A 66,515-nucleotide genomic window follows, 5' to 3' on the forward strand; every position below is an offset into this window, starting at 1 on the left:
CTAGATTCCTCTTATCAGTAATGGAAAAACACCCCACTAGATTCCTCTTATCAGTAATGGAAAAACACCCCACTAGATTCCTCTTATCAGTAATGGTAAAACACCCCACTAGATTCCTCTTACCAGTAATGGTAAAACACCCCACTAGATTCCTCTAATCAGTAATAGAAAAACACCCCACTAGATTACTCTTATCAGTAATGGTAAAACACCCCACTAGATTCCTCTTACCAGTAATGGAAAAAACATCGTACTAGATTCCAGATACCACTAATGGAAAAAAACACCATACTAGATTCCTCTTACCAGTAATGGAAAACACCCCACTAGATTCCTCTTACCAGTAATGGAAAAAACATCGCACTAGATTCCAGATACCAGTAATGGAAAAAAAACATCACACTAGATTCCTCTTATCAGTAATGGAAAAACACCACACTAGATTCCTGATACCAGTAATGGAAAAAACACCCCACTAGATTCCTCTTATCGGTAATGGAAAAACACCCCACTAGATCCCTCTTATCAGTAATGGTAAAACACCCCACTAGATTCCTCTTACCAGTAATGGAAAAACATCGCACTAGATTCCAGATACCAGTAACGGGAAAAAAACGCCATACTAGATTCCTCTTACCAGTAATGGAAAACACCCCACTAGATTCCTCTCATCAGTAATGGTAAAACACCACGAGATTCCTCTTATCAGTAATGGTAAAACAGCACACTAGATTCCTCTTACCAGTAATGGATAAACATCGCACTAGATTCCTGATACCAGTAATGTAAAAAACACCCCACTAGATTCCTCTTACCAGTAATGGTAAAACACCCCGCTAGATTCCTCTTATCAGTAATGGTAAAACACCACGAGATTCCTCTTATCAGTAATGGTAAAACATCACACTAGATTCCTCCTACCAGTAATGGAAAAACATCGCACTAGATTCCTGATACCAGTAATGGAAAAAACACCACACTAGATTTTTCTTACCAGTAATGGTAAAACACCACGAGATTCCTCTTATCAGTAATGGTAAAACACCCCACTAGATTCTTCTTATCAGTAATGGTAAAGCACCACGAGATTTCTCTTATCAGTTATGGTAAAACACCCCACTAGATTCCTCTTATCAGTAATGGTAAAACACCCCACTAGATTCTTATTATCAGTAATGGTAAAACACCCCACTAGATTCCTCTTATCAGTAATGGTAAAATACCCCACTAGATTCCTCTTATCAGTAATGAGAAAACACCCCACTAGATTCCTCTTATCAGTAATGGTAAAACACCCCACTAGATTCTTCTTATCAGTAATGGTAAAACACCACACTAGATTCCTCTTACCAGTAATAGAAAAACACCCCACTAGATTCTTCTTGCCAGTAATAGGAAAACATCTCACTAGATTCATCTTACCAGTAATATGAAAACATCGCACTAGATTCCTCTTACCAGTAATAAGAAAACATCTCACTAGATTCCTTTTACCAGTAATGGAAAAACACCCCACTAGATTCCTCTTACCAGTAATGGAAAAACACCCCACTAGATTCCTCTTACCAGTAATGGAAAAACACCACACTAGATTCCTCTAACCAGTAATAGGAAAACATCTCACTAAATTCCTCTTACCAGTAATTGAAAAACACCCTACTAGATTCCTGTTATCAGTAATGGAAAACATCCCACTAGATTCCTCTTATCAGTAATGGAAAAACACCACACTAGATTCCTCTTATCAGTAATAGAAAAACACCCCACTAGATTCCTCTTATCAGTAATGGTAAAACACCACACTAGATTCCTGATACCAGCAATGGAAAAAACACCCCACTAGATTCCTCTTATCAGTAATGGAAAACACCCCACTAGATTCTTCTTATCAGTAATGGTAAAACACCACACTAGATTCCTCTTATCAGTAATGGAAAAACACCCTACTAGATTCCTCTTATCAGTAATGGGAAAAACACCCCACTAGATTCCTCTTATCAGTAATAGGAAAACACCACACTAGCTTCCTCTTATCAGTAATGGTAAAACACCACACTAGATTCCTCTTACCAGTAATGGAAAAACATCACACTAGATTCCTGATACAAGTAATGGAAAAACACCCCACTAGATTCCTCTTATCAGTAATGGTAAAACACCACCTTAGATTCTTCTTACCAGTAATAGAAAAACACCCTACTAGATTCCTCTTATCAGTAATGGTAAAACACCACACTAGATTCCTCTTACCAGTAATGGAAAAACACCACACTAGATTCCTCTTACCAGTAATGGTAAAACACCACACTAGATTCCTCTTACCAGTAATTGGAAAACACCACACTAGATTTCTCTTACCAGTAATAGAAAAATACCCCACTAGATTCGTTTTACCAGTAATGGTAAAACACCACGAGATTCCTCTTATCAGTAATGGTAAAACACCCTACTAGATTCCTCATACTAGTAATGGAAAAAACCCCACTAGATTCCTCTTATCAGTAATGGTAAAACACCACCTTAGATTCTTCTTACCAGTAATAGAAAAACATCTCACTAAATTCCTCTTACCAGTAATTGAAAAACACCCTACTAGATTCCTCTTACCAGTAATGGAAAACACCACACTAGATTCCTCTTATCAGTAATGGTAAAACACCACACTAGATTCCTCTTACCAGTAATGGAAAAACATCGCACTAGATTCCTGATACCAGCAATGGAAAAAAACACCCCACTAGATTCCTGTTATCAGTAATGGAAAACATCCCACTAGATTCCTCTTATCAGTAATGGAAAAACACCACACTAGATTCCTCTTATCAGTAATAGAAAAACACCCCACTAGATTCCTCTTATCAGTAATGGTAAAACACCACACTAGATTCCTGATACCAGCAATGGAAAAAACACCCCACTAGATTCCTCTTATCAGTAATGGAAAACACCCCACTAGATTCTTCTTATCAGTAATGGTAAAACACCACACTAGATTCCTCTTATCAGTAATGGAAAAACACCCTACTAGATTCCTCTTATCAGTAATGGGAAAAACACCCCACTAGATTCCTCTTATCAGTAATAGGAAAACACCACACTAGCTTCCTCTTATCAGTAATGGTAAAACACCACACTAGATTCCTCTTACCAGTAATGGAAAAACATCACACTAGATTCCTGATACAAGTAATGGAAAAACACCCCACTAGATTCCTCTTATCAGTAATGGTAAAACACCACCTTAGATTCTTCTTACCAGTAATAGAAAAACACCCTACTAGATTCCTCTTATCAGTAATGGTAAAACACCACACTAGATTCCTCTTACCAGTAATGGAAAAACACCACACTAGATTCCTCTTACCAGTAATGGTAAAACACCACACTAGATTCCTCTTACCAGTAATTGGAAAACACCACACTAGATTTCTCTTACCAGTAATAGAAAAATACCCCACTAGATTCGTTTTACCAGTAATGGTAAAACACCACGAGATTCCTCTTATCAGTAATGGTAAAACACCCTACTAGATTCCTCATACTAGTAATGGAAAAAACCCCACTAGATTCCTCTTATCAGTAATGGTAAAACACCACCTTAGATTCTTCTTACCAGTAATAGAAAAACATCTCACTAAATTCCTCTTACCAGTAATTGAAAAACACCCTACTAGATTCCTCTTACCAGTAATGGAAAACACCACACTAGATTCCTCTTATCAGTAATGGTAAAACACCACACTAGATTCCTCTTACCAGTAATGGAAAAACATCGCACTAGATTCCTGATACCAGCAATGGAAAAAAACACCCCACTAGATTCCTGTTATCAGTAATGGAAAACATCCCACTAGATTCCTCTTATCAGTAATGGAAAAACACCACACTAGATTCCTCTTATCAGTAATAGAAAAACACCCCACTAGATTCCTCTTATCAGTAATGGTAAAACACCACACTAGATTCCTGATACCAGCAATGGAAAAAACACCCCACTAGATTCCTCTTATCAGTAATGGAAAACACCCCACTAGATTCTTCTTATCAGTAATGGTAAAACACCACACTAGATTCCTCTTATCAGTAATGGAAAAACACCCTACTAGATTCCTCTTATCAGTAATGGGAAAAACACCCCACTAGATTCCTCTTATCAGTAATAGGAAAACACCACACTAGATTCCTCTTATCAGTAATGGTAAAACACCACACTAGATTCCTCTTACCAGTAATGGAAAAACATCACACTAGATTCCTGATACAAGTAATGGAAAAACACCCCACTAGATTCCTCTTATCAGTAATGGTAAAACACCACCTTAGATTCTTCTTACCAGTAATAGAAAAACACCCTACTAGATTCCTCTTATCAGTAATGGTAAAACACCACACTAGATTCCTCTTACCAGTAATGGAAAAACACCACACTAGATTCCTCTTACCAGTAATGGTAAAACACCACACTAGATTCCTCTTACCAGTAATTGGAAAACACCACACTAGATTTCTCTTACCAGTAATAGAAAAATACCCCACTAGATTCGTTTTACCAGTAATGGTAAAACACCACGAGATTCCTCTTATCAGTAATGGTAAAACACCCTACTAGATTCCTCATACTAGTAATGGAAAAAACCCCACTAGATTCCTCTTATCAGTAATGGTAAAACACCACCTTAGATTCTTCTTACCAGTAATAGAAAAACACCCCACTAGATTCCTCTTATCAGTAATGGAAAAACACCCCACTAGATTCCTCTTATCAGTAATGCTAAAACACCCCACTAGATTCCTCTTATCAGTAATGGAAAAACACCACACTAGATTCCTCTTATCAGTAATGGTAAAACACCACACTAGATTCCTCTTATCAGTAATGGTAAAACACCCCACTAGATTCCTCTTATCAGTAATGGAAAAACACCACACTAGATTCCTCTTATCAGTAATGGTAAAACACCACCTTAGATTCTTCTTACCAGTAATGGTAAAACACCACCTTAGATTCTTCTTACCAGTAATGGAAAAACACCCCACTAGATTCCTCTTACCAGTAATGGAAAAACACCCCACTAGATTCCTATAACCAGTAATGGTAAAACACCCTACTAGATTCCTCTTATCAGTAATAGAAAAACACCACACTAGATTCCTTTTACCAGTAATAGGAAAACACCACACTAGATTCCTCTTACCAGTAATAGAAAAACACCCCCACAAAATTCCTCTTACCATTAATTGAAAATCACCACACTAGATTCCTCTTACCAGTAATAGGAAAACATGGCACTAGATTCCTCTTACAAGAAATGAAAAACATCTCACTAGATTCTTCTTCTAATGGGTACCCCTTACCAATATTTGGAGAACGCCACACTGGGTGTCTTTTACCTGTATTGGGAACATTACACTAGGTACATCTTACCAGCATTGGGAACAGAACACTTGATGCCTCTTACGAGGCGCGGAATGTAAATTTATTATTTTTTGTATACTAGAAGAAAACGTACTAATAATTCAAAATTACGTACGTATTGGAGGCCGTGGCGTGTGTGTTTTAAAATGATGTGTGCATTTAAAAAAAAACGGCGTGACTGTGCGTTTTAATGGTATGTGCTTTAAAAAAAATCATGTGTGTATATTAAATGGCGTGGATGTTTTAAAAAACGTGTTTTAAAAATGACGTGTGTGTTTTTAAAAATGGTGTGTGTTTAAAAATGACGTGTGTGTTTAAAAACATAACGTGTGTGTAAAAACGATGCGTGTGTTTAAAAACGATGTGTGTGTTTTTAAAAATGGCGTGTGTTTAAAAACGACGTGCGTGTTAAAAAAATGACGTGTGTGTTTTTAAAAAAATGGCGTGTGTTTAAAAATGACGTGTGTGTTTAAAAATGACGTGTGTGTTTTTAAAAATGACGTGTGTGTTAAAAACGACGTGTGTGTTTTTAAAAATGGCGTGTGTTTAAAAACGACGTGCGTGTTAAAAAAATGACGTGTGTGTTTTTAAAAATGACGTGTGTTTAAAAATGACGTGTGTGTTTAAAAATGACGTGTGTGTTTTTAAAAATGACGTGTGTGTTAAAAACGACGTGTGTGTTAAAAAATGACGTGTGTGTTTTTAAAAATGGCGTGTGTGAGGTCGAATGAAAATTTCGTGTGTGTAAAAAGAAAAAAACGCGTGCATTAACTTATTTACGCCTGTGGGGGCGCTGTTTTGAATAGATTTTTTATTCGTGTGTGTGTGCAAAAAAACGCGTGCGTTAACCTTTTTACGCCTGTGGGGGCGCTATTTGAGAGATTTTTTTTCGTGTGTGTGTTAAAAAAATCGAGAAGGGTTATGCGCACGCCACATTGGGTCGTATCTGGGAGCTCTCAAATAGGACCTCACGAATACGACCTACTTTACATATTACCCATATTGCATTATACAAAATGGCTGGTAGGTTAGTTGTTAGTTTTTTTCGGTTTCTTCGCAGTGTGTACTCGATGTTTTGCGTTTACCAGTAATCGTACGTTTTCCTGACGCAGTATTTGAACCAATATCGCCTCGCGAGATAGCGATTCAGTTTGCATGTTTATTCATGTTTATGAACGTAGGATTTATTGGAATATTTATTGGCATCGGACTCGTTGCGTTGACCCGAATCTTCGACAGCTTGTTAAACGGAAGAATAACAAATAGATTTCCATACTCTTCAGGAGTAAAACAGAGCTGTAACTTAAGCCCAACATTATTTAATCGTTTTTATTTTATAAATGCTCTCCAGACATTTTTGCTATGAACACTTGTGACCCTCCAACCAGTCGGAGCCCAGGAACTTTGATCAACTGTACGCAATCCCTATGAGCGGGGGGGGGGGGGGTTATCGGCTGGTATCTAGTTTAAGAAATAAGGGATGAAGGCTCCAGCCAGCTCATATTTTTTAAACTCGAAAAAACAGTCAAACGGAATGAAAAAATAAAATCTAAAAAAAAAATACCAGCTTGAAGAATATTGGTTGCTGTTTAAAATTTCAAATTTGATCATAGTTCCTGTGCTCCAACACGGGGGGGGGGGGGCTCCTTTTACCAAAACCACCACCCCATACCACTCCTAGCCCAATTTAATTGCGTATGTCCCTTCTAAGGACGCCTATAGTTATCTAGAGGGGGTATAGGGAAGAAGGCTTATTACTGAAACAAACGTACACTAGTACAAGTTCGTACTAAAACAAACACTCAATTCTGTCTCAAACCTCAAAATAAGCATAGCTCTAAACCTATTTGATAAATTGATAGCACCCATCATTAGCTATGGGTGTGAAGTATGGGGAGAGGAAGTCACTAAAAATAGCGATATTATTGAAACTGTTAACTATTCTTTCTTCTGATTACTCCTGAGGGTTAAAAAGAATGCTACTAAGCTTGCAATCTTAGGGGAATTGGGAAGATACCCTCTTGCCATAAAAATTATCACACAAATAATTAAATTCTGGCTCAGATCAAAACTTCCATAGACGCCCAAGTTAATAAAAAGCACCTTTGATGAGGTCAATACAGTAAAAACTAGGTGGACAAGAAATGTCGACAAAATAATCAGTGACAACAATCTTGATAAGGCAATAAAACAACAAATAAAAAAAAAGAAACCACACCAAACCAAGACTATCTCTGCTTTACTGAAAGAAAATTATAAAATAAAATGGAAAGAAGCTCTATTTGATGACAACAGAGCAAATGGTGGAACAAACAAATTGGAAAATTATAGAACATTCAAAACACAGTTTAAAATGGAAAAATGTTTAATAACAATGAGTAATATTAAACTGAGACACTCCCTATGCCAGTTCAGAATCTCTGATCACAAACTTCATATTGAAACTGGCAGGCATTGCAGAACTCCAAGGAATGAAAGGGTCTGTAAACACTGTGCTAAAAAGCAGATTGAAGATGAGATACATTTCCTTATGGACTGCAGTCTGTACAATACACACAGAATTGAATTATTCAAGTACTGTAAGGAAATTATACAAAATTTTAGGAAGTTAAATGAACTAGAAAAATTCAATGCAATCATGAAATATTGTTCAGGAATAAGAACTGCACAATACATACAAAAATGTATGCAAATGAGATGTGAGCAGCTCCACCAAAATTAAAAATATTCTTTCCACCATAATTATGACTAATGTGATTTTAATGTGATTTTGTTACCTCTTAATAATATTAGCTAGTGTATTGTATTGTACCGTATAAGTTTATTATGATCTTTTGCGTGTTTGTAATATTATTTAGCTTTATTTAGCATTCTGTGTAGTTGATTAACATTACTGTATCTTAGTGTAGTTTATTTTATTTTATCTTATCTATTTTTATTGTTATATGACCATAGAACAACTCACTGTAGTTCGTTTTAGTGTTGAATAAATAAATTATTTGACAAATTAATTTATTTTTTAATTCAGCTAATCCTTGTTTGAGGTAGTGATGTCTGGGGGCATTGAAGCATGTACTGTTCCAATGTACTATTTAACATCTAGTATGTTAGCTTGTAGCATTTAACTGGTACAATTGTATAAAACCAGTTTAATTCCTCTCCAGGAATTTGACATGTTTCAATAAATGTAAGGTTATCCTGATATTACTTGTTCTAGACCTGAGTGTTTTTGGGTAAATTTTTTTTCTAAGATTGGGGAACACAGCATTAAAGAACTGGGTAATATTCTTTCCACATTAGACGTAAACAAATTTCACTGGCTAACTCAGGTGACTGTGTATTATTGTTGTCGTTAAAACAATACTTCATACCTTTGTAATTTTTAAACATTATTATCTTGGTATAGTAGTGGTTTATACCCCGGTATAAGGAGCAGTATAAATTTGATATCTTAGAACATAACATGTTTCTGTTTTAGCATGTTTGGTCTTATATTGCTTCAGTGATCAAAACATTCAATCCCATTCCTATACACAAGACAGAACCTATATTTCAAAACTGTGATTGGAATAAACATCTTTCATGATGTTGAATAGTTCCTTAAAATAAAAGGAAGACAGTGATTGGTGTGCTTACTACAGGCTAATTACTGCAATGTATTTTACAACAACTTTCTTTTGGTAACCATCAGGTGCTACAATTTTTTTCTCAATAATGATCAATGTATGTTTCTAATTTGTGTTTATTGAAAATCAAATTATTTTACTAATAGATGTCATCTCTATTACTTATAATAAATAAAATGTGGCTAATGATTTTTATCAAATTTACCGCTGCATGTACATAAATCAGATTAAATTATTACCAGTAGCTGATTTGGATGGCTGATAGACAGTATGAACCTAATAAAATGGTCCATGATTTAACAGTAGAATGTATAGTTACCTTTCTCAAACAAGTGAATTTTTAATCTAATGAATATTTCTATTTAGTATCCGCTGGAATTCAAACCAGTGAATGTTTTTTAAATACACAGTGCCCTCTATGGGTTGCTTGGAGAAAGATACAAAATAATGTGAACTACCCCCAGTAATTGAAATTGAAGATTACATAGCAATTGTTAGTTTTTTAGAAGTTCAAGAAAGATTAATGTCTGATAATTTTAAATGTAGTTCCACCTTGTTCAAATTCTACCATTTAAAATCATGAAGTGAAGAATATCATTTTTCAGGCATGCCTTAATATATTGTGTGCACCATAGTTTTGGAATCAGCTGTCCTGAAAATTCATTTATTTAATATTTTAATCATTCATATTGTGAAAGGTGCAGCATTTGAATATTGCATAATATTGCATATATAAATACAATACTGTATCTTATTGTTCACATTTGTCCAGCCATCCCTTTGTGCTAGGCAGCATTATTCAATTTTTGAGACTAATTGAATCCCACATCCCAAATGCCTGGGTTGAGATTTCTCATGGAAGGAATATTGTTTTGAAATAGAAAAGTGATTGTGTTTACAAATCATTAACATACCATTGTAGCTATATAAGGGGATTATTAGGTTTGGGCCAATTGATATTTAAGGTAGAGATGCAGTTTACCAGACAGGTATTTTAATTAGTTAATTAGGCAACCAAGATGACCTCCCTTGTCCACATAACTATATATTTTTAGAAAGCTTATTGTATGAATTTTAAAATTTTGTAAGTATTTTTTTTATGGACATTGTAGTTTGAAATATGCACAAAAATGTTTTTTTTTTGGTCAAAAGTGATTTAAAACAAATTCGCCTTTAAACCATGTCTCTGTTTCCTGTCAAAATTGGTTTACGGGTACATCTGTTTACTATGAAGAAAGTTTCGTCTTGAAAACTGTCTACCTGGGCAGCAGCTCAAATTTCACTAATTCAAGTTTATGCATAAATTAACACCCAGGCTAGTTGTCTGTACGATTGTTGTAACACTGTTCAACCAAAAACAATGCCCCTACGGCGTTTTGAAGATAAACACATTGTCAATCATTTGTGAAAATTTCAAAACAAAAGGTCAAAGCGTAAAGTTTATAAGAGACAATTGCTAATTTGTATATTTTATAGTTAAGTAAAAATATATGCTGATTTACATTGCTATTGGATTTAACAGAGTTCCACTAAAAAATGCTCGGCACCATCTAAAAAAAAATTGTTATATATATATATCTGTCAGATTTGTTAAATTCGTGTAAAAATATGGAAATTTAGATTTTAAGTGAATATTTTTGTCATTTTTGGTAAAAAATGTTATTTTCGACAACTAGTTCGAAACCATAAGTCCAAATGCTTTCATATTTCCAGCAATGATACGTTGGATGGTCAAATTTGTTAAACTGGTGTCAAAATAAGCAAATTTGGATTTTTAGTGCACATTTTTCTCATTTTTGATAAAAAATGTTATTTTTGACAACTGGTTCAAAACCGTAAGCCCTATTTACAGAGAGCTTTCAACTAAATATAAAACATAATACAGCTTTAAAGTATACTTTGAATATGTAATAGCACAAGTGAGTTAAGTAACTGGTATTTTTGATGAAAAATGCGATGATTATTCTGCTTATATCAGGTCCCTTAAATTGCACACATAATAATTTGGACGGTCATTATAAATAGAACATTGATACAGTCATTAGAAACAACTTTTAGATCTTCTCAGCTTATTTCAGAAGCCACCACATATATGGCACAACAATTGATCTTGCATTCAGCAATGTCTTATGTAAAACTGGAGTACATTTGTAATTGACTCTTTTATACCTGATCATAAGATTATTACTGCACAGATTTATTGAACATTTGTTCTTGGGTGTAACAAAACAATTACATATATGTACAACGTATCAGGAAAGATAACATTTCAAAAACATGACCACAATTTTCAAACAAAAACATATTTTTTTTTTCTCGACCATTTCTCAGGTTTTTGCACATCCATGATTTCTTAAGTTTAGCCTCAATGATGTTTGTCCAATGAAATGCACTATCCTTATGAACACTATAAAAGTTCATAATTGCAACTGCAAGAAACTGTAACTGCAATGTTTTCTAAATGACTGACTATGAATATTACAACCACAACGCCACTTCACTGATTCTTGTTCCATGATAATGAAGACAGCGGACCTATTTCGACCGTCAGGTCGCTTGGTTTTCAGTAGATTAATGATTTATTTCACAGCACAAATCATCACTGTGTACATGGTATGCTATCAAATCACATATGCAATCTATAAACGACAACCATTACAAGTTCTGAGTATTAGGGTAACATCCATGTGAAATATAGGAATCTGAGTCTTTGATTTGCACAGAAGATCTGAAGTTTGTGGACTCCTAGTGATACGTCACTCAAAATAGGGAATACTATATAATAGCTTGTGTTGCATGCTCGTTGAATTATGTTTCTTTATTATTTTACCTTTTGATCTTAAAAATTATATTATGTTGTTCCTGATAATAAAATCAACGAAGATCCCATAAATTTGCATGCACAAAGTTTCTTAAAAGTGGGAATAAATATAACCACAGTTTGGCAGTGCCATATTTACAATTAAATAATTGTATTTAATGTATTCATGGTCATTAAAGCATTGCTGCGCATTCCCTGTAAACAAATGTGTATTTTACACGTATTGTGTATGTCATGAGTTCCATATTGATTAGGACAAGTAGTAGTTTGACCAATCATTTTCATAAACAGATTAAACAGCAAATACAGTGTTTATGTTAGCAACATATTTCTTAAGAACATTTCCCATCATTTCCAATGCTACTACCAGTACTGCAGAATTTACAGTTGATGGAAAATGTTACTGATATTAAAATATACAATCAATAGAGTTTTTCTCTATTGGTGCATTAAAATTGTTGTTCTCTATTTCTTTTCTCTAATTTTTTTGGAGTATAAAGAAAACTGGTAATTTTTTTTTTACAAAATTGACCATCACATTAAATGTTTGCAGTTTTCCCCATAGACCACCATGTAAACTGAAAAAGGGTGTATAGTAATGAAACATTTTATTTAGCCATTTCTGAATACAGTCTTGAAAATGTATTGGTCACCCTTAATTTCTGTGCAAATGAATTTATTCACTGATTTTACCTCAAATTTGGTTGTTTTCCAGACTTTTACAAAATTGTTATATAGGCTTGTACATATGACTTACATATGAACATCCATTTGTGATACAGACTTATTTAACATGGACAAACAGTGGCAATTTTAGTGCTAAAAATACATCAAAATTCCCTGTTTTGGCCATTTCAGAAACAGATCTTGGTAATGCATAGACTGATTACATTCAAACTTGGTACAATGAAAACGAATAGGACCTTGATGCACAAGACATGCAGATATAATTAAAAATGGCTTACTGGTGGCCATTTTGTTTTACCAAATACAGTTCCAGGTCTCTATATTGGAAACACTGGAATGGTCAAGTTCAAACTTTATACAAACACCATACAACATGTGCTACTACTTGATTCAAGATTTAGTACTAAAAATGCATTAAACTTATTTAAATTGGCCTTTCTGAACTAATATTGAACCTTGATGCGCGTCCTTTCCTTTTGATTTAACAAATATAATTCTGGTTCCATATCTTGAAAGTAATTGGATAGTTAACCTGAAACTTTAAACATGCACACAACTCGGGATGCATATTTTTTATTCATATTTGTTTTTGATTTGTTTTTTATTTTTAGAATAGTGTGTTTTCTTTTTTGTTTTTTTTTAAATTCTAGTTTTTAAATTTCTTTTTGTAAGACCCTTTTTATTCTTCCCTGAGGATTTTATGCATCTAATAAATATTATTAAGATGACTGCAGAAGGCCCCATCTTGGATGGATTTTGTTTTTTATGCAATGACTTAAACTTCATAACCAATGAGGACTGTATAACTTGTTAATAGTATTTTTGGGCAGGCAATACAGTAAAACTTGGGTTTTATCTATTTATAGCAGTTTAATTGTACCACAATAAGTCAAAGGTGACATTGTACACTCTTTGCCCAAAAACAATGTTTCTGGCCAAATTATTTTTTCAAAATTGATGCATTTCTTTACTACCATGGCCAACTACAAAAAAAAACATTTGACATGTAATCTTTGAGTGATGTGAAGGTGATCTGAAACATTATTTTGTTTTGTTGAGCTTTAACTATATATAAATCTTAAAAAACATGGCTAAGAAAACAGAAATTCTGTGGAACCACAGATAAATCATCCTTGTATATATCATGTGTGTTTGACATTCTGAGTGCATGCTTTTCTAGTTTGTATGTTACATTAGTATAGGAAAATGCAGAAAGTATTTGGTGTCCCTTGATGCCCTATTTTCACAGGTTCGTACAGAGTCCTGTCAAGAGCATTAGTGCATATAGAGATAGTCACACAGTGTTATAATGAAGACATTGCACACTAGACCTGATTAACCTATTTAACAAGTTTATAATTCCATAGTTTGTAATAAAATGTTGAGATGACGATGACATAAGTATCCACCACATTCCAGTATATTACTTACATGCACTGTAGGCAACTTTAATACAATTATGAGGATATTAGTGACAACTGATTTTCATTGATGTCAGTTCAAATTTAAATAGCTAATTATTGCTACTGCAGAACTGACACTTGCCATATTAGTCATCTAGAAGGCAGCACATTTACAGTTTTCAATTTTTTTGGAAAATTATCTTTACCTACTTAAGATACTTGATGAAATTTGTGGTGCAAATTTTCACTGGCCCTTTAAATTAGTTGCTCATAATTGTGGATGTACAGTTATTTATATTTTGTGGACACAAATCTCAATTGTCAGTTTTGCGCCTAAAATGTCACACAAATCATATGGACATTCAGAACCAAGTTTATTTAGTATGGAATAACACTGCAACCATTTACAATTATTATAAAACAAATTGTGTTTTATTAGAGAACCTATATAATATAACTGAGGATGCTGATAAAGAATGCCATATTTTTTCCTTTATATTCTTTAGAACAAGCTGTATGGAAACCAACATTACTGCACTGTATACTGGATATAATATAAATTAATGCTGGCTAACCTGGAATTATCAACATTGTTTAGATGTGGGTGCAACGTCAGGACAGACATTTTGCCAGATTATTTCAGTTTATAATGAAAATATTTTTTTGATAATCATCTTATAAGCTATTTTCATTTGTTAACTTGAGTCTCGAGTCCAGGAAATAATTCCCTTTCCTCGATGGGTTAAATAAAGTGACACTGAAACATTACAATGAAAAGAAATTGTTTCAGATGATATTTAAATGTTTTTCATATTAAAAGTGCTGATAATACCATGAACTAACAAACATTCATTGTCAGCTGGCTACACATGAAGCTCCATGCAATACATAACCCCCAAAATAGCTTACTGCGGAAGCACCCAACACTGTTCTGTACACTGTTCTAATACATTTGGAGTTATTGCTATATACCGGTACTGATAGAAAATTGCGTATTTCTAAAGATGCAATACAGTACAATTTATTAACTCGTAACAACCTACTGAAGGAGGTTAAAGGTTACAACAACAACAAAAATTACAGAAAAAAAATTAATCAAATTACAATGGCTAATAGTTTAAAGACAACCAAAAACAGACTAAAAACAGAATAAAAGTTAGTAACGGAAATATATAATAAAGTAAAATAAAACACAAAAAAAAACTATAAACTGAATATAAAAACAAAAACCCAATGAATAGGTGTAAAAAAAAATAAAAGAAAAAGTCAATGACTAAGTACCAGGGGTAGGTGCTGCTGTCTAATAGCAAAGCTGTATTTCAGATATTGTGCCAGAGGAATTGCTAAGTTATTATTTGACATTATTTTTATGAATTTATTTTCAGGTGTGAGATTAGTAAAGTCAGGAATAATCTTTTCAGCTTCATTGTATAAAACGACCCTCTCTTTACTATATACTGGGCATATTATGAGGAAGTGATGTTCATCTTCAATATCATTTTTATTACACAATTTGCAGATTCTGTCGCTACTTTTGATTCTGTTGTGTCTTTCTTTTTCAATTTCTAAACTGATTGCTCAGTCTGAATTTAGTTAGGGTACTTTTCAGTTCTTTATTTTTTAGCTTAATTAAGTAGTTTTCCAAAATGAAGTTTGTTTTAAATTTTTTGTAAGTCCTCAGTTTGTTTTTTGTATTAGTGTTTTGTCTGTTATCATCATTAATTGAGTTAATCCAATACTTTATAAATACATTTTTTATTTTATCGTATATCCGTGACATTTGTGACGATTTTAGCTCATTATTGTCAATATCTGATAGTGTTGTATTTGTAGATTTAAATACAGTTATTATTATTATGCGTCTTATATCTACTTCAAACAAAAGTAGCTGCTATTCATGATGAGAACTGGAAAACCAACTGTAACTTGGGTAGCTGGTAAACTGACCTAGCTGATGACAAACCACTATCAAAAAAACTTTCGACCCCATGTAGCCACGTACGGCCGTCAGCTATATGAACTGTACTCCGTCTACAAATGTTCATCTGCCGACACGTTATTGGACTTTCCCACCCACGATGACAACCAATAAATCATGTTTGTGACGTCTGGTCTGATTACACCCAGCAGCACAAGCTCTAAATCAGGGTCATATATTGCAGATTTGTATTTGAACAAATAATCGTGCATGGGCATCCTGTCTTCTAAGCTTTGTGAAAGCATAAGGTTTTGAAAGCATTGTGCATATTTACAACTTTCTAGCATTTCACACGTAATGCGCCATATACTGTAAAAGGATCAATTGTTCACCGGGTTTTAATTTGGCTTATTTCGCTGAATGAAAAATGCGCTAAATTAAAACCCAGTGAATATGTACAATTTAGCATAGAATACATTATCTAAATGACAAAACCGTGAATTTAAAACCCACTTAATATACCTGAAATGGTAAATCAGCGAAATTTAAACCAAGTGAAAATTAGTCATTTTACAGTATGCGTATCGATGTCGCCATGCCAACGTTTCGTTTCGTCCTAGTTGTGATATTTATCTGTAAATGTCAGACCATTGGTCTGAGGTTCATTGCAGACTCTATTTGAAAGGCTGCGGTTGAGGTTTCATGTTGATCCGTCGAAAATGGCAGTTACTTATCACACAACAAAAACTTATTAGTTACGACAATATTTTCTTAACATTTTATGGAAACAATTTGTAGTGTGCATAAACCTTAAAGAAACATAATAGACAAAACAGTAAATTTTAATATTACTTGTTCGTGCTGTTTTGCAGCACTGCGAAGGAAAATGAAAGATTACAACAATTAGCACATATGGCTGGAAGTTACATTTGCTCCGTTGTGTAGACAGGTTTCAACATTTCATCAGATAATACAATTTATATCCAATCATCTAGAACAAACTTTTCTAGAGAACACACGCGCACAAAGATTTTGTGTTCTCGTATTTGGGGGGGGGGGGTCACAGTAATATAAACAAGGATACATTTTGCCGAGATTTTCAAATCAGTCGCTATTATGATTTACAGAGGCGGCGGCACGAAATATCCCATGGAGGGGCGAGATCTGCTCATCACCCCTCGCTTACTAGGAGGACCCAGGGGCATACACTTCCTTGAATTTTGAAATCTAGACCCTCTACAACCTAAGCTATTTCCTTCATTTTGAGGGGCAAATTGTGCTGACACAAAAGGTTTCAGCTTGATTTTCGAGTGGCGGCATATTTTACGTGCCCCTGAAGTGGTTCTCGTTTTTAGAATATTAGAAATAAGTATCGGTCTTATTTCTGATCAAGATAGGTATGAATATCGGTAGTATTTTCCCAATTTGGTGTATTTATGGTTCCGTATATGAGCGAATATCTCCACCTCAGATTCCGGCCTCATATCCCTAGGTAACTGTTTTATTCGAAATAAACAGTGAGGACAGAAATGGTACTTTGGTATAAATATGGGTATAGATTTTGCCACTATCCAGTTATAAAATTGGCCACACTTTTGAGCACTCAGGGGCACTTCCCTACCCAGCTATGTATCAACTGCCCCCCCCCCCCCGCGTGCATGCCCGTGAATGTGGTTATGCAATAGAAAGTAATGTCTACACGTAGGTAGGGTTATTAAAATCGAGAAAACAAAATACGGGTATATTTTTTCCGACATATAAGATAAACGGAAAAGAGGTTACTAATCAATCTTCAAGTTTTACATTTTTGTAATTTCTTCTGTGAATCTCTCCGGCGAACCTACCAGCGAATCTCCGGTAAGGTATACTTAGTAGTACGTGACGTTCAGAATTCCCCCGCCCCTGAATAATCGCGAAGAACAGACTGGCGTGTTAACTGCATAAATATGTATAATTTCCTTCCTGAATACAGAACTTAGTTGATCTAATCGTTAAGGCGTATGATACATTTTGATGTGAGTTAATTTGTAATGAATAGTTCAGCCAAACACTGAATTATATCATGATGGTGGTATGATGAATTATATTTTTTTCAAAATGATATTTCTGGATTTCATAGAAGTATATTTTCATTTTTTGGCCGGCTAATGTTGGATGTGCAAACCTCATTCGGGAACATGTATATTCGGTGTTTAGAATAAAGATGGGCAAAATGCTAACAGGGCAATCGTTTTTATTGATGTGTTGAAATTACGCCAATAGGGTATGCTTTTGATGTTTTTGTTAATTGAATGTTTTTGTTGTTGTTGTTGTTTTTAAAAAAATTGTGTACGTATTTGAAATTTATTTAAAAAGCTGAAGAACCCTTGTATCATCAGAGGGACTGTGCATCATCATAAGAATAGCGGATTTTGCAAGGAATAATGTTTACTTGCTCTCTTGACTGAACACTTAAAACCCAGAGTAAAGAATAAACTTTATAAAATAGTCGGATGGTTGAGGTGATCTACTAGTATCACATGGATATGTGTAGTATAGTCAGATGGTTGAGGTGATCTACTAGTATCACATGGATATGTGTAGTTGTAGTCGGATGGTTGAGGTGATCTACTAGTATCACATGGATATGTGTAGTATAGTCAGATGGTTGAGGTGATCTACTAGTATCACATGGATATGTGTAGTTGTAGTCGGATGGTTGAGGTGATCTACTAGTATCACATGGATATGTGTAGTTGTAGTCAGATGGTTGAGATCATATACTAGTATCACATGGATATGTGTAGTTGTAGTTGGATGGTTGAGGTGATATACTAGTATCACATGTATATGTGTAGTATAGTCAGATGGTTGAGGTGATCTACTAGTATCACATGGATATGCGTAGTTGTAGTTGGATGGTTGAGGTGATATACTAGTATCACATGGATATGTGTAGTATAGTCAGGTTATATACTAGTATCACATGGATATGTGTAGTTGTAGTCGGATGGTTGAGATCATATACTAGTATCACATGTATATGTGTAGTTGTAGTTGGGTGGTTGAGGTGATCTACTAGTATCACATGGATATGTGTAGTATAGTCAGATGGTTGAGGTGATATACTAGTATCACATGGATATGTGTAGTTGTAGTCAGATGGTTGAGGTTATATACTAGTATCACATGGATATGTGTAGTTGTAGTTGGGTGGTTGAGGTGATCTACTAGTATCACATGGATATGTGTAATTGTAGTTGGATGGTTGGGTGATATACTAGTATCACATGGATATGTGTAGTATAGTCAGATGGTTGAGGTTATATACTAGTATCACATGGATATGTGTAGTTGTAGTTGGGTGGTTGAGGTGATCTACTAGTATCACATGGATATGTGTAGTTGTAGTTGGATGGTTGGGTGATATACTAGTATCACATGGATATGTGTAGTTGTAGTTGGATGATTGAGATCATATACTAGTATCACATGGATATGTGTAGTTGTAGTTGGATGATTGAGATCATATACTAGTATCACATGGATATGTGTAGTATAGTCAGATGGTTGAGGTTATATACTAGTATCACATGGATATGTGTAGTTGTAGTCAGATGGTTGAGGTGATATACTAGTATCACATGGATATGTGTAGTTGTAGTCAGATGGTTGAGATCATATACTAGTATCACATGGATATATGTAGTTGTAGTCGGAAGGTTGACACGATATACTAGTATCACATGGATATGTGTAGTCGTAGTCAGATGGTTGAGGTGATATACTAGTATCACATTGATATGTGTAGTTGTAGTCGAATGGTTAAGGTGATATACTGGTATCACATGGATATGTATAGTGTAGTCGGATGGTTGGGTCATATACTAGTATCACGTGGATATGTGTAGTTGTAGTCGGATGGTTGAGTGATATACTGGTATCACATGAATATGTGTAGTTGTAGTCGGATGGTTGAGGTGAAATACTAGTATCACGTGGATATGTGTAGTTGTAGTCGGATGGTTGAGTGATATACTGGTATCACATGAATATGTGTAGTTGTAGTCGGATGGTTGAGGTGAAATACTAGTATCACGTGGATATGTGTAGTTGTAGTCGGATGGTTGAGGTGATATACTAGTATCACATGGATATGTGTAGTTGTAGTCGGATGGTTGGGTCATATACTAGTATCACATGGATATGTATAGTGTAGTCGGATGGTTGGGTCATATACTAGTATCACATGGATATGTGTATTATATGTACATGTCGGATATTTTGTCTTTTACGCCTTGATGAGTCTGTCACAGGGTTCACAAAGAATCACGTGTAACTGCCCCTTAAAAGAAAAATAACATTGCATACTCCGAGGTTAGTATTAAAGCCAATCGGCGATTTTGCAGGGGCTTATTGCCAGTAGCCCATATTCTCGAAACCGTGGTGAAATGAAACATTAAGCTCAGTGGTTAGTTTACGCATCTTTTAAATGTGTTTTGATTCACAGTGCATTCGGCAATCAACTGCAAGTCAGTTATGTGAATATGAATTGCATTCACTGGCAGCCGTACTAATGAACATGTTGAAATCGCATTTAACGGTAGAAATATGATAATTCTTAAAACATCTACATTTCTATGAAAGGCCTCAGTACTCTATATTGTTTTAATTTGTATGTAGCTGTTGTTGTATTTTCTGATTTAGTAGTAAGTGCAATGTATATTTCATTAAATGAGTGAAACAAAGACGTGGAATTCATCACCTAAACTGAGTATAATAATTTGTCAAAATAGCAATAGAAAATAATATTTCTTTGGCATTACCCAATCTCATTTAATATACTTATTAGACAACAGAAAGACAGACAATATGCAGGGTTACATCCTTAAATGACGATTCACCGTGAATGGAAGGGGTTCACTGCCAAGTTGAAGCTCCTTGTGTTGGAGAGGTATAGGTACATTCTGCGCTACGGAGTTCTCATTTCAAACTGTTTAAGCCCTCTTTTCAGTGTAATGTAGAACTATGTCTTATTATGACAACACATCTTCATCAAAATGTCGAAATTTGAATATCCATTTTAGTACAATTTACCCAAAATGGAGCCTGAGTTTTAAGACCTTTTCTAATATAAATAAGAAGTGGAGTTTAGAACACCTATTAAAACATACCATCTTACATATTTCGACATTGATTTTGCAAATAAAACATTCGCTTGAATGGTATCATCACACTGCTGTCATTTGAAATAAAATTTGCACTCTGAGAGAATTTATAAAGCGTTATTAGTGTACTGGAAAATGCCATTCTCTGTAATAGCACGGACTGTGACAAAACCTGAAACCGTGAGTTCTATATAAGTTTGTTGAACGTAAATAATTCCATTACAGCATAAAAACATGAAACTTAGTGCTGATGGTCAATTCAAATAATGGGTCAAATATTTTTTTAGTCTATGAAGACGAATCATGTATATTTTATGTAATAGATTGAGAGTTTCCTGTCACCCAGATTATTTGGAAATCTGTTTTTCAAAGCTAAATTTAGATAGCACCGCAGTTCTATTCAACCCACACATTTATAATTATAAGCAAACGCTGTTTTATTTTAGAATTATCTTGCGAGCATCATTGTTTGTTGTCATCAGAGTACTTCGCTAGGACCTACAGGACTCTATAGTAAACGTGTCGCTCTCCATGACCAACTTCTACAAAGTACCGAAAAATCTAATTGTTGAAAACATCACTACCGGTAAGTTGAAGATTATGAACTGGAACTCGAAGGCCTCAAAACACATTCTGTGCCCAGGAATATAACGGCACACGGCGTTTGAATCAGTCACAGTACCGACCGTTACATCGCGAGTCATCGAATAGTAGCACCGCAAACCAAGGGTCATTCAATAACCAAACACTCCCTTGCTCCCTTGCTCTGTCCGACTGTGTGCGACCCGAGTCCACGTCGCGAGCTCAGTTTCTATTTACGAAATACCAAATATATTGATACTAATGGGCCCGGCAACGTTAAATTATAATGTGCCACAACGCCATTGAACAATCAATACGTCACTTCCTGAGTCCTATTCGTGAGGTCGTATCTGTGAGGTTCTATTCGTGAGGTATATAGCGTGCGCATACATCAATTGGAGAAATCGCGTGCATTAACCTATTCACGCCTGTGGAGGCGTCGTCTCAAGTGGTAGCCATTTTCGTTTGTGGATTTCTATAACGACAATAAGGTACACGTAAAAAGGAACTTGTCCAGCACGAACGTTTTATTCATTCTGCTCTATAAATTTACCGACACTGTGTATACCTCAGAGACCTGGTGATTTATTCGTGTGGATGGTTGCTGAGGACGTCTAGTACAATGGGGCAGAACAAAGTACTCGTACTGGTCTCACAGGCGCTCGGAACGTTTCTTGGATAATAAAAAATTACCAAAAGTAGGGTCGGCATAGTTAATCAGTCGCCGGTACATTCCCCTACCACTCATATGATAACACAAGGTAGGAAAGCGTTCACACCATGACACCGAAATGGTCCGAAAATAACACGATTTTCAAAATTGGATTTCTATCCGCTTCACACAACTCAAGCATGATATCGGTAGAAACAATCGATCGACTGTTACTAGTATTATATGAGTGGTAGGTGAATGTACCGGCGACTGATTAACTATGCCAACCCTACTTTAAGTCATTTCTTATTATCCAAGAAACGTTCCGAGCACCTGTGACTGGTCTATCGGTATGTGCATATCCATACCGGTATATCAAATGTTTTTTCATTATTTTTTGAGTGAAATGTATTATTTATTTAGTGCAGCTTCTAATTTACATAGTGAGCCCCTGTTACCCTATAGCTGGGTGGGGAGGTGCCCCTGAGTGCTCAAAAGTGTGAACACATTTTTATACCTGGATAGTAGCAAAATCAAAATACATAAAATCCCAAAAACAAGACCCATTTCAGGGGCACAAACCCATTAGGCAAGTTCTATGTATATCAAATTGCAATCATTACTCGTATAATGTGTATTCAGTCATGATAACGCTATGATTGGTGTATTTGTTACCCTTTTAGTTGTTTATCCTCTGGTTGGTATTTTCATGGTATAATGTCCACCGGCCTGGTTGAATTTTTTATTTCATTACAAGCACTTTCCTTATACATGTACAAATAACCATTAGAGTGTTTGATGTGGATTACATGTAGCTGTGATATTGATATAACACATTTATCAGTTATGTTGTCAATTACACTGCAACTTCTGATAGAGGGCGAGGGTAAAATCTTGAATTTGACAAGACATACAGGGTACATAGATGTTTTCCCATAGTTGTATATCATGGTATGGTGAAGCAGTGTAACAGTTGTTGATAAAATAAAAACCAAGTCATCTGAATGCTGGTTAAGCTTAAGGCAAACATAAATTGAAAAATAACAGTATTCCATTGTACATGATTACAAAACTACAGTGATAGGCAGTACGCCATGTATTTTATAAATATTTAAAATACTTAAACAGCAAATATGTAGGCACTTTGTGTAGTCCTCTTTCAGATATTTTGTGCATTGAAAATCTTTTCATTAAATTACAGTACAAGTGCACCAAGTTGCTCTCACTTTCATGTTCAATGTGTAAAGAAAATAATGTGTCTTTTTTTGTTTTAAGTAATGGTATGGTTGCAGCAGCTTAATTGAGGCATTGCAGTAGAGGAAAAGATATCTTGAGACCTAAAAAGAACGATGAATGCTGAAGATAGTTCAGATTAATGGAATTACACTATAAATAAAAGTCAGACTACTTTGGGTTGAATGATTGAGAAATCTTAATATTTGTTACTTCAGATTTGTTACTGATGATTATTTTTGAACATAAACTGGGTGAAAATGTGGCTTACTTTATGGCCATTATTGGCTTTAGGTATATAATAAGCACATGTGTCAAAATGTATGAACTGCATGTGTATATGTGCATGATAATTAGCTGATTTTTAGCTGTTCAATGATTTTTCCACTGATATCTAAAGATCCACTCTTTGGATTTCGATGAAACTTGGCACATAGATGTTCTAAACTAATGCCCAGATTTTATTAGTTTTGGGTAAAAATCCCATGTATATTAATTACCTAATTTGCATAATGATTAATCATTTTTTGGCTTTTCCACTGATATCACAAGTTTTTATCATCACATTTCATCAAAACTTGGTACATAGAATGTCATAGGACACTGATCATCTTAGGGTAATATCAGTTCATATTAATTACCTAATTTGAATAATTGATTAATTTTTAGCTTTTGATATTTCAAGTAGTAAGCATCACATTTCAATGAACCTTCAATAAAACTTGGTACATAGATATTACATTACACAGACCTTATTTAGTTTTACACTCAAATCTGTTCATAATAGTTAACTGATTTGCATAATTAGTTTTCAGCTTTTCCAACAATATCTCAAGTACAAGTAATTTTGAATTAATTTTTAATGTGTCTCCAATACTCTCAGCACACAGGAGTTCTTTCTAAGCTTTCTTTGATTGTTTTATTGCTTCATAAAATGTGACATTGAAGTATTGTTTTAAATACAATAATGATATTCTGTATGAGTTTTTTTCAATAAATGGCTTTTTATCTTTTTCATTTAATATTTGTTCTTGTCATCTATATTGAAATCCTATTCTAACATTGATATATACCCACAACAGTAAGGTTTTAATAATTGTGAACACAAGGCAAACAATGAAAAACTTGTGTCACAAGAAACAGGATAAGGTTTTTGGTAGCACAGATGGATTCTCCTGTATGACACCTAATGGCCAAACTTAATTTACATGATTGCAAAAGAGACTATTGAAGATTTTACAATTTGCTTATACGGATGAAGTAATCACTTAATTTGTGTATTTTCTATCAAAGTCCAAACAGCTTATGTAAGAGGTTTTACGATTTTGACTGTTGCTATAGGTTTAAACCCCACCCTTGGCCATTTGACTCTGTTAAGCAAAGCACACAAAAGAAGTCTTTGTCGTTACCCTGTATGTATTTATGCATGAATATTTCAAGAACAGCTTCAATGACGTGGTACGTATCTGTGATAATCTTATAAGTAGGGAATTTAAATTACCTAATTTCTATAGCAATTATTCAATTGATTAATTAAAGTCCATAGGTTGTCTTTGATGTCATAGTTGAAGACTTGTCAATTCTCGACATTGCAATTTTTTTTTATTTTTCTTATTTCCGCCACAGGCGAATTTGAATACTCAAATAGTATTTATTTTATTTTATTTTATTTTATTTTATTTTATTTTATTTTATTTTATTTTATTTTATTTTATTTTATTTTTTAATTTAATTATTTTGTTTGTTATTGTATTGTAAGATACACACCGTACAATACATCAGATTTTACCAGATTGTATTAGTGCACACTCTTTTTAGTTTTCCATGATTGCGTAATCAATAAAAGTGAAAAGTTTACTGAAATGTGGGACAAGTAAAATATACCATGGACAAGTCACGGTATACAGACATGTAAACATATACCTATAATGTCACCATAACAAGTTTTATTGATATTGACCCAATCATTTCGAAGAACCGGTTGTGAACACATTTAAGTGATATGATTCAACGATTTATTACTAAAAAACAATAACGTGTCATAGTAACCATTTTTAATGAAATTGTTCCAGTCGTTTCAGAGAACTAGTTGCAATCAATTATAGTAACACATTTTTGTGTCCAAAATAACCGGCCAAAATTGTCGGACTTGTGACTTTTTACTAAGTTCGGAATAAATCGGTCACTGCATGTCCGAGAAATAGCTACAGACAGTCAGCAGAAGGTAGAAAAGTGCTCAAAACAATTTTTTCCGGCATTTTTTGTTACAAGCAGGCATCTATGCTAAATCACGTCTTTATATAGTTTCACGTCAGGGGCGATGCCAAAATTAAAAACCATTTTTTGCCAAAAAAAAACATTTTTGCTCATCGAGAAGAGATCAAAAATATATAGTTTGACCTATTTTTGACCTTGCGTTACGTCGCAATAACCAAAAATGTGATAGACCATTATGCCAGTCTTAGCTATGAGATGGGTTCTGAAATGAGTATGTCATCATAATTATTCATACATATTAACTGGCCTAGTTTACATCGATGACCTTTAATATGCAAAAATATTACATACTATTGAAGTACATTTTGGTGAATATGAAGGAAACAAAATAATAATAATAATAAAATTATCTATGGCAATGGGACTGTAGCAGTTGAGTCCTCTCTGCTATTTACTTTTGGAACATTGGAACACACTTTCAGAACACACTGGTAAACAACGAAGAACTCGCATACAAACTTTGCATCTCACAGCGATGAAATCTACCAATGAACAGCTAGACAAGAACATAACATCTTACTGGGATTTGGAAAATATCGGGATACACAAAACGACTTCAGCTCACGAAGCTAACCCACCCACGATGAACCGTATCAACATTATACAAATCATAATTTAACCCGGAAAGACGGTCGATTTGTAGCTAAACTACAATGGAAAGACAACCCCCGGGGAGAAAACCATGAAACACTATCCACTAACTTCGCGTCTGCAAATGCACGCACCCGCAACATATTTGCAGAAATTACCCGCTGAACTTATTGTCACACGCAACGTAATATTACCGTAATTGGTATAGTACAGGTGTGATGGTTCAAATACCAAAATGGCAACAGTAACACAAAGACTTCCCTGACGGCGATGATAAAATACGAACACGGAGCCAACAGATGAGGTTTCAACTGGTACTGGTATTATTATACTCTGCAAACATCAAGTACAATAACGCGGTAAAACTCCACTACTCCAATGACTAGATACTTAAACTCCAATACAATTCAACGAGATCTCCGATCTGAACTCAGTGCTGAACAACTCCCCTATATATACCCCACTGTCTATAAATAGACCATTACATCAGCATACATAATGAGTCTGGAACTTACTACAAATTTCTAGAATGTTCCATTACCTTATATTGCCTCCTACAGTGTTCTATTACCTATTCAACCAGTTTCTAAAAAAAAAATCTAGAATATTCCACCCAGACACAGTACGGTTCTAGAACATTCTCAGTGACACGGAAGTAGTAAATAAGTCGTATGCGACACTTATCATCGTCTACTTTTTGTTGGTTGTCTGCTATGGGCGGAACAACATTCAGAAGAACGGAAACTGAAACAAAAATGCCCAGTAAGTTTTGTGGGATAAGTAAAAACATTTGTTTGTGTAGTCAGTAAGCAAAATGATTAAGGGTTAATTCTGGATTATATATAGGCCACTAGCCGTTTGTATGACTATTGTGTGAGAAAGGTATAACATCTATGCGTCTCGAAAAGCCCCAACGGTTAGCTTGATGAAAATAGGAGAGTTTAATTTATCATATAATGGGAACGTTATTTTTGCAGAACATATTTTTGGATGAAAAGTTAGTTTACTGTTACACTAATTCAAACAACCCACGTATATGCGTAATAGGTTGTAAACATAACTCGACATGTACAGTGGGCATTTGAGATGTCGAAAGAATTTAAAAAAAAAATAAAAAAGGAAATTGCTGCATCATGCAAATACGCGTAAGTACACCGTTTAGACTAAACTTGACAGAAGGGTGTCAGCCGGGAACTTAAAAGTGCCTGTCAAAAATATGCTAAAGGAATAATTTTAGATATTATATTAGATAAAATTTCCAAAAAACTAAAGGTTTTCTGTTTGTGTTACATCAGTAATATGCAAATATAGATGCAGTGGATAATGTAGTACTATTGTTTCTTTGTTTTTATAGATTATTGAAATGTTCAAAACAAGACACAACCGAGGTCACAAATGCTTACAATACGTGCTACACTTCCGTTAATGTAATCCGGTTAGGTTGTTCTAAACAAATTATTATTTCACGAATTTGAATGTATTACTCATTCAACAATTCAATAAAACGTTCGAATCAACAGTAATAGTAGTTTATAAATAAATAAACGCTGCTCGGACTGATAAGTATGATATATTGAAGATAATATTTGGTAATCGTAGTCCTAAATAACTATTAAAAATAGCTAGACGTTTCGGTAGTTTTTTACCTTCGCATGTCATGAATAGATATACTTTATTTTTAGGGCACTATGTAATTCTTGGTGAAAATTAATATGAACATATGTTGATTCTTTGGCACTGTCCTACACCATGCTGTGCAAATACCCATATTAAATCCCTGGGTAGATATTAAGACCCTCACCAACCCCGGTGAAAATAGAAGATATCACCGACGTAGTAACACTCACGTAATTTATACAAAATCCTACTACCCGGCAACTATTCGCGATGGTTCTAGACAGTGTTCTAGCCCGCATTTAAATCCTACTGATACATATCAGACGTATTTGAGATTAATTTTAATTTCATACACTCGAACACATGTATATGTGTACATAAAGGACATTAAAATGTATGCTCTGGCCAATCAGAAAGAAATGTTCATGCTTTATTTAACTGCAATCACTCGGGTTAGTCATTGCTTTGTGTAGGAAAACGAGCGAGTTTGTTCAAAATTCAAAATTACCGGCTTATAATAGACGTTACAAAACTGGGACATGCTACTGTGGGTAACCTCAGTCACCCCACGAGGTCTGGGTTGTGATATAACCTACCTTATATTTCCCTGCCAAATTCACAGGTTAGAGGGTGTTTCACAAGACTTTTCGCATCCGCTAAATAGATTATACAGTAGATTATAAGGTTATAGTTAAACACCTTTGGGAACATAGAACACCTCCTACCCAATTTACCGTATGTGCTGCACGTGACCATTAGGAAGAATAAAAACAAAAAATAATTTCTTTTCAACTTTTGCTTTTAGTATCTTTTATCCTGTAATTTCAAGCGAGCGTTTTAAATAATTTGAAAGTAAATCGGTCAATGACAAATTCATAGGTAATGGGCGTCTCCAAATGGTTTCTACGACCAATGAAAACATCTTCCCGTGAGACGCAAGGACCTTCACCTAATGATAAATGTTTCATAAATATTTATAAATGTCCATGTCCAGATGTATTCTGGTTTCGAAATTGAAAGATATTGCAACAACTACAGTTTTTTCAAACAGCTGAAATGAATTATTGATTTATTATTATTAATAAAGAATTATATACATTAGCTTGCGTTGTTGTTTTGTTGACATTGCCATTGAAAATAACGGGGGCGTATGATGTGCTCATAACTGCGACTTCCTGTGTTTGCCGATAACAAGAGTGGACCTGCGATTGGTCAGAAGTTTGCAATGTTGCCAAATGTACTACCAGTTTACACTCAGCCCCCGGACTCAGCCTTTATACCGAAGAGGTCACTCCCATCCACAGACACTTGTTATCTATAACAAGTCTTTTATTAACACTCGGAAGTCCGTTCGTATATAAATAGACTATTTATATGTGTCGTGGAGGAGGTACGGACCTCCGATTGTTGATAAAATAATTGTTATAGATAACAAGTGACTTAGCCCTGCGTACAGTGCTGTGTGTACGGGGACGCGTTCGGTTGATAGATGTCCCCACCACAGCCCTGCGTACCTCCATAGACAAAGTCCGGGAGCGCACCGTACTAGTAATTGGTGCGTAAGTTAAAAATAAGTAGTTTCCCAGCCGAAATCGGTTGAAATGACGATAGTTATCCGTAACAACCATTATAAAGTTATCTGAAACTGAAATGTCTTTAAACAAACGACTAGTGAAGACGGACAAATTGTAAACGCGTAGGTACCGGAGGAATTATCCACTAAACGCCGCCATTTTTAATTTCATTCACGCGAGAGAATGCGTTTGTTTTTAGGGCAAAGTAGCCATTTCATCCACAATTGAACTGGGAGTTCTGGATATATCTGGTAATCGATCATCATTTTTGGTACCTGGGCATATTATTTCATTAAAAAAGTTACATTTTTCAAAGTTCCGGACTTTGTCTATGGAAGTTCGCAGGGCTGTGGTGGGGACATCTATCAACCCATGGAGGTAGAAAAGAGATCTCTTTTCTACCTCCATGATCAACCGAACGCGTCCCCGTACACACAGCACTGTACGCAGGGCTACAAGTGACTGTGCTCCTACCCGTCCTACTATATTGAGACTACTCGTAGATTGCTTATGGTCATTACAGTTTTCCTTTTTATTTAATTGCACTGTGTGATCTGTGCAGTGTGAGTACGGTTTTAAGCAATCGGGTAGCCCTGAGTACAGTCCTGTAGGTTGGCCTTCTTCCGCTGATCATTCGGTCCCCACAGTCCTGAGAAGTCGCATAGACTGAGGATTCGACACCCGCCTACAAATTTATGGCGGCGAGCCTTTCTGCAGTTTTCATGATTGTAATCAGCCAAAACTTAGATCGATCAATCTAGCGAGCATAAATACCTTTTTTGTAGCGGAAAAATGAACCTACAGTACTGCAACCTTGACGAAAGCTAGTTTTACGCAACGAAACGACTTTTTGTTTACAAATGCGTCGCCATTTTGTTGTTCGAGATTACCAACAATGCTTTGCGTGACAACTCATTGAACAAAAGCGCATCGGCGTCAAAGTTGTGTCGTTTGGATTTTTTTGTAGGCCAACAAACATTGTATTTCTTAATTTTGTTGTTATTGTATGCCAATAAATGATAATTTAATATATTTAATGTCTTTTTCATGTACACAAATTACATTTAAAATTTCTATTTATAATTTAATTTTATAATAAGCATGTCATAATTTCCCAGCATTCCCTGGTTGCTAAGAGTTTATAATCATGGACGAGTTAAAATGCATTCATTGTAACTCAGAATTTCAAAAAAAGCTTAAAGGCTATAAACGGCAATCGATAGATGCCAAATTGCCTTCATTAGAAGATACTGCTGGTGATGTTTTGAAAAGAGAATACAATGTCATTGTCACACCAGGTAAAAAAAAATATCTGTGTTTGAATTGTTCTTTGAATTTGAAAAAAATTCAAAGTGCCAAAACACTCTACCAAAATTCTACAGGAATGTTTTTAAAAACTAAAAACAAGGAGGGCTATATTGCCCACAAAATCCTTTCACCACAGACACCTAGCACACCCCGGCCAGCGAAGAGAACCAAGATAAGCACACCAGTAAAGAAAAAATGTGTTTCGGTTCGTAGATCAAATAATGTGGTAAGTTATTATTTATTACTATTTTTATTTGTATTGTCAACATGAAAGTTAATTATTTACAGATATAAATAAACTAGATATTATATATTGGCACAACATATATATGTATAGATGAAAATATTTTAAGTTTCTCAGTTCCTAAGTTAATAATTGTGATTTTATTTTTGCTTTGCAGTATTCATTCAGATCAACAGCAATCAAAGCCATTAAGCAATCAAAATATAAGTGGGCATTTAATGCCTTGATTAACAACAGTAAGGTAGCAAAAAATGCTTTCCATTCTGTCGTTTATGATTTAGTGAAGCGAGAAGTTTGGCGTTATTGCAAGGGAGAAAGGCTAACTTCCAGATTGGTAACGCTTGAAAATCTGGAAAAATTTGATTGGAAAGATGTGGTAAATGAAGTCAAAAACCTACTTCCAACTGTCTACCACACATTATCATCTTTGTTGACAACACGAAAATCAGAGCAACACGGAATTTTGTAAGTATCATTTTTTATTTAAGTGTCAAAATGTAGTGTATTATAATTTCAGTGTAATTATATAACATAATTTTCTAGAATAGTCTCCTATAGCTTCATTCACTTCAGATTTTATGGTACACTATGGGATGTATAAACAATACCATATTACAAGAGCATGGTGCGTATTAAACTCCTTTACATAATATGGAGTTACATGATGTAATGCTGTGATTTGCTGTTTTTGTTTTCACCCTATGAAATATTAGTGTTGTTTTTTAGGAAGAGGGCAAGTTTCCTGTTATAAATTCTTTTGTTAAATTTTTATTCAATTCTGTTTTTTTATGGTCAATTCCTAAATGCTCCAATGTTTCTAACATTCCACTATATTTTATATTTTAACTTATCTGAATTAATTTCATAATATTCTTCATTTGTCAAAAGGAAAGCCAATGGAAAATCTGGTCCATTAGCAGCGCAGTTTGGATCTATGGTATCTATAGGATTGCATATCAGAAAACCAAGAAAATTTAAATTCCTTGCTTCCGTAAATGCAGTGGAGATGTGGCGATGTGGATGTAGTGAAAGGGTATGTTTTACAAGTGGATGATATTGATATCATTGTTGACAAAGAGTAGCCCAACATAATGGTTTGAGTGAGACCATGTTGAGGTGATTTTCCATGGTAATTGGTATTCAGGTATTTTCTATGAATATAATATTAAATACTACCAAATCTTTTTTCATGCACAATTGATACTATAATAACAAATTTATACACTTTCAGCTTTTCCAGTGTTTCAGCAATATGGGGATAAGCTTGACAAAGGCTGGAGGCAGGGGAGTTGTTGACAGGCTAAGGGCTGGTTATGATAAGGAAATTCTTCTTTGGAAAGAAGAAATAGCATCAAAGGTAATACAACCCAAAGTACAAAAGTATAGGAGTGATGCTAAGGCACACAGACTATGAGTTGCAATTACTATACTATACTTCATTTCATGTTGATGCATTTTAGGCCAATAAAAACTATTCCTAGTCTTTTTAACCATTTATATATTTCATGTTAAATGTTCCCTTATAGATGTTTGTTATTTAATATATACATATTCAGTGTATTTAGATACATTTTTATTAATCTTACAGTTACAGCCAGCTCAAAATGCAGTATCAAATGTAGCCCGTCAACTATTCAGTGATACATGCAACATACAATTTGACAGTGACAGTTGGAGTTCTGATGCTGATACCAGCTTTGAAGAAATGACATTACAGTGTGGGCTAGATGTTGACACTGGTCATGGTGGTAGAAGTGGTGATACTGGTTATGGTACTACAGCTGGTTACACTGGTCCAAGTGGTGACATTGGTCACGGTACTACAGTTGGTTACACTGGTCCAAGTGGTGACATTGGTCACGGTTCCACAGTTGGTTACACTGGTCCAAGTGGTGACATTGGTCACGGTTCCACAGTTGGTTACACTGGTCCAAGCGGTGACATTGATCACGGTTCTACAGTTGGTTACACTGGGCCAAGTGGTGACATTGGTCACGGTTCCACAGTTGGTTACGCTGGTCCAAGTGGTGACATTGGTCACGGTTCTACAGTTGGTTACACTGGTCCAAGTGGTGACATTGGTCACGGTTCTACAGTTGGTTACACTGGTCCAAGTGGTGACATTGGTCACGGTTCCACAGTTGGTTACACTTGTCCAAGTGGTGACATTGGTCACGGTTCCACAGTTGGTTACACTGGTCCAAGTGGTGACATTGGTCACGGTTCCACAGTTGGTTACACTGGTCCAAGTGGTGACATTGGTCACGGTTCTACAGTTGGTTACACTGGTCCAAGTGGTGACATTGGTCACGGTTCCACAGTTAGTTACACTGGTCCAAGTGGTGACATTAGTCACGGTTACACAGTTGGTTACACTGGTCCAAGTGGTGACATTAGTCACGGTTCCACAGTTGGTTACACTGGTCCAAGTGGTGACATTGGTCACGGTTCCACAGTTGGTTACACTGGTCCAAGTGGTGACATTGGTCACGGTTCTACAGTTGGTTACACTGGTCCAAGTGGTGACATCGGTCACGGTTCTACAGTTAGTTACACTGGTCCAAGTGGTGACATTGGTCACGGTTCTACAGTTAGTTACACTGATCCAAGTGGTGACATTGGTCACGGTTCTACAGTTGGTTACACTGGTCCAAGTTGTGACATTGGTCACGGTTCCACAGTTGGTTACACTGGTCCAAGTGGTGACATTGGTCACGGTTCCACAGTTGGTTACACTGGTACAAGTGGTGACATTGGTCACGGTTCTACAGTTGGTTACACTGGTCCAAGTGGTGACATTGGTCACGGTTCCACAGTTGGTTACACTGGTCCAAGTGGTGATATTGGTCACGGTTCTACAGCTGGTTACACTGGTCCAAGTGGTACAGGGTGTGATATTGATATAATTGAAATGGAAATATCTGAAACATCTCAAGTTAGGAAAAGTAAGTTATGATGCTGATTAATAACTGTACCTTTTAATAGTAATTAAAGTTAGTGGTTGTATCCCCACACATGTGTGAAATATGTTTGACAAACACTGAATTTTCTACAACAGAATGTGTTTTCTAAATTAATAGCATTTGTAACTGAGATTTTTTGAATTTGTTGCAAATACTGACTTTCACTCCTTGGCATCCAGTCATTTGAGAAATTGTCCATAGTGTAATATCGGTAGTGTTATTTTTTTTCTCATGTGTAAACAAACATCACCCTTTAAATTTGTATGTGCTCATTTTTTAATAACAGTCTTCAGTGCTGGTATAGCTGCAGTGCTTCGATTTTTCATGATTTGCGGCCAGACTAGGGGATTTTACAATTTTTTATAGTGATCACAATAATTAATGTACTGTAGAATACTTTATTTTAGCTTGGAATTTATTTTCGCTATTTTCGCTGAAGGGATGATTCCGTGAAAATAAAATCCTATATTTCACATTAAACTCATCAAAAATCAGTGAAAATAAATTCCAAGCAAAACGCCCCAAAAGCCTTTTCAGCGAAAATTAATTCCAGTGAAAATAAAGTATTCTACAGTATTCTGCATATAATACAAAGTGTGAATGCAACTTTATCTAATTTAACACTGCTTTTGTTGTTGATAAAAACAGGCTTTTCTCATAATAGCACCAATAAGACATGTTTCAGGTGACAGGTAATGCTCAAGTGTGAAATATTTGTCCTATCTAATGGCTATAAAATGCTTTACATAACAAACAATTCTACTACACTAGAAAATTCTTCACATCGAAGATTGATTTGGTAATTTAGTCCATTGTCAATAGACACCTGAAGATGCTACGGATCTACTTGATGATGTTCCAGTTGCTCATATGATAATACTTAACAAGTCAAAACACAATTTTGTTGACAACTTTAATTACAACTTTAATTATTTTATTTATAAAACTAACATGTGCTTCTAATATTGTACTATCATTTTCCCTTTCAAACAAAATCAGTGGTCATCTTGTTTATTTCAACGAGAAAATTGGTAACTTAAAGCATCTTGCATCTTTTCATATTTGACTTAAAATACATTTTTTTTGGCAATTGCTACAGCATGTAGAAAATTCACAAGTACAACTACCATCATTAATAGCCCCTACGCAGGGATCTCGCTGGGCCATCACATCTAATGAATGAAGGTCCATCCCACTTACCACGAGCTGTTTCAAAATACTGTGACGTATGCAGGCTCCTGAATTAAGGCTTTTACACAGTGACAGCATGTCATCACTAATACGTCTTTTATTTAGACTCACCTTGGTAGCATAGAGGTGTGCTTGACCAATTCTGCCATCTCTGGCACATCTGCCAACTTGCTGCCAGTAAGCTAGTACAGTTTTACTAGCACCCCAATGAATAATATGATCTACATCATTGATTTGAACTCCCATGCCAAAAGCAATTGTGGTAATTAAACATCGAATTATACTATCTGTTTGTGGAAAAACACTGACTATTTTTTTTTCTGTATCGGCATCAATGGATGAGTGGAACATGTCAACAAGACGATTATCTATGATGTGGCTGTCACCAGACCAAGCTTTATCACCTAATTCAGTCATGACAAATTCGTAGATGTCTGCCACTTGTGTCATGGTCCTATGAGTAAAGAACCAAAGAGAACATGGAAAATTAGTATCAGACAAGCTATGAGTGTGTTTATAATTGTGTTTATAATCATTCATTAGCCGTATTTATGGATGCTTATGATTGTCCTATATTTTTACTGAATGTTAATCTGTGGTCTTATTTCCTGTTAAATAGGGGGGGGGGGTTATTAAGTAATCATATATTTCATGTAATGCTAAATAGAGTGAAACTTAATGCTATTTTTTCTGAATAGTTATGGGGTTTCAATCAGCAGTAATATAATTTTTTAATAGATAAGGTGTCCCATGTTATTTTTCTGGATAGTTGAGTGTCACATTCAATGCTCAGTCAAATTTCAGGTAGCATTTTGTGATAATTACAGTGAAGCTAATCATATTACTGTCATTGTCCTTTCTCTTAAAAAGGCTATAAGCCATAAGGCTATGAATACTCAACAGTCAGGGACCTTGTGTGGTACATTATATTCTTTACCAAAATTGTTCATGGAAATAACTTAGTGAATAGTTTTGACCTTTTTGATAAAAATAATTTTGGCTTTTTATTGAAAATGGCTAGATAATGTGCTTTCAATAATTCAAACAGCTGTAGCTGATTCATAACAACCACCAGATTTACCCTTAATTTATAAAACCTTGGTGATATGTATGCTGGCCATGTCATGCAACTACTGTATTTTCTCTATTAGTACCACATCAACATGATTATAATGTAAATTCTATTAACCATTTATCACTGGTTTATGGCTGCATGGTTTTGATTGATTAGAAGCCGATCAGAGATTGTGTTGCAGGTTTTATTAAGGCACTGCAGGATGATTAGAGAAGACAAAAGGCATGTATACCATATATATCTGGTCAAAGTAGGTGATCTATAAAGTAACAAATACTAATTTTGGATTCTTTGCACTTCCAGTGTCAATGTGCATCTAATGGGAGCAATACGGTATCTAAAATCTATTTCATGACTTAAATTTCTATTAAAATGGAAAAAGGAAGGCTGACCTGCAGTATATTATAGCTTTTTTTGCCTTTGATCCAAAAGTAGCAATATGCTGTGTATACCAAAGAAGCTCTTCATGTATTTTCATACCTGATTGTGACTTATAATATAGCTTTATATTAGGCCTGAAAAACACATTGGAGAGAGTGGATTATTCATGTCATATTGGTGTCATATTAATTAACATGATCATAACTTGTGTTATAGGTTTTACAGCTTGGATGAATAATATTTGGGCCAACAGATCATTTTCCATATCAGCAACAGATAATTACAATGTGATTGGTGTCACTGTATTAAAGCATTGATTGTTCTCATAAAGTTGTATGATTAGAAAAGTTAATGTTGTCTGTAACATTTAACATTTATGTCTGTATGAATATTATGCTACAAATTTGACAATAATTTTCTGCATTGATGAAATGGCCAAAGTTATTCCAAATTCAAACACATGTAAATTCTCACCTGTCAGGAACAATGGCAACAGTCTTCACCTCCTCCTCATCCAACAGTAAAGTTGACAAAATATTCTGTCTCATAGACTCTGTTGCAGTTGCTGTCAAGACTAGTATTGGGCAAGTTGTAAGGCTACGAAGCACAGTAACTTGCTTGTAACTAGGCCTGAAATCATCACCCCTATTTATGAGAATTGAAAAGCGAATACAGTTCAGCCACATATTAGGAACCACAGTTGATTTATTTTATTGTTAATTTACTTATTAAAAATGTAAATCAACCAACTCACCATTCCACAATACAATGTGCCTCATCACATGCCAAAAGACATAATCTTTCTTTGTAATGGGCATTGCCCAACATTGTCCTCCAGGGATCTCGTACAATTGACTCCGGGGAGCAAAATACCACACTGTACTGTCCTTCAATGATATCTGTTTAAGAATTAATTTTGTTAAAGAAAATCCATTTAAAACAAACTTATGGCATTGTATATGTTGCTCATTTTATGTTCAGGAATTAAATTAATAAAGATAATGATTTGATAGTTCATATTAAGTTTGAAATAAAATATTAATTACTAGTTTTGAAAAGAACATAAATTGTAAATATTCAATTTATTGGAGATGGTACAAAGAATGTTTTTCTATTTACTTTTTATGTCTATGGATGACATTTCAGCCAGTTGCATTATACTGACAGCCTTCACTCCCCGCTCTCTCCATATTGTCATCTGATTGAGCATTAGACTCCTCAATGGGGAAATCACCAAACCGATGTGTGGATTTTTTTCTGGGTACATCTAATAAATTCAATAAAGAAGAATTATCCTTTGTTGATATTAAATATAATGTTACTATTATAAATTTCATGGATGTTTTTTATATGAAATGAAAAATGGTTGAAACAATCTGACCAATCACAACTCATTAAAGGATTTGGGAAGGTCAATCGGCCAATGATTGCAGGTAGCATGCAGAAGATTGTGGTTATTTTTATGTGTGTTACAAAATTGATCCTACAGCCATTTAAAGCCATGCATCTTCAATGGGTAACCATTCCATATTTTATAAATTCATTCCATGAAATTCACTGTATTAATCTCCTTGAAATTGACATGCCTTAATATATTATAATAATTATATATGAGAATTTAATTAAACAAAATCTTACCTCATCCACTAATAGCTGAGGTACAACAAAGCAGTCGCTTTTCCCAAAACCAGTTGGTAGAACACCAAATGTGTGCATATTTTCAAGAGCAACACTATTAAAAATAATTTTTTGCTCTTCTTTAAATTCATAATTGAATTTATATTTGCTTTTTACCAGGTTAAGGTTATCCATGGTGAAAAAACGAAAGTAAAATTGAAAGTGCTTGTTGGCCAGAGGGATGCTGGGAAAATTGTAATTTTTTAATTTTTTTTTATTAAATAAAGTAAATTCTTAAGGCAATTTATTTATTTATATATTTATATGTTTATTATTATAAAAGTTGCATGAAATTGGCTGATACAATAATTTTCCGAAGAAAAAAAAATCTACGCACATGCGTTTGATAAGTTGATGCTCTTTTGTTTCAACGGGATTTGGCGCAAAGGCTTGTTGGTAATCTCGAAGAACAAGATGGCGGCGTACATTTTCTGTTGATAGATAGAGTTTCGTTGGAAAATTTCGGTTTGATCGACACTTGCAGGAAATCGTCTGTAATTTCGCTTTCAGATGAGGTATTTGTAATAGTTTGACGTATCGGCCTACTTATTTTTTGGTTGCAAAGCTAAATACCTCTTAAATCGCCCAAAACAGCCCTTCACATAGTGTCGAATCCCCGGTCTATGCGACTTCTCAGGACTGTGGGGACCGAATGATCAGCGGAAGAAGGCCAACCTACAGGACTGTACTCAGGGCTAGCAATCGGGTAGATCAAACTGTATTGAATACGTATGCATGTATATACTAGGCCACTGTTCCTGACAGAGGGACTGTGACTAGACTATTTCGCTTATTCCCGGCGTCCTTTGCGAATGGCAGGTAGGACGCCGTATTGTTCGGTTTTCAGGCCGGAAGGCACGTGACTGAGTGACGTAAATTGAAAACATTCCAAGTTACGTTCTGCGTAATAACGTGTCTGTAATACTACAATGAAGCCATGCTCATACATCCTGCCTGCTTAGACTTACATATTTGAGATGTTTCTGACATTCCTCGCTATTTCTGTGCACACTTATAGCAAAAGAAACAGTTTTTTTATTCGCCCAACTTTCGAAAGTAAAAGGAAACCCCTGAACGGCCACGAGCGTAAGCGCTGACGTAAGGTGAACAAGCAACGAGAAAGTGATGGACCAATCAGAATGCCGCATTCGTTACTAGTTACCGGCCTCTTGTGGCTTGGTACGCTATGACACTTGAGGCGGGAACCAGTCAACTAGACTATCCTCGGGGGCGGACATCCGGGCATTTTCACCGCTTGGCAACCCTGGCGGTTAAAACAAAGGCCAAAAACTCGCAGAAAACGATACTTTTGGATGATGGTTGAGACTCCCCTGAACAGTATAACACGATTAGCCCTACGTGTGTAACATATCTAAATTTAGTTGTTCAGGATTACTTCAAAGTTGAGTTTGTGTTGTTTTCTCGAATTTTCACCGGCTCGACCGGCATTCCACAGCAGCGCGAAAAGAGCCCATAGAAATGCATGTACAGTGGTGTGCGTCTTAGCAACGTGGAACGTCTTGTGACGTAGCTCCGCCCCCGAGGATATGATATTCTTACTTCCGGGACGGCAATCGCACCAGAACGAACGTACGAGGGCGCTGTTATATGTTTTCCTGTGTCGTTTGGCGCATGTTTTTGGATTGTGGCCGAATTGTATACTGCCTGTTTGACAAACAAAGTAAGTTTTTAATGAATTTCCAGTTCTTTAATGATTACAATTGTCATATAGCTTTTGATGGGACAGATACATACTCGCGATTTCAGCTCATGGCATGAAAATAATTGGGTCTACAATGATGACAATCGGCGATATTGTCAAACAAGCGTGGCACACAGTTGACCGAGAGTTAAACAAACCATGCAGATTTCGATCCAGCTCGCACCAAAACCAACTCGCACCAGACCAACTCGCACCAATGCTAACTCGCACCAATGCCAACTCGCATCAAACCAACTCGCCCAAGATTATATTTCTAAGCATTTGTGTGTTTCGCTATGTCCCGGGCTAGGGACGTTTCTTGGATAATAAAAAAATTACCTAAAGTAGGCATAGTTAGTCCATGAGAGATGGACGCTGCACGGTGTTTACTCGCTTTGATGTATGTGCGTTGCCGCCACCAGATTACTGTTAATCCAGATCGTGTCTGCATAATTTTCTGTCCACGGGGAACGATGATGGTGTCTGTACCATGCCTTTATATATTTTTTGGAACAACATACAAGCATGTTATATTTAACTTATATTCAAAAACTGATACAAACAAGCTCACAGACACCTAGTTTAAAATCAACCTCCTTTCTGTTGCAAACTTGTAACATGGCAACCATGGGACATGCCCATGAACTCAAGATTCTGCATGGATGACTAAATAGAAAAAGTTAAGTTTAAAAATATGCTCATCATCATCTTATCAAACAACTTGCATAAAGAGTCAGCTGTTTCAAGAGGTGTGCAAATGACTGTAGCTTAGGTAAATTATGTATGTTCATTAATTCATTGATGTGTCTCATTCTAGAAATGGCTAGTCAGGAAACTGTCATACAGAATTTAAGAAGCCCAGATATACAGCGTGCAGTACAGAATGTCTTCAGTAGACAAGTGGCACCAACAGTATCATCAAGTAGAAGGGCATGTCGGAGAAGTTTTCAAGGGAATGTTGGACCCACTAAGAAAAGGAAAAAACTAAACTTAAAAATAAGTGTGTTACCTCTTATAAGAGAAGTTTTGAATAAGAATAAATCCTCATGGTCAGGAAGACCTGTTTTGTCAGCTGATTTTTGTTTTGAGCAATCATGGGATGAAATCAAAGTTACTCAAGAAATTTCTGATGTTTTGCTTGATCAGCTTGGTCATACAGATAAATTTATTTATGTAGACTACAAGCAAAGAGGTGACCGTATTGTCTCCAAGCGTATAAGTTCCAACATATTCACGTACAGTGCACAGGGGGTATGGTCAATCAAATCTTCATGTAAAACTGTGTATATAATGTTAACATCACCAATCCCCCCTTCAGTGATATTAAATGATTTCATTAACAATGATAGTGTTGATGATAATGATGGAGTTGATGACAATGATGGAGTTGATGACAATGATGGAGTTGATGGAATTGATGACAATGATGGTGTTGATGACAATGATGATATTGAAAATGGATGTACCGGTACTAGAACAACTGTTACTTGTGAACTAACAGAAACTGTAATTGATACTGATTCTGACACAAATACAAATGAGGCAGGAGTGAGTGGTACATCTGTGAAACCAAAAGAAATAATAAGCTTCGCCAGTGTTACTGCACATTTTCCAACACACCAACAAACATTTAGAGATATTTGTATATCTGATGAGTTGTTGCCAAAATATGGTATGTATATTTTTTTTTTATTTCATGTTAGCACTTAAGTTTTTGACATCAGTTAACTTTTATTGCCGGTAATATTGGCATGATGGTTAGATATCATGTTTTTTCAGTATGATTACAGTTATGATTGCATTAAATGTTCCCTGTCTAACCATTTTATAAATTATATACATATCACACTATACTAGGTATGCTAAATATAAATAACAACTGTACGTTAAACACAGTCATAACAATTCTGCAGTGTATACCAAACTTCATGAACATCATTTGCGATACAAGTGATTTGGATACTAAACCAGTCATTTCATCACTGATTGCGGTGAGTGTTATTTTGTGATCATAATTCTGCCATTGGAGCTGGAGGAAAACATTGATTTTTGACTCTTGTGTGTGAGGCAAACTATGGGAGTCTTTACTGTTAGTTAGTCTGTCCCACTGACATCTTGAGAAACGATTATCAAAGTTTTTTTAATTTATATTATTGATAACTAACAGGGACTATGCAATGTAATTATTTTTTGTTTTTGTTTTTATATTTCTGTTAGTATTATATACTTCAATACTGTGAGTCAGATTACTTTGTGCAACTCAAGGAGCTATTATAATAGTAATCACAAATTTGTAGTTAATTTTAATCAACATAGTAGATCTACCTCCATGATCTATATAAACTTTTTTGAAACATTTTATATGCCAGCTGCATGTACTTTCCTTTTTATACAATTGATCTACATGTATAATAATTACTACCTACAAAGATGCTGTAATGGATCTGCTCATGATTTACTTATGAATTAATATGTATTTTAGGTCATGTCACTCAGAGGGGAAATGGATAGTACCTGTTTTAAATATGCATTGGATTCTTTGTTAGACAAATTGAATGTTAATGATAATCAGGATTTTGATGAAGTTTTTGGTAGACTTCTTGATGTCATGAGTAGAGAAAGTGAGGTATGTTATTATTATGTGTGGTTGATATTTTATAGCATAGCATATGTGTAAATGAGTTGTTTCACAAATGTTGTATATAATTATCTAGATTGCATTCTTTAATACATGTTTGCAAGATTTGGGGATGATTTATTAACCATTATAATTATCCCATTTCTAATAGATAACAATCCCATATAAGTGTTGTGTTATTTTTCAATTGCTAACCTACACTTTAGTGCCTTCAGTATGTATTTATGTATTAATTAACAATTAGTCACTAAACAATTAAATTATAACATAAAATGTATCTATTTTACAGGTTATTAAAGAGGTGATTCATACTGTGTTTGTTGGTAAAAGAAGCAGGTTGTGGTTATGTCCAGGTTCTGAAGATGGTGTAATTGAACATATGAATCAATATATCCTTTCTGCTCTGTGTGTAGAGAGTACTTATTAGTCCACGTTCAGATGCAGTTTGAAAACAGGGACTTACACAATGTATGGATGAACCTCTGTGCATGTGTGCATTCAGATCTATATCTTAGATATGCCTAGGCCAATTACATTCAAACTTCACACATACAACATACATATTATGCATTATTATACTAATGCACATCAATTTTTTCACAATCAGATTCAAAATGACTGACTGGCAACCATTTATATTTAATGAATGTGGTTCTAGTGCCATATCTCAGACCTGCTTTTGCTATTATGTCAAAATTTTATATATTCATTATGCATCTGGTCATAGATATACAGATGTATTCAAAATGGCCGACCAGTGGCCATTTTGTTTCAATTAATGCAGGGCAATATCTCTCAGTATGAAAAAGTACTCATTTGATGATCAGATAAAAGATGACTAAATGTCAACCATTTTAATGATAAAAAATCATCTTATTCAAGCATCAGCTTCTGGATCCATACTTCTGACATGTTGATGTTTCAACTATATTACTATAAACAAACCTAGCTGCATATGAGAAACACATTATATTTTCGATCAGTGACGTGGTTTGCCCACCGTCTTGGAATTAGTTAAAACCGAAAACGGCCATTTTGACCACTTTCTGGCGGTCTAGAAGTCCAAATTGTTGTGTTGCTTCTGTAACCCATGCCCATCTTCAATGAGATTCAAGAACATAAGAGGTCACATGACTTTTGTCGCTATTTTTTTTTTTAAAAAACGATGCTAAATCCTTTGAAAAACTTCTTATCATAAAGTTGCAGACCGATTGACATGAAATTTGGCATAATCCATCTACATGCCTAGCTCTTTCAATTTTGAGCCCCAAAAACTGATTGGTCAATTGGTTTGGCCACCATTTTGTATTATTAACAAAAATTACCAACAGTTTAGGCATTTCTTTCTCATTGATACTTCAATGCTGATTTTTTATATAACATGTCTGATCATAGATACATTTTCCCAACTGAATGGCACATGGTTAGTTCTGTGGCTGGGCGCCCATGGGGTTGGGGCTTCTGTTAAGCCTCAAGCACTGTTGCAGTTAGGAAGATGAATCCTGTGCTATTATATTGGTATCAACACGCCATTCAATGAGTATCTGCAGATAACTTTTCTGATAATTCTGCTTGGACCCCACCAATGCTGCTTGCAGCTTTAATTTAGTATTTGTTTTCATAGAATAAATTTTTAGCTATATTCAAATTATGCATTATAACTGCTGAGCTATTGTTCAAATGTAACATTATTATTACCCTATAAAGTTATGCCATGGACAATGGTTGATATAGCTGTTAATAAATCAATCTTATTTTAGAGTGTGTGTTAACAATCATTATGTCGGGTTGGGGAACTTTTAAGGTTGTTACACAGGTAAAATCACATGCATTACACTATCACATGCATAATGTATTAATGCTGAATTAGCTTGCAATATATAATCCTTAACCTAAATCACCACCCTGGTTTTCTTGCCATATTCCATTTGTATTTGAAGGAATGCTTCCATCACTACCTAGTTTGCTTAATGCTGTTTTGACAAAGAGAAAATTTTATACATTTTCTGATATGGCAAATCATGTACAAGAAGATTTTAAGAAGAATTCTGTTGCAGTGTCCGAAGGTATCTGTTGATTACATAATTGAGGCTATTTATTTTCCAATAATTACTAGATATATCTCACTCCCATTGTCCCCATTTGTGTCATTGTCATATTTGACTCTCATGAAGAAGCACACACTATGAGTCATTGCAGTTATGTATATAGTGTGTCTGTATGTGTGTCTGTTTGTCTGTTCCACAGAAACGTCAAGAACCACATGATGGTTTTTGGATGAACTGGATGCCTAGATGCTCTGTCTGTTCACTTGTACATTTGTACCATATTATCTGACAGGCAGCTTGTTTACATTGGCTTTAATCTTAAATTTATTTTAATCAGACTCTTTAAATTGTACTTATTGATGATGATTTTAATTTTAATAATTAATTAATTAATTAATTAAAGCATATTATATTTATTTCAGATTCATTGATGCAACATGTTGATTTTTGGACTGAATGTCCTTGGTTATTTTGTGTTATAATTGAACGTCAAGTAACTTCTGGAAAGGTAATATTGATATTTATGATACTCAGTTCATTACAACTATATTGATTAACTATATTGGCATTATGAATATTTTGATCAATATTAGAAGGTGTCTTGTGAATGATTGATCTTGAGGTATAAAAACAAAGGCACACACATCCCAAAAAATTAGATATGTTATTGGATAGAGAGGATAATTTAAACAATCAAAAAGTCAATTTTATTAGCTTTGCTCAATTTTATCAAGTGGAGCTTATCATATGAGCGATTATACGTCGTCAACTTTTTAAATTTTTCGACTTCTTTTTGAAAGTTACATTTTTATATTGCTTTGATACTTGGTGTATATGTACCTTTGATTTGTTCATTTCATGATATCTTTAATTCTCTAATTTTGATGAATATTTTTGTTAAAAATTGATATTTTTGAATTCTTGTTAAAAACCACAAGTCTGATTGCTTTGATGTTATACATGTAGGTACTCCGATAAACTTCTTTCAGATTTGTTCATTTTCTAAAGATATCCTTCAATGCTTTAACTGAAATGTGCATTGCTAACAGTGGAGCTATTTCAGCCACGAGGCTGCTTGTTATACATGCAATTCTGGAATATCATCAATTTTTGACTCCCATGTGCGAAGCACACAGTCTTTGCAGTTAGTGTGACATGTATGTGTGTGTTTGTCCGTCTGTTTAACTCATATCTAAAGCACCACTCATTGTATTTTAATGGGATTTGGTACCTAGATGCTCTGAACTAATGTGCAGATTTGAATACTTTGGGTAAAGATCATATTAATGTGCATATTAATTTCCTAATTTGCATAATGATTATCAATTTATGACTTCTCCACAGATATCTCAAGTACTTATCATCACATTTTAATGAAACATGGTACATAGATACTCATTAATAGATACATATTAATTATCTAATTTGCATAATTAGTTAATTTTCAGCTTTTCCACTGATCCCTTGAGTAATAATCATCAGATTTCAATAAATCTAGGACTATATGCAGAGACTCAATTAGTTGTGGTAAATATTTATGCATATTAATCACCTAATTTACATAATTAAACAATAGTACTGATGACAATTTCAAATTAGTGTAATAATTCATAATTGTTTTGTTCTAATCATATTTTAATGAAACTTGGTACATAGGTGGTCTGTTAAATTTTGCAGACCTTAATAGTTTTACACTCAAGTCTGTTCTTTTTTTTTTTAAATATTTTTTTGGTGCCAGGCGACAGTTCCGGACATTGAGTGTCACTGTTGTCTCTCCTGACTTTTTTTCTGTATGTGCACATTGCAAGTGCTAGTGACGACACATATTTAGTGCATTTTGCCACAGAAGTCATATTCATGTTTGGGACTACATGACAGGGCTGTGTGGCCATTTCTCTGTCAAATGGCAATTTGTAATGCGCTATCCTGGTGTCAACCAGGCCCGGTCGAACACAAGCACCTGCGGACCTTAACCAAGGTTCCCCCAAAGTCGCATTCGTTAGTGAATGAATCGCGGCCAGTGGAATTGACTTGCCCATTGAGTCTGTGGCACACTCACCCAGGGTAGGGGTCGACCCTTTTGATGTTCAGCCTAAGTTAGGATTTGATCTTGGGTCTACCGATCATGAGTCTGGTGCAACAACCACTATGCTACCAGTGACCGGCAAGTCTGTTCTTATTAATTACCTGATTTGCATAATTAGTTTTCAGCTTCAATTTTTTAAGTACAAGTAATTTTGAATTAATTTTTTAATGTGTCTCCAATACTCTCAGCACACATGAGGACTTTCTAAGCTTTCTTTGATTTATTTATGCATTAGCTGAATTCGTTACCACAATGTGCTTATCAGATAGCTTGTATTCCCTTTTACTCTTTGTATGAGTATGTTGGTGTGTGTGAAATGTCTGTTCTTCTGACATATCATCCCACTTGTCATGTTTCAATTAAACTAGATACATGTTCTGGGGAAAAAAACATGAGAAAACGTTTGTTAATGATGTATATAGACAGTACTCGTAATGGTTATATCTGTAAAACAAAACAGGCTGTCCTGACATGGTGGAAACTAAATTAAGAGTAGTGACAGAAGTGAATTAGGTCTCTGCAGGATTTTATGACCTTATTTTAATATTATACAATTTTTCATTAATCTAGAATAACAGCTCTGTATGTGTACCACAAGAGCTACCATGTGAAGATTTGGAAAGTCCTATGAACTTCATGGCACACTATTCAACAACTAATTTGCATTTAGTTGCTGCAGTTGTTCATTCAGAAATAAGGAACCATTATTTTGTATTAACAAAAAGAAATATGTCAGAATGGTATGTAATAATTAATTTGTATCTGGTTTTGCTATATAACACTTTTGATCGATAATTACAATGAAATAGTATGTAAATAATGTTTCTTGTAACAAACAGGATACAATGTCAGAAAGCTGACATTTAAGTATTGAAATTGTTTTGATGAGTTAATTCAGCAGAGTGTTTCATCATGGGGATCTGTTATTATTATATATTTTCTTTTATTTCAACAACCAGGGAAACCTCTGGGTACCCCCATGTCTATGAATAATACATTTGCCTGTAAAATTAACATTTGTGTGTAACAAATAACAATCATCAAATAAATACAAAATTATAATAAATATTTAACAGACTTTTTGAATTGACTATTTTTAAAATTATGCAGTAAAGATCATTGAATACATTGTGAAAGAAAATCTAATCAGAATCATCAGTGTCAGTTAATAGCTCTTGAATGTTTAGCAAGAGCAACATATAAAATGAGAACTTAAAGTTGAAGATTGTGATAATTATTTTGCTGCCTGCATAATTAATATTGAAATTTAACATTCTATGATATATTTGTGCATTAATTGGCTCATAGGGTGCTGTAAATGTGATATCAATGTCCTAGTGTGAGATCTTCCACACTATAGCAGAGAGATATCAGCCCTTGATGTTATATGCATGTATTAATACATGAAGTAAATAATTAATAAATTTTTGTTTTGGATGTTTTTCTAGGATTATGTATGATGATTCAAAAATAAGTGTTTTCACAATGACAGGTGAGCTGTGGAAGTATCTCCAAGGTGGCAATCGTAATGATTCAATAGATATCCTTTTTATCTTGGGCATTAAGCCCAGAGCATCTTGTGTTCAAATTTATCCCAATAATATCTAAATGGCATAGATACCAACAACAATGAAATTCATGTACCCTCACCGCCCTGCAGCTATTATAAATATTATCTCTATAGGCTGTTAAGTATACTGGTGACATTACTAGAGATTTATATACAGTTTTGTTAGTACGAATCACACAGGACTGTGATCATAATTGCAGCCTCTTTGCAACGTTCTTACAAGGATTATTACTATCACAATTTATTCATTCTGATTCTCAGTGTATTTAACAGACCAAAATATTACCCTTAAGGTCATGCCAAGGTCAACCATAGTTCAAATTTACAATTATGTCTCATTAAGAATGTCTTTAACCTTAACTTAAAACACTAGCTGCATTTTATGCTTTGAATAATGTATTCAATGCTGAACCAGTTGTCGATCTTGAGGCATTGAAAATTGCCTTAGAAAGGTGAGGTACACTTATTAAGATGGTTAATTTATTAATGTCTGTCATCTTCGACTTCATTTTCAATATTGCATTTTCTAGCCCTCACCAATTTCAATACTTCACATTGGTACTAATTGTGAGCATGGTTCACTTTGTGACAATGTTATATAACTGATGATAATACTTCTTGATTAATCATTATCATCAATTATTAGAAATCCAAATAAAAAAATTCTATTTACCGGTAGGTTGAAGTTGAAAGTAGCATCTGAGTCATGGATATCACGAACTGGTTGTAAGTGTATAATCTTTCTCATTTAATAATTTAGTAATAAAAAAAGTATGCAAGCAGGATTACTCAAAGAGTTATTGATTCTCAGGAGAGATTGTGAACCAATTCACCAAATTTGTTATAGAGAGAAATATGGTTGCCATGAAAACAGCATGTTGTAAATTGTTTTTCAGTGATAGCCCAAATTGTCATGACATAATGAAGAGGAGTAGCCTTGAAAACTAGTTCTAATCAGTTAGATGTATGTTGGTTGAGATCTAGAAAGGGCGGTTCAGTTTATTAGTGTCTGTTTGAACACAATTATTTTTCTTCTTCCACAGTTTTTTGTAACCCTAGAACTTGAACACTATTGTGCATTAACTTTGAACCTTCTCAAGCACATTGAGGACTATGAGTACTGGTGCACCTAACTTTCAAATTTTTAACTGGTTTGGTAGCTATTTTGGAGTGAAGTTATACAGGAAGTGGTTATTTTGAACCCGTTCTGAGGGTCAAGGCATTTTGAATTTTTAGTGGTATCATTATTGGTAATCAACTCTGCTAGGATTGCCCTTGAAGTCACTTTTGTCTGTCAGTGTGTGTGATTTCCAGTGTCTTCACGTAATTATTCTTCTGAGAAAATAGTGTGAATTTTCACCAGTACACATTATTTTTTTGCCAGGGCCGATTTTGTTGACTTGGTTAGTTCTTTCATACTCTCCCTTTAGTTTAGTGGTAAAATCTGAAAAAAAAATCCCTGGCCAGTTGTTGCCATGGCAACATCAAACAAACATTAGTTAGTCATGTAACCCTTTCAGTTTTGTTTTTTTCCTGGAAAGATGACAAAAAACACTTGGAACACATTGATCTGAGATTACCGGTACCGGTAGTTTTTTTCGCATCTATGTATAATGCTTTTTATAAAGGTCTGTGTGATTGGTCACATAGTTTGGGAGCCATCTTTGATTTCTTCTAAACAAGAAATATTTTTTATATGCCACATTAATCCAATTATTTTGAAATTTGCCATGTTTGTCTTCTTCAGACAGCAAACTAACAATTCGGATCAGATTTTCCACCTTGAATTTGAATCTTGAATTTTTGCCAAAACAGGCAACAATTTTGGGCATTTGTGTCTCATGAATGCTTTAATAGATCAATTTGCTATTATCATGTATGACAAAACAATAGAGAACAATAACAAATCAAATTGTCTTAAACTATGTGCATCACAATTAATTATATTTTACACAGTGAAAACTCAAGAAGTTTTTGATGCAGTTGATGAAACATTGAAGGATATTATTGGGTTGGAATCAATAAAGAGATCCATAAAGTCAATAATAAGAAGACATTCTTTAAATCTGTTACGAAAGACTGTTGGTGGTAATCCAAGGGAGGAACCTATGAACTTTTTGTTTTTGGGTGGCCCTGGCACATGTAAGACCACAGTAGCAAGAAAGTTGGCAGGTAAATATGACTTTTCATCAATTAATTCATTTATAATTGCAATTTTGGCTAACTTAGTTGCAAAATAAAATTAAGCCATAAAACATGACATATTTTCAGTGGCAACAAATAAAACCATGTTACCATGTTAATTATTTGTTTCTCAAGATAGAAACAATTTCAACATTCAACTAATTTAATTGAAAAATGTATTAGAGGCAAACTAGCTTACACTATAAATATGCTAACTGCTAACAGAATGATGAATGATGTAACAGATGAAATGTGCTTCAGTCATTCTATTTGTACTAAAATCCTAAAATAAATATTTTTTTTATTTGTTTTCGAGAAAGTATATAAGATCTTGCAATAAACATGAATGATTTCAATATTTGGTCATTGATGGCGCTGTTTATAACACAGAACTAAAGGTTCAATGACACTCCAAGATTTTTTTTTTTTTTAAATTGAGCTTAAATTGTTTTCAGTTAACTTTATAACGGCTATTGCAATTTAATGAACCTAAAAACAATTTTTATTATAGTCAAAAGGACATCACTTTTCACATAAGAAAAAGATCTTTTTCATGACATGACTTTTCCATGAATTTTTTTGAAGTATGATCCACAATAAAATCTAGTGAATAACATTGCTTTGGTGTTTGCGGTGTACATAATATTAAGTTGTGAACAATTTGTTTGATGAAGTTGATATGTTTTTTAATAGGCAGAACTAAACTACATGTACATTTTTGTGGGTTAACCTTTTCACCTCCAGTTTCCTTTTTTCATCACAAATTTATAAAATAGTCCCGTTTATAGTCTGCACTTTCCTTTAAAAGATTGTGACAAAAATAGCCAAATATTGTCAGTTGGCTCTAAAATAAGGGTTCATTTCCAGAAGAAATTTAAAAAAAAGTGCAGAAATATTTAGGCAAGAAATTCTAGTGGTGAAAAGTTTAACAACATTTTGTCTTGAGGCCTAATGACTTTTTTTTTAAATGTTTGTTTCAAAATTCATACGTAGTTTTCAATCAATTTTTTTTAATTTATTTACCAATGCAAATGTCTTTTCATTTTTTCCTAAATTTCAGAACTGTGTCTAATTCACTTTAGCAATTTCAATACTCATAAACTCTGTAATCTTTGACATGGAGTTATGTATTTGTTAATAGGTTGCCTCAACTTAGCCGGAATAATTGATAAGAACATAACCATTGAAGTCCAGAGAGACGACTTGGTAGGGGCGCATATTGGGCAATCAGAGGAAAAAACAAACAAGGTTATCCACAGTGCCAAAGGTGGTATACTGTTTATAGATGAAGCCTACACACTTTTCAAGGCTAGAAGTGTCAATGATTTTGGGGTAGATGCCATAAATACCCTAATGAAATACATGAATAATGATATCCCGACATATAGTGGGTCATTTCCAATCATAATTTTGAGTGGTTACACTCAGCAAATGGAAATTTTTCTTAACTCCAATCCTGGATTAAGAAGAAGATTTCGTACACCTTGGTATTTTCCAGATTACAATCCTGCTGAACTTTCAAACATTTTTGTTAACGAATGTATGAAGCAAGGATTTATATTGGAATCATATTGTCAGCACAGGGATTTTCTTACCAAGGCATTTTCTATGTTTCCATTAGCACTTAGATCAGCTATGAATGGATCATTATGTACAAAGTTATTAACATCAATAAAAGATTGTATTGATTCCTGACTTGAGGAAACGCAGATAACACACTGTTCAAACATCAGTATTCACAATACTTTAAACCAGATAACAAATGACGATATAATGACATCAGTCAGCCACATGTGTACAAGTGTCAGAGAAGTGCCATGTATGCCTGAAGACACACAGACTAATTACACGACTTTGGAGACTGACACACAGACTGATTACACGACTTTGGAGACTGACACACAGACTGATTACGCGACCATGGAGACTGACACACAGACTGATTGCACAACTTTGGAGACTGACACACAGACTGATTACATGACTTTGGAGACTGACACACAGACTGATTACATGACTTTGGAGACTGACACACAGACTGATTATACAACTTTGGAGACTGACACACAGACCGATTACGCGACCTTGGAGACTGACACACAGACTAATTATACAACTTTGGAGACTGACACACAGACTGATTGCACAACTTTGGAGACTGACACACAGACTGATTATACGACTTTGGAGACTGACACACAGACTGATTGCACAACTTTGGAGACTGACACACAGACCGATTACGCGACCTTGGAGACTGACACACAGACTAATTACGCGACCATGGAGACTGACACACAGACTGATTGCACAACTTCAATTAACACACATGCACCAAAGAAAAAATACAACACAAGATCCTCAACACGACATGTGTATTGAAGACCATACATAGTGGTTTTGTTTTTTTATAATACATTGATTCCTGAAGCCGCACAAGTGACTTTAAATAATGTCACATTTGTAATATACGCAAGGGTTTACATATTGCACAGAACTTTTAGTTTCATGTTTTACATTCAATTTTTTTTTATGCTTGGCTGTCATCAAAAATGATCGACCGAAGATGAGCTCATGGATTGACCACACCTATCGGTGTCCATCAACTTTTTTTCATTCAAGTGACTGGATTGTCTTGCTATTCATAGCACTACTACATGTACCTGGGATGGTCCTATCTCAGATTTGTTTCACGACAACACATCACATGTAAACTTTAATTTTTTGGGAATATTTTTGTCATCTATGGTTAAAAAAGATTTTTTCCACAACCTCTTTTTAGATTGCTTTGCAATTTGGCATGAATGTTGTTAACTTGGAATATCAGACTTATTTTCATGATACCAAATGCAAGTATCTATTTTTGCCTTCTTTTCTGAAACCGCCTGCCATGGACTGGTCCTCTCTCAAGTGTTTTGAAGTTATGATTTTTCTGTTATTTTTTTCACTTTCCCACACGTTATGTATAATGCATGGATTCCAGTAGTAATGCAACTATACACATTGTTTTGGAAAATGAACTGGATGGGCAATGTCATTTGAAGATTTATACCCTTGCTGATTTTATTAGGGTGATATTGAACAGTGATGGTGGGAGGGACTAAAACATTTCAAAATCTTCAAAGCCAGGTCAGGGTCATCTCAAATAATGACCAAATAATGGGTAAATATATTCTGGTAATAGTGTCAACAACTTTATAATTCAGCTTCAATTTTCTATACACTCTCAGAGTAATTTAATAATTGACATGCCTTAGGGAGAACCTTAAATATGACTTGCAAATTTTCTCAATACCAAATTGCAGTAAAAAATGTACATGTATCTTTGCTACCCTAATATTTGTTTTCTTTTATCTCTTCTGATGGGAGGAATGAACAAGAATTTTTTTCAAAAATTGTCTGTGATGCACAATAGAGACTATTGTTTCCTTTACATACTGCCAAAGTATGGAAAAAAAATGTACTTTGTAAGTTATACATATATGTAATATGTTGTAAACAAACCGTTTTCCATAGCTGCATGTGTTCAGTTGACCCAGACAGATTTATAATTAAAAGAATTTTATTATGACAGAACTGTATGTACTACAGATTAAAGTTATCTTATAACAAACTGTGACTTGTTTGATATGGTCCAATAGTGACATACACAATGCATTGTTTATTTATGCGAATTATGAACATGTGATGCACAAAGAAATTCGTGCAGGATAATTCAGACCTTTGACTTATCTCAGTAGTAGCAAATCTACAATACAAGCATGTTTAAACAAATGCATTAATTATAGACTGCATCAAACAGATAATCCTATACTACTTATTATAAGTGTATATGCAATAATAATAGAGCAATTACAGTATCACTTGTATTTTGTCTTCTATTTTGACTCTGTAAACTCAATACAATTATTGTATTTGATATATAAAAGTTATTTGTTTAAACACAATTTCATATGTAGTTTGATTGCTTCTTGTACTTCATTCTAATCTCTCGTGTGAGAGTGTGAAGTTTGTATGTTGTACATTTTACCTGCAAGTGTATGAATGTCAACTGACAATTTGTTTTGCACATAATCTAACACTCATTATCAAAATGTATTATTATGCTAATTTTGAGTAGCACCCATGATTAAAGAGAAAATCACTTCATCAATTTTACTTTTATTGAAAATTAATTTTCCTATTAATTTAGGTTGCTTTAATTTTCTAATTTTGTGGTGTGAAATAGTTAAACACAAGCTGCTTGGTACATTTATACTATCGGTATAGGTTTAGCTTGTAAAAACAATTCTAACGCAATTTAACCAATTCATTTATATAAAAGCAGCAAATGCAGGACAAATATCATTTGAGTACATTAGTAAACAAACAAAAAGGCTTAAGGCTGCTAGACAGAGACATGGTAAATAACAATATTCTGACGAAAAATTTACTCTGTATCAGTCATGTATTAGATTACTCAAACAATTGAACACTGCAAAATGGAATAATGCTGACAGTTTAAGTTTAAAATGCAAAAATGTTGTTGACATCAACCTTGTAGTTGTGACTATACCAGACTACTTACAAGTCTACAAGTGGTAAGATACAAGTCTACTCCATAGTCAGAAGTTAGTCCTAAAGGGTTTATATTTTCACAAAGAATCTGCATGTTGTGATCACTAAGGATGAGTTTATTTCCCAACATATCTTTGATTTTCAAGTCTTCATTTTCATCTGATTGGCAACTTAATAGTTCATCGCTTGTAGGTTCTATACCATACATTGAATAATCAACAAGTTGAGGATCTAGTATGTCCTTAATTGCAGTGTTGTTTGCATTTTCTATTGCAAGTACACTTTTCATCCATAGCTGATTTGGTGTATTAGAACTTTCAGTACTTAGTGGGTGTTCATTCCAACCTTCTCTAAAGATTTGCAATGCTTCATTAATTCTGGGCAAAAATACATAATGAAGACAAAATATATCCGCTGCATTACTTGGATTAAGTATTCCATCTTGTTCCATTTGATAGAACAGCTTATGGAAATGCTGGATACAATTCCTATATGTATCTTGGTGTAGACGCTCAATACGCTGATTATGAACAGATTTTCCAGCAATGAATGAGCCTCTATGATCACCACGAGTTGCTATCATGAATGCTGCTACATCAACATTTTCCTTTCCATAATCAGATCTGACTCTTGATGGTATACCATATTGCTTTGTTGACTTCCAAAATCCATCAAAAACAGTTGCAGCAGTTTTATTTGGGGCACAAATCAAATACACTGCAGTTCGGGAATACCCATCAATCCCACCATGAACATACAGGCTCGAACGTCTCAACTTTTCAAGACCATCTATAAAAATAAAGGCAAGTATAATAATTATTGAATAGAAAATTCAGCATATTATTGAGTGTGTATTGCAAAATCTTCACATGATATGTAATACATGTAGGTTATGCAGTATATGATATATAAGTGACATAATAACATGTGATGTCAGGGTAGCATGACAGTATGGGATGTATTGGTGACATGACAGTATGGGATGTCTGGGTGACATGGCAGTACGGGATATCAGGGTAACATGACAGTATGGGATATCTGGGTAACATGACAGTTTGGGATATCCGGGTGACATGGCAGTATGGGATATCTTGGTGACATGACAGTATGGGATGTCTTGGTGACATGGCAGTATGGGATGTCTTGGTGACATGACAGTATGGGATATCTTGGTGACATGACAGTATGGGATGTCTTGGTGACAGCAGTATGGGATGTCTTGGTGACATGACAGTATGGGATATCTTGGTGACATGGCAGTATGGGATATCTTGGTGACATGGCAGTATGGGATATCTTGGTGACATGACAGTATGGGATATCTTGGTGACATGACAGTATGGGATATCTTGGTGACATGACAGTATGGGATATCTTGGTGACATGATGGCAGTATGGGATATCTTGGTGACATGGCAGTATGGGATATCTTGGTGACATGACAGTATGGGATATCTTGGTAACATGACAGTATGGATATCTTGGTGACATGACAGTATGGGATGTCTTGGTAACATGACAGATTGGGATGTCCCCCAGACATGACAGAAAATGTTCACCTGACAGAAGCGGACATACAGTTTTAGTGACTCAGAGAGCTCATTGTCAACCAAAGCAAAGCCAATGTTGACAATGGGCTCTGAGCGTCTATAAAACTATATGTCCACCGCTGACTAATCAGTTCACAAATATTGCCTGGTATTATGTTCCCCATATTATTATTTGTGTATATGAGATAAATTCAGGAGGAAGGTACCCAGATGGAGGTAGACATACGAATATGGCAGAAGGTCGACACATGAATATGTGTACCTGTAATATGCAAATCTGATTGGCTATCATGGTCATGAGGTATAATAATATGGAATGTCAGGGTGACATGACATGACAGTGTGGGATGAATGTGGATGAATTAGTTGAATGGAAATTATGAAGAAATGAGAAGAAGAGCAACCTAATTCAGGCACATTTCTGGAAAGTATCAAAGCCATATTTTTAACAGTCCACTTGACCTAATCAATAGCAGAGCTAAATTTGGTATTTAGTAAAAACAAAGTTCAACATTAAACTGAACATGTATATGGCTAATTCCTAAGCATCTGAATCTGATGCGTTGTGCAAATTTATATTGAGATATTGGTGAAAAAGTTAAATATTGGCTAATTAATATGCTAATCAGGTCATTATATGCACAGAATTCAACCAAAAACTAATCAGGTCTGAGTATTATCCCAGAGCATCTATGTACCATTGAAATCTATGTTATCATCTATGTTTCATGAAAATCTTATAATTCTTTAGATATCAATTAAATAAAAGTTGAATATCCCGAGACTGAACATTTGTTTGCAAAGCTTAGGTTTAGTAAAGGAGGAAGGTATAGTACAATTACATTCAGTGAATTTTTTAAACAAGGGAACAGGGGCACAGCGCCTCATGCCATGGCCATGCCCATCCTTAGCCTGGGGAGCATATCCTCTGGCAACCAGAAAATTCTGAATGACCAGGGATCACATGTGGCCACAGTCTTTAACTGTGACCTGTCTGATAGTAATTTTCACCCCAAGGAAGTCAAAGAATGCTTCATTTTAATTTAGAATTATCAAAACTCCACACCCTGGTAGGGAGAACCCTATCTCCCCCACTTGGTGGCATCGGTGAACTGCAGGGCTCCCTCTGCAGTTTTTTTTTAGAAAAAACCCTGATATTATTATTAATACAAACTGAACAATTCCTTCCCTGTTACTAAACCAAATGCCTGATACATAAGCACAGACGGATTCGAAATAATACATACACATTGTAAGATGTCCTCAGAATATAAAATACATTTAATCCACTCACCAATATGCCATAAGCTTTGTGCTCCCTTGACATTATATACGCAGTGCTTAGTTTTTGTCTTTAACAGTGGCCATCTCAATGCTCTTTCTACTGGTTCAACTCTATTCATACTGCTTCTTAGTTTTTCCCTTTGTATACGCACACCAGAAGCTCTTAGTATACCTTGTAACATGCTTTCCCCACTGTCCTTCAGAGGGCCCTTGTCCTTTAACTCAGAAACTAATACATCAAGACTTTCATCACAAACAGCTGTGTATTTGAACTGCCTTGGACTGCAACCATATTTGGCCAATGATTTCCATATTGTTTGACGCGAGACATTCATAATTTCAGCTATGTCAGCAACTTTGAAGGATTTTGACAACAGTGTCTTAATCAAATCAGTATCAATTATAATTGCAGGTCTCCCAGGCTCACCTGTATATACTTTTGGACAACATGGATATGAAAGAACTTTTCTTTTCTCCTTTTCAGTGGTTGAAACCTTAGCCATCCATTTTTTCAACAGATTATGTAAAGATGTCTTGAGATCCAAAAGAACGGTAACTATTTGATCAACACATGTGTCAGGAGAGTTCAGTGCATACATTCTATTCAGAACATTGTTTGTAAATCGTAGATGCATAGTAACTCGCTGTATCATGTGTTTAATAGATCTTCTGTCTCGAGTATGTGCTCTGAATTCACTCTCCTTGAACAGTTTTTGTATATCCCCAACAAATCGACACCAGTTGTCAGTTGCTGTCGCCATTGTTTTCTAAAATAAAGATGGAAATAAATTAGTATTATTTGAGCATAAGCTAGGAAGTGAACAATTTACAAGTGTTGCCATAAACATTTGCCCGACTTATTATGTGTAAGTATACATTAATAGCAAGATGTCTACATACTATTACTACCGTAATAAATCCAAGAAACGTTCCAAGCGCCTGTGGTTCCTTTTTACGTACGTTATTAATAAAAAATTACCTAAAGTAGGCTCGGCATATTTAGTCAGTTGCTGATACATTCGCCTACCACTCATATGATAACAGTCGATCGATTGTTTCTACTGATATCATGCTTGAGTTGTGTGAAGTGGATCGAAATACAATTTTAAAAATCGTGTTATTTTCGGACAATTTCGGTGTCACGGTGTGAACGCTTTCCTACCTTGTGTTATCATATGAGTGGTAGGCGAATGTGCCGGCGACTGATTAACTATGCCGACCCTACTTTAGGTAATTTTTTATTATCCAAGAAACGTTCCGAGCGCCTGTGAGACCAGTACGAGTACTTTGTTCTGCCCCATTGTACTAGACGTCCTCAGCAACCACCCACACGAATAAATCAAAAGGTCGCTGAGGTATACACAGTGTCGGTAAATTTATAGAGCAGAATGAATAAAATGTTCGTGCTGGACAAGTTCCTTTTTACGTACCTTATTGACGTTATAGAAATCCACAAACGAAAATGGCTACCACTTGAGACGACGCCTCCACAGGCGTGAATAGGTTAATGCACGCGATTTTTTTAACACACACACGAAAAAAAATCTCTCAAATAGCGCCCCCACAGGCGTAAAAAGGTTAACGCACGCGTTTTTTTGCACACACACACACACACGAAAAAAAATCTATTCAAAATAGCGCCCCCACAGGCGTAAATAAGTTAATGCACGCGTTTTTTCTTTTTACACACACGAAATTTTCATTCGACCTCACACACGCCATTTTTAAAAACACACACGTCATTTTTTAACACACACGTCGTTTTTAACACACATGTCATTTTAAAAACACACACGTCATTTTAAACACACACGTCATTTTTAAACACACACTTCATTTTTTTAACACGCGCGTCGTTTTTAAACACACGCCATTTTTAAAAACACACACGTCGTTTTTAACACACACGTCATTTTTAAAAACACACACGTCATTTTTGAACACACACGTCATTTTTAAACACACACGTCATTTTTAAACACACACCATTTTTAAAAACACACACGTCATTTTTTTAACACGCACGTCGTTTTTAAACACACGCCATTTTTAAAAACACACACGTCGTTTTTAAACACACGCATCGTTTTTACACACACGTTATGTTTTTAAACACACGTTTTTTAAAACACCCACGCCATTTAATATACACACATGATTTTTTAAAGCACATACCATTAAAACGCACAGTCACGCCGTTTTTTTAAAACACACACATCATTTTAAAACACACACGCCACCGCCTCCAATACGTACGTAATTTTGAATTATTAGCACGTTTTCTTCTAGTATACACAAAATAATAAATTTACATTCCGCGCCTCGTAAGTATACACAAAATAATAAATTTACATTCCGCGCCTCGTATGTGTAAAAAGAAAAAAACGCGTGCATTAACTTATTTACGCCTGTGGGGGCGCTGTTTTGAATGATTTTGTTTTCTCGTGTGTGTGCAAAAAAACGCGTGCGTTAACCTTTTTACGCCGGTGGGGGCGCTATTTGAGAGATTTATTTCATTTGTGTGTTAAACAAATCGCGTGCATTAACCTATTCACGCCTGTGGAGGCGTCGTCTCAAGTGGTAGCCATTTTCGTTTGTGGATTTCTATAACGTCAATAAGATACGTAAAAAGGAACTTGTCCAGCACGAACGTTTTATTCATTTTGCCCTATAAATTTACCGACACTGTGTATACCTCAGAGACCTGGTGATTTATTCGCGTGGTTGGTTGCTGAAGACAATGCTCGGACGTCTGGTACAATGGGGCAGAACAAAGTACTCATACTGGTCTCACAGGCGCTCGGAACGTTTCTTGGATAATAAAAAAATGACCTAAAGTAGGCTCGGCATATTTAGTCAGTCGTCGGTACATTTGCCTACCACTCATATAATAACAGTCGATCGATTGTTTCTACCGATATCATGCTTGAGTTGTGTGAAGTGGATCCAAATACAATTTTGAAAATCGTGTTATTTTCGGACAATTTCGGTGTCATGGTGTCAATGCTTTCCTACCTTGTGTTATCATATGAGTGGTAGGCGATTGTACCGGCGACTGACTAAATATGATTTGTTTGTGTATGTATGTTGAAGAAGATTTGTGTACTTTTAAGTGTGTGTATTGTTATTACAAATAAATACTAAATCACTTGAATCACAAATGTCTGTCTTTATTCCCACCTTTGCAATTACCCAAAAAACAACTCCTCAATAATAATAATTAACACGAAATTGCATTAGTTGCAATGTGTTATCGTTGACCGGAGATCTACTGTAAACGTTATTTCCGATTATTAACTGTTTACGTTGCCCTGATTTCTATTTGTGCTTATTTCACGAACATTGAGTGGCCATATATTTCATTGTGAATCACCTTCCGCGTTTGATTTTCTGTGGTATGCGATCTAGTCTGATACAAGTCACGGGAGAACAGTCACTTGTAATGTACAGATAAATATAGAGTTAGTGCCTCGTTGGTGGTTCTGTGATCCGAAAAAACGACTGATCACTGGGATGGCCATGGGTGTGGCAATAACCATTTCTTTATCTTTACATATTTATGACTGTGACAGGAGCTCGTGATATTGCTAGGTTGTTGTATTGTGTTTATAAATAAATGTGTTGCGGTAGCAAATGTTACTGAACAATCGGCCAATAGCATGCGCTTTATATATGCCGAGTATCCGCAAAATATACGTAGATCTGCGCCGATGTTAATTATGTGCACTGGTTTGTTGCGTGACCGTATACTCTACGTATACGTTGATCTGCGTCAATATTAACTCTGTGCAGTGGTTTATCACGTGTCCATATATACTACGTATACGTAGGAATGCGTTACACAGCGTTGTTTTGCATTAGGTGTACGTTAATGTGAGCACTGCATACTTCCGGTCTCCGTAAATATACTGCTGTGTATAATAATAATAATAATGTTTATTCAACCTTTGTATCGGCAACATGAAAACAGTAATACATATCTTTAAATTACATTCATCATTTCTTTTCTATATTGCCATAAATCAGTTACATATTTCCGAATTAAAGCTGATGAGGTATTTCCCACATTGTCATTTATGTTTCATAGTGTATCACCAAAAAGGAAATTGAACCTATAATTCACCCCCCCTGAAAGAAAACTATTCATTAGTGATGAAGATTCAACATTTTTTCTCAGTGAGGTTTCTAATGCTAAATAAAATTCCTTTCTAATATGATTAGATGACTTACAAAGATAAAGAAAGTGGTAAATGTCTTCTTTGCCCTGATTGCAGACTCCACAAATTCCATTACCCCTGTAATTTTTCCATCCCATTTTGTTACTTTCAAGATTTAAAGAGTTTGACCTAGTTTTAAAGACAAGGGAGATACCATGATGATCATAAGGATCCATTATGTAATTTTCTTTTTTAATGTTTTTTTTTAATCCAACAGTGGTGTTTTAATAATTTCATCTTCTCTGAATTTTTTGTGAACATGTTTATTTCATTTTCCTTACTGATTTTGATAAAACTTCTTATCCATTTTAGATTTGGGGGTATTTCATTTCCATAGATATGATCCATGCCATTAGTCACTAGAATGTTTTCTACATATTTAGGCCAATTCCAAGCCAGTTTAACTTTGTTTTTATACTGAGTATTCATTTATTTAAAAACTATTTTAGTCCATCTATTTTCATTTTCTGAAGTCTATCCAGGTATTGAATCCGCACTTTATCTTGGATGTAATTCAAGTATTCCCTCCTAAGTCCCCCAACACTGCAGGCCCATGCCACATTTCTGTTTACTTTGAATAAACATTTCCCAAATTGGTACTGAATACTTTGTAATTTCTTTTTAACCTCTCTGCTATCCTGAAACCATATTCCACACCTACAACTCATTGATGGCATGATTATGCTATGCCATAACACATCACCGTACTCAAATCGATTAAAACTGTTGTGTTGGTTAATTATTGATTTGCCATATGCTAAGATTGTCATTCCTTTTTTTCATATAAATTTCAGTAAATTGTGTATGATCATTCAGTGTTTTTGGTATGGTTATGCCTAAATATTTGTACGTTTTACTTTTTTTCATGTCAAGTTTCCTAGTTTCCAAATTGTGTCCTTTTTGTTGAGTTTCTTGCCAAAATACATTATCTGTGACTTGGATTGGTTTTAACTAAGTTTCCATTTACTAGCGAACTGAGCTGCTATATCAAGCATACTTTGAAGTTCACTTGCATCATTTGCTATTAAAGCTACATCATCTGCCCAAAAAAGTCCTGGAATTATTTGTGTTCCTATCCTCACCCCTAGTTTTGATTCAAATAACATTTTCGCAAATTCATTTATATAAATTGAGAAGAGTAGGGGGCTTAAAACACATCCTTGTTTTACACCTTCACTGGTTTCAAAATATTCAGTCTCAATATCATTAAAATTGACCTTCTTAAAAACACTCTCATACATGTCATCTATAATATTCCACAATTGTCCTTGTATTCCTGCTTTTCACAAGGATACTCGCAAACCATCCTTCCAAACTCTATCAAAAGCTTTTGAGAAATCGAGAAATTCTTCAACAAATTGTCTTAGCTTTGTTTCGATGACCTTACTGTAAATTTTTGAAACACAGGAATTTAGAGTGATACCTCTGTAGTTGTTGAGGTCTTTTGTATCACCTTTTTTGTGGATTGGTTTTACAATACCCTCTTTCCAACCATCGGGAATTTTGATTTCTTTTAGAAAGGACTTAAAAAGTAGCGTTAATTTCTGGGTTATTGTATCGCCACCATTCCTAATAAATTCATTGACGATTTCCTCAGGACTACAAGCTTTTCCAGATTTGGTCGATTGTATTGCTTTTAGAACATCGTCTTTTGTTATATCTATAGTGTTAATTACTGGAGAGTTTGTATCATTTTCCTTTTTAAAAATATTATTTCTTATTACATATAGTTCCTCACACATTTGATCATGGAAATTTATTACATTATTAATTTCCCTATTCATCTTCCCTAAAGCATTCCAGTAATGTTTCAAGTTGTTCTTAATGACTTCTGGGTTTGTTGTTATGTTTTTACTTTTGGTTAAAATGTCATAAATGCATGTTTGGATAGCATGATTTTTAAAGCCTTTCAAATTTTGCCAAAACAGTTTCGATGACCTTCCTCCCCTTTTGGCTATGTCTATGCTGTGTTTCACTTTAAATTCTATCATTTTTGAATTGATTAATGTTTGTACTTTCTTTTTGTGGTCAATATAATTAGACCATAGTTTATCTCTATTCTCCATTTATATGTATATTTACGTATCAATATGTTCCGAATGTGTGAATATACGCTACGTATTCCCCGTACACACGTTGAATGTACGTGTGCGCCGACCAACGTATATCTTCGAATATCGGGAATATACAAGGGTGAATACGCTAATGTACCCATGGTATATCAACGATTTTGCCCAGTGTATATACATATATGTGCACTGTGTATCTAAGTTCTCAGTTTTCAAATATCTTCATCAAAGGAAAGGTATAGCATTGTTGACACCACCCCCACAAGCAATGAATTATTCCAAAAAATTCAAACTATTTTATGTGCACCAGCTGAATCTTTCACTATCTGACCACTGCCAGATAACTTATCACCTTGAAACAAATGCAGTTCTTAATACAGCTCTGCACAAAGTTCAGAACAGTAATCACAAATACAAAGTAATCAAAAATTCCATTGTTTCATACCATTTTAATTGTGCATTACAAGGTGAAAATGTTAATAGGTTAACAGACAATTTTAACAATTCCAATTTCTCACTCAATAAACATTCAATTGATAATTCAAGCATGCTATTATCAAATATTATCTTGAAGCAGCTGGTAAAAGCTTAAAATATATCGTAATAAAAATAGACAACTGCATAGTAAAAACATGGTTCAACAGTGATCTCTCTACCATAAAAAAGAGATACAAAGACTGTCAATTAAACTATGTCTTACCCATATGACAAAGAAATGAGATCTAAATGTTATAACCTGAAGAAAATTACAAACATTTAGTTCGGAAAAATAAAAGGGAATTTAAAAATCATATATTGAACAAACTAGATAACATGGGTAAATCTAATCCAAAGGACTACAGGGACGTAATCAAAGAATTAAAAAACAGTGAAAATGTTAAAAAAAAAAACATGTGAAAATATTGAAAGCCAAGCTTGGTTTAAACTCACAAACATTAAAAAAATAACATAATTTTGGTCAACGAGATAAAACAACATCAAGTTAACATCCCTCAAATGGATATTCTGGACAAATACATTTCACAGCTGGAAATTTATAAAGCAATCAGCAAGTTAAAAAATGGTAAAGCACCAGGTATGTATAAAATAACAAATGAAATGATCAAAGCTGGCAGAAACTCACTCGTTGTATCTCTACAACAACTTTTTAACTTAATTTTATCATGTGGCCACTATCCCAAAACTTTAAAATAGGTGATCCAGCAGATTCAAGCAACTACAGAGGTATAACGCTACTTAATACATTAAGTAAGCTTTTTACATCTGTGCTTGAGCAACGACTCACCAATTATGTCAAGAAAATAAACTAATTATCAAAGAGCAAATTGGTTTCATGACTAAATTTGGTACCCATGATCACATGTTGTGCTAAAACAGCTGCTAACTAAGTATATGTCCAGTGGAAGGTATCTCTTTGGTTGTTTTATTGATTTAAAAAAAACATTTGACTCCATCTGCCATGCAGGTCTCGTACATAAGCTCAGCAACAATAGAGTCAATGGAAAATTGTATAACATTGTAAAAGCTGTTTATTCTAATTCTGTAGGATGTTTGAACATTAAAAATGGTGTGACCAATACGTATTCCCGTGTTGCGAAAGGCATTAGACAGGAAGTAGGGTTAAGTCCCCTGCTATTTTATTTATACATAAATGACATTATAAAGAACAAATAAATTTCTCACACAATGACCCACCAACTCTGCCAAACAACCAACTTCTATGCCTGCCTATTGTATGCAAATGGCTTGCTTTTGCTCTCAGAGACAAAAACTGGCCTACAGAATGCTATTAATGCCTTGCAATCATACTGTAAACAATGGAAGTTAAAAATTAACATTACTAAATCAAAAGTAATAATATTCAATAAAGCCGGTAAAAGTCTAACCAAATTTAAACTTCATACACTTGTCTTGGGATAAACTTAAATAGGTAAATTAGATAGAGCACAACTAGACCTGAAAAACATGGCTTTAAAAGCCTGCTTCAAAATTAACTAAGTACTGTTTTCAGAATCATGCACCCCAGTGCGAGTTTATCTAAAGATGTTTGATGCAGTAATTAAACCAGTCCTTCTGTACTGTGCAGAAATTTGGTCAGGTGACATGGTTAAACACACGAAGGATCTGTGCAACTTGGCAGCTCCAATCGAAAAATTCCACACCACATTTTGCAAAATTTTGCTGAAAGTAAATAGCAGGGCTCCCAATCTAGCTTGTTTACTTGAAC

At 34.8% G+C, this 66,515-nt stretch overlaps 3 protein-coding genes and 2 long non-coding RNA genes across 5 annotated transcripts; 3 read left to right on the forward strand and 2 right to left on the reverse strand.

Annotated features, from left to right (window-relative positions):
- The first annotated feature begins 21,477 nt into the window (after positions 1 to 21,477).
- LOC146750913 (uncharacterized) lies at positions 21,478 to 24,507 on the forward strand. The gene is made up of 2 exons (XR_014928837.1): positions 21,478 to 22,091; positions 23,528 to 24,507. It is a non-coding gene; the product is annotated as an uncharacterized LOC146750913 (long non-coding RNA).
- A 9,810-nt stretch (positions 24,508 to 34,317) lies between these two features.
- On the reverse strand, positions 34,318 to 38,554 carry LOC146750914 (bifunctional 3'-5' exonuclease/ATP-dependent helicase WRN-like). The gene is made up of 6 exons (XM_085496443.1): positions 38,345 to 38,554; positions 37,826 to 37,973; positions 37,461 to 37,605; positions 37,181 to 37,351; positions 36,718 to 36,840; positions 34,318 to 35,704 (listed from the first exon to the last, which is right to left on the reverse strand). Exons 1-6 carry the CDS (start codon positions 38,516 to 38,518, stop codon positions 35,116 to 35,118), a joined length of 1,350 nt encoding a protein of 449 aa, XP_085352569.1. The 5' UTR covers positions 38,519 to 38,554; the 3' UTR covers positions 34,318 to 35,115.
- LOC146750915 (uncharacterized) lies at positions 36,308 to 38,626 on the forward strand. The gene is made up of 2 exons (XR_014928838.1): positions 36,308 to 36,547; positions 38,504 to 38,626. It is a non-coding gene; the product is annotated as an uncharacterized LOC146750915 (long non-coding RNA).
- A 3,387-nt stretch (positions 38,627 to 42,013) lies between these two features.
- On the forward strand, positions 42,014 to 52,306 carry LOC102809562 (uncharacterized). Its single transcript, XM_085502860.1, has 11 exons — positions 42,014 to 42,076; positions 42,568 to 42,711; positions 43,013 to 43,090; positions 44,615 to 44,789; positions 45,194 to 45,279; positions 47,428 to 47,597; positions 48,306 to 48,397; positions 48,798 to 48,879; positions 49,107 to 49,153; positions 50,384 to 50,599; positions 51,753 to 52,306. The coding sequence occupies exons 1-11, from the start codon at positions 42,014 to 42,016 to the stop codon at positions 52,304 to 52,306; spliced, it is 1,707 nt and encodes a 568-aa protein (XP_085358986.1).
- Positions 52,307 to 54,155: 1,849 nt separating this feature from the next.
- Positions 54,156 to 59,530, reverse strand: LOC146750916 (uncharacterized). Its single transcript, XM_085496444.1, has 3 exons — positions 59,433 to 59,530; positions 58,013 to 58,769; positions 54,156 to 55,957 (listed from the first exon to the last, which is right to left on the reverse strand). The coding sequence occupies exons 2-3, from the start codon at positions 58,761 to 58,763 to the stop codon at positions 55,161 to 55,163; spliced, it is 1,548 nt and encodes a 515-aa protein (XP_085352570.1). The 5' UTR covers positions 58,764 to 58,769; positions 59,433 to 59,530; the 3' UTR covers positions 54,156 to 55,160.
- Positions 59,531 to 66,515: the final 6,985 nt, after the last annotated feature.

This window comes from Saccoglossus kowalevskii, chromosome 1, assembly GCF_978046115.1.
Source record: "Saccoglossus kowalevskii chromosome 1, keSacKowa6.1, whole genome shotgun sequence".
Lineage (NCBI taxonomy): Eukaryota > Metazoa > Hemichordata > Enteropneusta > Harrimaniidae > Saccoglossus > Saccoglossus kowalevskii.

Bases quoted from the DNA above. Each gene is read 5' to 3' on its own strand.
- LOC102809562 (XM_085502860.1), top strand. From the start codon at position 42,014: ATGAACATCATTTGCGATACAAGTGATTTGGATACTAAACCAGTCATT. The intron at 48,398-48,797 runs ATATCCTTTTTA...AACTTAAAACAC, and splicing joins CAATCGTAATGATTCAATAG to TAGCTGCATTTTATGCTTTG. The intron at 50,600-51,752 runs GTAAATATGACT...ATTTGTTAATAG, and splicing joins AGTAGCAAGAAAGTTGGCAG to GTTGCCTCAACTTAGCCGGA.
- LOC146750916 (XM_085496444.1), bottom strand. From the start codon at position 58,763: ATGGCGACAGCAACTGACAACTGGTGTCGATTTGTTGGGGATATACAA. The intron at 55,958-58,012 runs GTGAGTGGATTA...TTATTTTTATAG, and splicing joins ACAAAGCTTATGGCATATTG to ATGGTCTTGAAAAGTTGAGA.
- LOC146750914 (XM_085496443.1), bottom strand. From the start codon at position 38,518: ATGGATAACCTTAACCTGGTAAAAAGCAAATATAAATTCAATTATGAA. The intron at 37,606-37,825 runs GTAAATAGAAAA...ATTCTTAAACAG, and splicing joins GTCATCCATAGACATAAAAA to ATATCATTGAAGGACAGTAC. The intron at 35,705-36,717 runs GTCAGCCTTCCT...CTTTACTCATAG, and splicing joins AAAGCTATAATATACTGCAG to GACCATGACACAAGTGGCAG.